The sequence below is a fragment of the Cervus elaphus genome, chromosome 15 (assembly GCF_910594005.1).
Source record: "Cervus elaphus chromosome 15, mCerEla1.1, whole genome shotgun sequence".
In the NCBI taxonomy this organism is placed as follows: domain Eukaryota; kingdom Metazoa; phylum Chordata; class Mammalia; order Artiodactyla; family Cervidae; genus Cervus; species Cervus elaphus.
This window is the reverse complement of record NC_057829.1, coordinates 38,119,922-38,192,010: the sequence shown is the minus strand read 5'-3', so window position 1 is coordinate 38,192,010 and position 72,089 is coordinate 38,119,922.

Below are 72,089 nucleotides of genomic sequence, written 5' to 3'. Positions count from 1 at the left end.
TTGTTATTGGAAAAAACAAAGCAAATGGAAATTGTAAATAGCATAACTGCAACTCTAAAATATCAGATCTTCCTCCTTCCCAGGAATTGTCATTTTGCTGCTTCCTGTCGCTGTTGTTTTTACCTTTAACACCTCGTATGTGGTAATTCAGGGCTTCCCTGGGAGCTCAGCTGTTAAAGAATCCACCAGCAATGCAGGAGACCATGGTTTGATTCCTGGGATGGGAAGTTCCCCTGGAGAAGGGAGAGGCTACCCACTCCGTTATTCTTGGGCTCCCCTGGTGGCCCAGACAGGAAAGAATCCACCTGAAATGCAGGAGGTCTGGGTTCAATCCCTGGGTTGAGAAGATCCCCTGGAAGAGGACATGGCAACGCACTCCAGTATTCTTGCCTGGAGAATCCCCAAGGACAGAGGAGCCTGGTGGGCTACAGTCCATGGGGTTGCAGAGAGTCGGACACGACTGAACGAGTAAGCACAGCACACAGAGTAATTCTGTGAAGTCCCTGTTTTTCAGGTGCGGCCACTGAGGTCTGTGTTTGCTCAGCTTGCATGCGTGCTGAGTTGCTTCAGTCATGTCCGACTCTTTGCGACCCCATGGACTGTAGTCTGCCAGTCTCTTCTGTCCATGGGATTCTCAAGGCAAGAATACTGGAGTGGGTTGCCTTGCTCTCCTCCAGGGGAATCCTCTCAACCCATGTCTCTATGTCTCCTGCACTGGCAGACAGGTTCTTTAGTGCTCAACGAATGATTGGAGAGAGGTTTCCTTAAACATGTAGAACTCGCGTGTCTTCTCTTTGCCAAGAGGCCCTGTATACATGCTGGGGCACAGCTTCAGCATGTGGCAGTGGGAACTCTTCATCAGTGCTTCCTTCCCACTTACACAGAGCCTCACGGTGAACCTGGTTAACCTGAATGAGAGTATAAGGCTTTTGCAGGTTGCTACTGAGCTTGAGAGTGGGGGATGTGACCAGATCATGTTAAAGTGGTGCAGAGACTGCAGTTCTAGATTCAGCTCTTTGTCATGAATAAATATTCCCCCAGTTGCTGCAACCTTTGGTCAATTTCCAGAGTTTTGAAAAATTTGATTCTAGTAATTTGAGGAATACCTTTCTAGAGTTCTAGCTCTGCCATTTTCAGTAATAACACTGTCTTATGTGCTTAGGCTCTCAGGTTCATTTCAGGTTTATTGTTTCTGAATCTACAGGACCATCAGTGTTTTCTTCTGCTGCCCCCCTCTATCTTGTGTCTACCAACACAGATGTGACATTCATTTGATTTCTTTTCCAACACACACATCACTCATACTAGCTATTGTAGATTTGACTTCCCAGGAAGAAAATCCTTTGATAGAGATGAACATATAGGAAATTGATTTAGGAGTGTCCCTGAGTTTAATGGGCTTCCCAAGTGGCGTTCGTGGTAAAGAATCCGCCCCCCCCCCCCCCCCCCCCCCGCCAATTCAGGAGACATAAGAGACACGGGTTTGATCCCTGGGTTGGGAAGATCTCTTGGAGAAGAGGATGGCAACCATTCCAGTATTCTTGCCTGGAGAATCCCATGGACAGAGGAGCCTGGCAGGCTACAGTCGGTAGGCTTGCAAAGAGCTGGACGTGACTGAAGTGACTTAGCACACGTGCATGCACTGAGTTTAATACCTGTGGAGAGGAGGGAAAGGATGCAGGCATAGGCAGAGGTAGAAAAGGAGCTGTGATAAACTTTTTTTTTAATTTTATTTTTATACAGTTTTTTAAAGTCTGTGCTCTTAACAAAGTCCTCAGCACAACCCATAGGGATCTCTATAGCTCTAATGGCCTTTCAGTGTTAATCTGAATTAGGTCAAGTGGGCTAAGACTTTGTACCCTTGCATTGAATAGTCACAGATGCAAACTACGCATGACTTTGGGCAAGACATCTGCAAAGTCCCTCTTGCTATGTGAGGTTAGATATTGTAGTTTCTGAAGATTTGTGCAGGCATTTTAGGGATGCATTGTTTTACCTATAACTCAACCTAACAACATATCTTTTGTGAATTGCTTATTTTTGAGCATGTAAATTCCCATTTTTCTATTCATTTGACAGTTTTTTTCTTACTAATTATAGGAGATGTTTCTTCAGAGGTCTCCATTGTTATACAAACTAAACCCGTTACTGAAATATGATATATGTTAAATTTTTGAAAGTAAACTTTTGATTATTTTCAGTGAAAAAAAGAATAATGAGTTGTAATGCTATTAAATTTTTCCTAGATACTACCAGAACACTTTTACACATTCATTTGACAAGTCATAAAACATATATGCACAATATAAAATATTTAGAAAGTAATTACCTAATTATTTAATAAATAATGACTTCATTAACGTGCAGTTTTGCATATAGTATTACAAATGCACTGAAAATATCAAATATGAATTATATTTTCTCCTATAATGCAATAAACAAATTCTATAAGTTAGCAATGAAATATTATTGTAAAGAGGCCTGAAGAATGCCAATGATACTTTGCAAGAAAAGTCATAAAATGATAACTCACCTATTGAAGAGTTGCCTGAATGGAGTTTGGCAGTTAGTGGAAGGAGACAGACACAATAGATACTTGCTTTTTGGTGCTTGATGAAAGTCTGGAACTATAAACAGGTGAAAATATGAGTAAGACAGAATACAGGTAATCATGTTCCTCCATGTCTATACCTGCAACCAGGGAAGTGGCAGACTTCCTCTTCTTGTCATTCAAGAGTTTGGAAATGGATGGCTATGAGTCACCAAGTGATGCCACCCTCCACCATAATCTCACCGATTCTGGACTTGGATCAACTCTAAATAATGTCTGTCATCATTTAAATCATTTGCAGATGTTGTGGCCTCACTAATTTATCAGTGACCGTATGGATTTTTTAATTTCATTTTTTCCTTTTAGCATTTTTATTTTAGTGCAGCATATACAAATCATAAGTTTACAGCTCAATGAATTGGGAAAAAATGAATGTATGAATTGTTGAGGTATAGAAATAGAATATTACCATAATTTAAAGGCCCCTCTCAGATCCTTCCTAATTACTAGTCCCCACTTCTCCTAAAGTATTCATGCCCTTATCTTCTTCCACATGAATTATTTTTATTCCAGAGTAATTATTTCTGTCACTTCATTTTAGTTACATTAATTATAAGTGTGTATGTATATAATATGAAACATAGTATATGTTATGTCTGTATATATAGAGATAGGATCAAACATTACATATTTTCTTGTATGTATTCCAGTTATGTATTGCTGCTAACGTATCACCTCAAAACTTAATGGATAATTTTATGATTTGTCACGTTTTTTTCTGGACTGGGAATTTGGGAAAGTCTTGGCTGGGTGGTTTGGGTTTGTAGTCTCTCAAGAAACTGTAAGTCCCATGTGAATGGATCTCCAACAGCAGAGTGGGCTGGGGCTGGAGCAGTGGAGAGCTGGCTAAGAGGCAATATTCCTCTCTCTTTTTATAAAGTAAAAGAGCCTCTCTACATGGTCTCTGCACATGGTCTAGTCTGAGTAGTTGGGGATTCTTTTAACAGCATGGTGGCTTCAGATTGCTTACATTGTGTCTCAGAGCTCTAATTGCAAGTGTTCCTGTTTTCATGGCAGGTGTTGGACTGTTTTTGTGATCTAGCCTCAGAAGACATGCAGTGTCATTTCCACCACACTCTGTTAGTTACAAGAAAGTCAAGTCTGCATGTATTCAAGGAGAGGGAAGTTAGACTCCTTCTCTTGATGACAAGGTGGAAGTGGCAAGGCTCTAGAACACTAAATGGGATGGGAGATAATGTGATTAGAATTGGGAAATATGATCTGCTCCAGTCCATTGTCTGGCCACAGATGTATATTTATATATGTGTATTTCTGTTACATGCAAAATATGTTCGCTCCCTTTTGGGCTTCCCTGGTGGCTCAGACTGTAAAGTGTCTGCCTGCAATGTGGGAGACCCAGGTTCGATCCCCAGGTCGGGAAGATCCCTAGAGAAGGAAATGGCAACCCACTCCAGTATCCTTGCCTGGAGAATCCCATGGATGGAGGAGCCTGGTACGCTACAGTCCACAGGGTCCCAAAGAGTCGGACACGACTGAGCGACTTCACTTCCCAAGATGCTTAAAATGTCTCATCTCATTATATCTGACTCATCAGAATTTCACCTTCAAATTAGGTCCAAGTTTGGATGAGGTTCTTTAGATGCAATTCCTCAGGTGTAGCTCCTTGAATTTTTCCAAATCTGAAAACCTGTGAGCATAAGAGAAAAATTATCTTCTTATGTATGCAGCATATAGTGGTATAGTTAGCATAGGATTACTGCTGCAAACTCATCTAAGAAGCCACATAGGAAGCACACAGCAGTTACACTGCACTATAGCTTTGATATCCCACTGGTCAAATATTGCCAGTTTTTTTTCTTCCAGTTTTATTGAGATATAATTGACATACAGCACTCCATAAGTTTAAGGTATAAAGCATGATTTGATTCACATGGTGAAATGATTGCAACAATGTCTGGTGAACATCCATCATCTTGTATCGATGCAAAATAAGAGAAAAATATCTTTTTCCTTGAGATGAGAACTCTTAGAATTTGCCCCCTCCAAAACTTTTATGTATAATATAAAGGAATGTTAATTATATTAATCATATTCTACATTACATCCCTAGTACGTACTTTTAACTGGAAGTTTGTTACTTTGGACCACCTTCATTCAATTCTTTCCTCCCCCACCTGCCCCCAACCTGAACTCTTTTACTGTGACTTTCTTTGTTAGTTCTGGAGAAGGGAACAGCTACCCACTCCAGTATTCTGGCCTGGAGAATTCCATGGACTGTATAGTCCATGGGGTTGCAAAGAGTTGGACACAACTGAGCGACCTTCACTTCACTTTTCTTTGTTAGTTTGTTTTTTGAAGTAAAATAGACCTACAACACTGTTAGCTCCTGGTGCACACCAGAGTAGTTGGATATTTTTATACATTACAGAATGGTCCGACAAAGAATTACCATCTGTTACCATACAAGGGTATTACACCGTTGTTGGCTTTTCATGCTGCATATTCCATCCCTTTGACTCATTTACTTTGTAACTGAAAGTCTGTACCTCTTAGTCTCCCTCATCTGTTTCACTTATCTCTGCCACTTCACTATCCTTTGGCAATCACCTGTTTATTTTCTGTATCTATGACTTCATTTCTCTTTTCTGTTTGTTCACTTGTTCTGTTTTTTCTTAGATTTCGTAACATAGATGCATAACATCTCTTTTTATTCATTAATCTCTCAATAGACACTTAGGTTGTTTTCATATCTTACCTATTGTGAATAATGCCTCAATGAACACAATGGTGCGTATATCTTTTCGAATTAGTGTTTTTTATTTCTTTGGAAAAATACTCAGAAGTAGAATTCCTAGATCATTAAGCACTATTTTTAATTTCTTAAGGAACTTCCATTCTGTTTGCTATCATGGTTGTACCAACTTACATTCCCACGAGCAGTGCATAAGTTTCCCTTTTTCTCCATATTCAGGTTTTTTTTTTTTTTTTAATTAGAACTCATTTCCATTGTTGGGGTATACATTGGGCTATTCTTCCCTAAGTTATCCTTCCCTTTACATAAAAAGTTGCCTGTGATTCAACAGAATATTCTTCTTAGCTTGTGTTCTACCTCTAGTAGTTTGATAATCTAAAGCCCCTACCCTGATAACCCATGCTTTCATTTGGACTATCTTTGTCACTTTAGCCCAAGCTGGTAGTGTTTTCACTGGAATATTTATCTAAAAAATGTGTGGGTATCTCTGAATATTAGTAGGGTGCAATCAATTAGACAAAAGTCACATCCACAGATCTTATAGATAAGAACTTTCCTATCTAGAGCTCTATATGAGACTGATGATAGACCATGTTGTTAAGATGATTAGAAGTTCAGTTGCTCAGTATTTAGTGTCTTGAGGCACTACCTGAAGATTCTCAGAGGGCCTTTAGCCTATGTGAAAAGTTCTATGATACTCTACCTTAGATTTTTCAGAGATATTAACAAAAGATCTCAGTTTCACCCTGGACTTGATCTTGGCTCTGAAGTCATTTCTTAATTTAAGAACCTTTTGCTAGCTGAAAAAAAATTCTAGCACCTTTCTATTTCTTTCTAATTTCACATGGGAACTGAACAATTTATTCTTGAGACCATCTCTCTGTTTTCTCATTGTACTGTAGGCAGCAAAAAGAAGCCAAGAAGGGCCCTCAAAACTGCAGGAAACTTCTTAGGTAGATTATCAATTCATTCGGAAAGTTTTCTGTTTTACATGATAATCATAAGCAATTGTTTTACTAAACTTTACACCACTACATAAAACAGGTCTTCTTTCCCCTAGCTTCCTGGAGTATTTTGCTCAATTTCTTTTTACGAGCTACCTTAGAAATCAGGCATTGTCCCCTCTGCCAACAGAGAAGTCTAAAGTTTGCCAGATTCAAGGCAGGTGAATTTTATTCTACTTCTTGGTGGAAGAAAGGCAAGGATGGCTCCAGAAGAGCTTGTGATACTGCAGATACTGTCACAGTCATCTTTAGAAAATACAACCTTCCACAATGCATTTCTTTCAGTAAATATTCAGTTGACATTAGTGATTCCATTCCAGTTATAAAAGTTACATATAATTTATTTATCTGTCTTTATCATTTATCATATTTCTACTAAGTTAGGAAACTACTTCTTCTCAAGCAAAGATTTTTTTTTAAACTAGTTTTTCAGATTTTTCATTTCAGCATTTTTCTCTTTTCTTATAAATGGAATATGTTCACCCTTAAACATTGGAATGAAGAACTTGGATTTTAATGTCTAACAGATATTTCAAATTTAGGTTTATTAGTGTATAATCACCAAAAGCAAAATTCTTAACTTCCATCCTAGGATTTTTCATTTTTATTTTTTGTTCATTTGATTTCATACCTTTTCTTATTCCATTACTGCTACAAAATTACATTGTATCTGGGCTGCTGAATTTTCTTCAATGACATCATCAGTCTATTTTGATAACCACATATTCCAAAATTGTATTATGATATAGTGCAACCCCAATCAGCATCTTAATTAATTTATTTGGAAACCTAAAAATATTTATAAATTTTGGAGCAAAGAAATAAATCAGAGATATGACTTCTGGTTTACAATAACATCTAGCTGGCTGACCATAAAGGTTCACTTCACTCCAATATTTATAAAGTATTAGAAAAAAATAAAAATGAAAGAGTTCCCAAGAGCAAGACTAAACTGTGTGCCTGAATCTGGGAAGAGTATTGACTTTTCAAACCATGAAACTCAGATGAGGATTGCAATCCGCGTCTCACATGGGCCTCGTAAGGCAAAAATATCTCACATGAGCCCTGTGTGCAATCAGGGTCTCCTATGAGCCTGTGTAGCTTGAAAAATGTAACAAAATGATTTTTCTCCTCCTCTCTGCCTCTACAAGTTGTTTCATCTCTAGAAACTGAGGTCTTATACCAAATAGGAAATGGAACAGCTGTCCCTTTTTGTATGAGTGACTGAGGTTATCAAAACCTCACCAACTTCTCTCACCTTTAACTAACAGTTTTTATATGAAAAACTGAATGCGTGCACGTGAAGCCGCTTCAGTCCTGTCTGACTCTTTGCTACCCCATGGACTGTAGGTTGCCAGGCTCCTCTGTCCATGGGATTTCCCAGGCAAGAATACTGGAGTTGGTTGCCTTGCCCCTCTCCAGGGAATCTTTTCCACCCAGTGATAGAACCTGTGTCTTCTGAGGCTCCTGCATTGCAGGCAAAATCTTTACTGCTGAGCCACTGGGGAAGCCCAGTATATAGAATATTATAGGGCAATTTGATGGGAGAAAGAGGGGAGAAAAGTAGAGACAGTGAGTATGGTTTGGGAATATGTTGATTTTTGAGGTGTTGATGTGAAATCCAAAAACCATATACAGTAATATTTGCATTCTTATTTTTGGATTATAGGAATAGATATAAACTCAACTATTTATGTAACATTATATTTCTACTCATATGAATCCACTACATTCTCAAATCTATTCATCACTCCTAAAATTTATTTTGTTAAGGTTATCAATTAGTCCTTTTTGATTAAACCCAGTGACTGCTTCTCAGTTCTTTTCTTAATTACTCTCTCAGTTGCATTTGAAAATGAAGTCTCCTTCCTTTATGAAACACCTGACATTTTTTGACTTTAATATTAAATTTCTTGTTTTAAATTAAGGTTTACTCTGTATGTCTAGTGAGATTTCCACAATTCAAAATGGTGAAAAGATTTCACTTCTCATGCCAATTTTGATTGGCTATTGGTGGATGAATAGGGTCCAGTCTTGAGGACTCTGAAGACACACCTTTTCCTAGTGAGGAAAAGTGCCGTGGTAGATGCTAGTATATATGAAAAATATTTGAGAATGTCACCTGACCCCTCAAGGAGCAAACCAAGTCTAGCAGACTTCTATCTGAGAACACCATCCTCCTCCAAAGATGGTCCTGATCTTCTTAAGAATTTTTCATACAAGGTATCCAGGGATTGAGGCACTATCTCTTTCAGGTAACATCCATGTTGAAGGGCTGGGGTGACACCAGAGGTTGGTAGGGGGGAATGAAATGAAGTTCATAATACTTCCTTAAAATAGACAAGAGGTTACTGTTTACACCTGACTAGAGTAATTGCTATGTAATGGTCCCATAATGTGTCCTCCAGCAGATTCTACAGAGAAAAGCAGTTAATATAAAACAGCTTCATGGGTCATTTAGATGAAATTCACTTTTATTTTTTTGTGAGTGAGAAGTGCTGAATAGATGCTTTCTGCTGAATTCTTCTAAGAGAGCTCCAGACCTATGGAAAGAGTAGAAAGAAAAGCAACTTTGTAGGATGGCTTCTCCAGGCTTCATTTACCCCACTAAACTGAAGGTATTGTGACACAGTATAGTTATTCCCTTAGAAGAAATGATAATTAGGAATGTAGGCAGATGATTTGATTGCATTATTAAGTCAGAGGTAATTAGAAACATAATCTGATTTCCTGTAATATGGCTATTAACTAAAAAGTCACCAACAAAGCTCAAGAGTCCAGTATGAAAGAATTTGCATCTGCATGCTAAGTCACTTCATAGCTCTTGTGACCGGATGGACTGTAGTCCGTCAGGCTCCTCTGTCCGTAGGATTCTCCAGGCAAGAACACTGGGGTGGGTTGCCATGCCCTTCTTCAGAGAAGCTTCCTGAGCCAGAGATCAAGCCTGGGTCTCTTTTATCTCCTGCATTGACAGGTGGGTTCTTTACCAGTAGCGCCACCACAGAAGTCCATGAGAGGGTTTGAAAGTGAAAGTGATAGTTGCTCAGTTGTGTCTGACTCTTTGTGACCCCATGGACTGTAACCTGCCAGGCTCCTCTGTCCATGGAATTCTCCAGGCAAGAATACTGGAGTAGGTAACCATTCCCTTCTCCGTGAGATCTTCCCAACCCAGGGATAGATCCCAGTCTCCTGCATTTCGGACAGATTCTTCACTGTCTGAGCCACCAGGGTTTATGGAAAGCCAAAAACTTACTCTTCATCCTTTTTCAAACCCTGCTGCTCTCCCTTTTCCCATACGGAGGTATCGTTTTGGCACTGAAACTACCATGAAAGCTGTTATTCAGGTGTCACTCCACAACTTACAAATATGGTATTTCATCAGTTACCTACCCTGAACTCAATAGTCTAACCCAATGAGTGCGGAAGCTCATCTCATGCTGATTCTATATTGGTAGACAACATTTAGTGAGGTTAAATGATTGGGCCATTATTACCTGAATTTGAAGAGACAGAAGAGTCATTAAAACAAGTTTTCCTGCTACCTAATGCTGAATGTCCATGTCAGTGTGAAAAGTAACATAAAGAAATTTTGGGTAAATTCCCATTCCTAGTGGAATATGTTATCATATAGTTCTAGAGACCTTTGCCCCTTTCCATTTATTTTTTCATAAATACACATTCATTCCCCCCAACCACAAACAGGAAACTTTCTCTTTGATTATGGCAGGTCCTAGGGACACAGGAATTGTTCATCTCATTAATGCTCTTATCATCTATTTTACACTTTGATGTATGGACACCTCTCATCACCAAACTGACTTTGAAATTAAATAAATGTACAGTTTAAAAAATTTATTTATTGTTTAATTGAAGGATAATTGCTTTACAGAATTTTGTTGTTTTCTGTCAAACTTCAGTAAGAATCAGTCATAGGTATACTAATATCCCCTCCCTTTGAACCTCCTTCCCTCCTACAGTTTTTAAGTTTTTTTCTACAGCTAATGGAAGCATTTTTAAATCTTATGTAAGAATCATTTGAAGAACTTAAGATAATTAGTTCCTAGGATCTGCTCCCAGAAAATGAAGCTCTGTTGGTCTTCATTTGGGACTCAAAAATATGTATCTTTTATAAGTACTGTGCAGAAGAAAGTGGGCCTTAGGAAGCGTCACTATGAACAAAGCTAGTGGAGGTGATGAAATTCCAGTTGAGCTATTTCAAATCTTAAAAGATGATGCTGTGAAAGTACTGCACTCAATAATGCCAGCAAATTTGGAAAGCTCAGCAGTGGCCACAGGACTGGAAAAGGTCTGTTTTCATTCCAATCCCAAAAAGACGCATTGCCAAAGAATGCACAAACTACCACACAATTGCACTCATCTCACACGCTAGCAAAGAAATGCTCAAAATTCTCCAAGACAGGATTCAATAGTACATGAACTGTGTACTTCCAGATGTTCAAGCTGGATTTAGAAAAAGCAGAGGAACCAGAGATCAAATTGCCAACATCCGTTGGATCATCAAAAAAGCAAGAGAGTTCCAGAAAAACTTCTATTTCTGCTTTATTGACTATGCCAAAGCCTTTGACTGTATGGATCACAACAAAGAGTGGAAAATTCTTCAAGAGATGGGAATACCAGACCACCTGACCTGCCTCCTGAGAAATCTGTATGCAGGTCAGGAAGCAACAGTTAGAAATGGACTTGGAATGACAGACTGGTTTCAAATCAGAAAAGGAGTACGTCAAGGCTGTATATTGCCATCCTGCTTGTTTAACTCATGTGCAGAGTACATCATGAGAAACGCTGGGCTGGATGAAGGGCAAGTTGGAGTCAAGATTGCTGGGAGAGATATCAATAACCTCAGATATGCAGACAACACCACCTTTATGGTAGAAATTGAAGAAGAACTAAAGAGCCTCTTCATGAAAGTGAAAAAGGAGAGTGAAAAAGTTGGCTTAAAGCTCAACATTCAGAAAACTGAGATCATGGCATCTGGTCCCATCACTTCATGGCAAATAGATGGGGATAGTATGGAGACAGGACAGACTGTATTTTTTGGGCTCCAAAATCACTGCAGATGGTGACTGCAGCCGTGAAATTAAAAGACACTTGCTCCTTGGGAGAAAAGTTATGACCAACCTAGACAGCATATTAAAAAGCAGAGACATTACTTTGCCAACAAAGGACCATCTAGTCAAGCTATGGTTTTTCCAGTAGTCATGTATGGATGTGAGAGTTGGATTGTAAAGAAAGCTGAGCACCAAAGGGTTGATGCATTCGGACTGTGGTGTTGGAGAAGACTCTTGAGAGTGTCTTGGACAGCAAAGAGATCCAACCAGTCCATCCTAAAGGAAATAAGTCCTGAATATTCAATGGAAGGACTGATGCTGAAGCTGAAACTCCAAAACTTTGGCCACCTGATGCCAAGAACTGACTCATTGAAAAGATCCTGATGCTGGGAAAGATTGAAGGCAGTAGAAGAAGGGGATGATAGAGGATGAGATGGTTGGATGTCATCACTGACTCTATGGATATGAGTTTGAGTAAACTCTGGGAGTTGGTGATGGACAGGGAGGCCTGGTGTGCTGCAGTCTGTGGGGTCACAAAGAGTTGGACATGACTGAGCAAGTGAACTGAACTGAATGCAGAATATAATTCAAGTTATTTTCAAACCGAGAAAGGCTGCAATGGGAGGGATGATAGAAGCAGCATAATGGGAAAGTCATAAATGCACTTAATCTTTCAAAACTTTGCAGCTGGTGTCTTTCATCTATGTTTTGTATCTCTTGTAAGTTTCTTCCTGTCAGCTATATTCCTAGGAGATCTCTTTAACCCCTCTATTCTAATACCAACATAAGAGAGGCCATAAAGATGTGACTGGTAGTTACCATACTGGACAGAACAGTTCTAGAATCTCAGAACATGCTTGTCCACGTACCATTAGTCTTTCATCCTTTACTAGATGGCCGTCTCTGAGACATTATAGCTCAAATGAGTACTTTAGTACAAGTTGGAAGCCCACTTCCTTCTTCTATATTATATATGTATATTATTCTATATTATATGCTTCTATATTATATATATTCTTCTGTATTATAATATATATTATATATCCTTCTTCTACATATATTCCTTCTGACTCATATTTGAGCTTCAGTATTGCTATCTGTAGTATGATGTTATAAACCTTATTTGCCAGAGATTTTCAGAATATCATTTGAGATAAAACATTTTTTGAATAGACTTCATTTTATAGCAGTATTAGGTTTATAGGAAAATTGAGCAGGCAGTACAGAGTTCCCATATACTCTCTCTCCCAGATACCTGCTCCCCAAGTTTCCCTTATTATTTTCATCTCCATTAGTGGGTTACATTTGTTACAATTATTGAATGAATAATAATAAATTATATTAGCTAAAATCCACACTTTACATTAAAGTTCATTTTTGTGTTATAATTTCTATGGGTTTTGACACATACACAATGTCACATGTTCACTAGTACAGTATAATACAGAGATTTTATGTCCTAAAAGTCTGTTTTCTGCCTATACATCTCTCCTGCTCACCCAAGTCTTCAGTTGAGTTCAGTTCAGTTCAGTCGCTCAGACGTGTCCGACTCTTTGGGACCCCATGGACTGCAGCATGCCAGGCTTCCCTGTCCGTCACCAACTCCTGGAGTTTACTCAAACTCATGTCCACTGAGTTGGTGATGTCACCCAACGATCTCATCCTCTGTCATCCCCTTCTCCTCCTGCCTTCAATCTTTCCCAGCATCTGGGTCTTTTCAAATGAGTCAGTTTTTCACATCAGCCCAAGTCTTGGTGACCACTGATTTTTCATATCTTTATAGTTTGCCTTTTCCAGAATGTCTTATGGTCAGAATTATACAGAATGCAATCATTTGCATTATTTTTAGACTATCTTTCATTTAGAAATATGCATTTAAGATTTCATGGCTTGATAGCTCATTTATTTTTATTGTTAAATAATATCCCATTATAGGCTCTCCCAGTTACTCAGTGGTAGAGAATCCACCTGCCAATGCAGGAGACATGGGTTCAGTTCCTCAGTTGAGACGATCCTCTGGAGAAGGAAATGGCAACCCCCTCCAGCATTCTTGCCTGGAACGTCCTATGGATAGAGGAGCCTGGTGGGCTACAGTCCAGGGGGCTGTAAAAGAGTCTGACATGATATAGCAACTAAACGATAACAACATATATCCCCTTATACAAATACACATTAACTTGCTTATGAATTCAGCTAGGAAGGACGTATTTTTTGCTTCTAGTTATTGGCAATTGTGAATGAAACTGATGTCTATATCAGGAACAATTTTTTTGTGGACAGAAGTTTTCAATTCATATGGGCAGGTACCTAGGAGAATGATTACTAGATCATATAGCAAGCGCATGTGTAACTTTGTAAAAACTGCCCAAATATCTTCCAAGATGGCTCTGCCACTTCACAGGCCATTTCAATTTACTGACAGAGAATTATAGTTCCTGTTGCTTCACATTCTTGACAACATTTGGTGCTGTCAGTGTTTTGAACTTACATGAGTCTAATGTGTATATAGTGGTATCTTGTCTTAATTTGCAATTCTCTAATGACATATTTTGTCAAGGGTCTTCTCATATGCTTATTTTCCATCTGTATATCTTCTTTGGTGAGGTTTCCCGGTTTGTTGTCCATTTTTATTGGGTTATTTGTATTATTATTGAGTTTGGTTAAGTCTTTTATCTGATATATGATTTGTGAATATTTTTTTCCCACTCTATGGTATAACTTTTTTTTCCCTGAGGTGTTTTTTTTTGTAATTTAGAATTTTTAATTTTCACAAAGTGCAATTTATCTATTGTTTCTCTCATAGATTATGGTTTTGGTGTTGTGTTTAAAAGCTCATTGCAAACCCAAGGTCACCCAGATATTCTCCTATGTTATCTTCTAAAAGTCTTATATTTTAGATTTAGGTCTGTGATTAATTTGGAGTTAATTTTTGCAAAATGCATGAGGTTGGTGTCTAGATTAAGTTCTTTTTAATATGTGAATGTCCAGTTGTTCCAGCACTATTTATTGAAAAACTATCCTTTCTCTTTTGAATTTCCTTTGCTTCTTTATCCAAGATCAATTGATTATATTTCTTTTCATCTATCTCTGGGCTCTCTATTCTGTTTCATCAACCTATTTGACTATTCTTTCACTGTTACAACACTGCTTTGATTATTGCACCTTTACAGTAAGTCTTCAAGTTGAATAGCATTAGTCTTCTGACTTTTTTCTTTGGTGTGTTGTTTGCTACTCTTGGTCTCTTGCCTTTGCATATAAACTTTAGAATCCAATTGTCAATATTCACAAAATAATTTGTTGGGGTTTTGATTGAGATTGATTTGTATTTGTAGACCAAGTTTGGAAGAGCTGACATCTTAACAATATTGAGTCTTCTATCCATGAATATGGACTATCTCTCCATTTATTCAGATCTTTGATTTTTAAAATTCAGAGTATTATTGTTTTTCTCATGCAGATCCTGTATATATTTTGTTCAGTGGCTCAGTAGTACAGAATCTTCCTGCAATACAGGAGATGCAGGTTCAATCCCTGGGTTGGGAAGATCCCCTGGAGAAGGAAATGGCAACCCACTCAAGTATTTTTGCTTGGGAAATCTCATGGACAGAGGAGCCTGGCAGGCTATAGTCCATGGGGTCGAAAAAGCGTCAGACATGACTTAGCAATTCAACAACAACAATATGTATTTTGTTAGACTTATCCTTAAGTAGGAGAAGGAAATGGCAACCCACTCCAGTATTCTTGCCTAGAGAATCCTGTGGACGGAGGAGCCTGGTGGGCTGCTGTCCGTAGGGTCTCACAGAGTTGGACATGGCTGAAGCAACTTAGCGTGCATGCATGCATTGGAGAAGGAAATGGCAACCCACTCCATTATTCTTGCCTGGAGAATCCCAGGGACAGTGGAGCCTGGGGGCTGCTGTCTATGGGGTCGCACAGGGTCGGACACAACTGAAGCGACTGCAGCAGCATCCTTAAGTATTTAATTTTTGGTCTTGATATAAATGAGCTTGTGTTTTTACTTTCAAATTCCAGTTATTCATTTCTGGCATCTAGGAAAGCAATTGTTGTTTGTATCCCATAGACAGAGTAGTCTGGCAGGCTGCAGTCCATGCAGCCAAAAAGAATCAAACATGACTGAAGTAAATTAGCATAGCACACATATTAATATGTATCCTGCAAACTTGCTATAATCACTTACTAGTTTCAGGAGCATTTTTCTGTTTCTTTGGGATTTTCTACTTGGGTAATGGTGCCATCTCTGAACAAGGAGAGTTTTATTTCTTTCTTCCTAGTCTTTATGCTTTTCCTTTCCTTTTTTTTTTTCCTACTGTGCTAATTAGGACTTTCAGAATGATATTGAATGGCACTTTGTGCTCCTGATGCTAGGGATATGGTATCTGATTCCTCACCATTAAGTATATTACCTGTAGAGTTCTGTATATTTTGTTCTTGTTTAGTCGCTAAGTCGTGTTCAACTCTTGTGAGCCAGTGGAGTGGACTGTAGGCCACCAGGCCCCTCTGTCCATAGGATTTCCCAGACAAGAACCCTGGCGAAGGATTTCATATATATTCCTTTAAGAAAATTTCCTCTATTCCTATCTTTCTGAAAGTTTTTATCATGAATAAATGTTGGATTTTGTCAAATGCTTTTTCAGTATTTATTGATAAATTATGTTTAGCCTGTTGATATGATGGATTACATGAGATGATTTTCAAGTGCATATCTTAAATGTAGTTTCATACACAATGTAATATTTTAAGACCAGGCTTTTTACATGCATTTGCTTGACCAAAAATTCTATCAGATATAAAGAGTAATAGAAGGGGCACTTGGGAAGGAGAGAAAGCCAGAGGGGAATTGGCTGCGGCTCCTGTTGCTTGCTGTGCTCCAGGAGCGTTCCTTGCTTTATGTTAAAGAAGGAAGAACTTGTTCTAAATGTGTTAGCATTTTGTGGTTATTCAGTCACTCAGCTGTGTCCCACTTTTTGTGACCCCATGGACTGCATTATGCCAGGTTTATCTGTCCTTCACCATCTCCCGGAGTTTGCTCAAACTCATGTCCATTAAGCCAGTGATGTCATCACACCATCTCATCCTCTGTCACCCCCTTATCCTTCTGCCTTCAATCTCTCCCAACATCAGGGTCTTTTCTAATGAACTGGCTCTTCGCATCAGGTGGCCAAAGTATTGGAGCCTAAGCTTCAGCATCAGTCCTTCAATGAATATTCAGGATTGATTTCCCTTAGGATTGACTGGTTTGATCTCCTTGCAGTCCAAGGGACTCTCAAGAGTCTTCTCCAACACTGCAGTTCAAAAGCATCAATTCTTTGGCACTCAGCCTTCTTTATGGTCCAACTCTCACATCCATACATGACTACTGGAAAAAGCATAGCTTTGACTATACAGACCTTTGCTGGCAAAGTAATGTCTCTGCTTTTTAATACTCTGTCTAGATTTGTCATAGATTTTCTTCCAAGTAGCAAGCATCTTTTAATTTTAAGGAATGAGAAAAGTGAAACCAGGATAGAGAAGAGAAAGAAGCCTTTATGAGAAATGTGGATTTGATTTAGCCTTGTGAGAAAAGTGGAATTTTGGGCCAGTGGACAAGGTATTCTAAAAACATTTGAGGAAAAGGCAGTATGGAGTGTTTTTTGAATTTCCTATAATGCTTCTTAAGCTTCTTTCCTCCTCCCTCATAAACAGCTTTTCTTCTCTGTGACTCACACCTCTGACTGTGTTACTCTCTTCATCTATTTGGTTAATTGTCACTTACCCAGATCCTAATTGTGCCTTCTCATTTTCTTTTGGACATTATCACCTAACTCATCAGCTTTCTCTCAGTCCTAACCATTATACCACTCCAGACTGAACTCAACCTACAGTTCCACAGTCACGTTAGTACTTTGTCACAGGACCATCAGAGATATCCTCCTTTTCCAATCAATCTTGCCCACAGAGTCCATGATCACATCCTTCTATGCTACTGCCTATGTCCTAAAATCCCCACCTTCTAACTCCCTTGCTGTACTGCTTCCTATAAATTCCTCTTTAACTTCGTAACTACCACTCCTTTCATTGCTCCAGTTTCCACAGGACTGCGCCTGGGGTTCACGCACATGGCTTGGATTGCGTGGCTCAGCATCATAGCCATATTTTTACTGGCCCTTGGCTAGCAACCATCTTCCATGGGCTTCCATCAGAGCAGCTTAACTTAGCTAAAAAGACACAAAACTGAAGAGATTACCCATCACCAGAAAGGTACAATTGTGTTGCCTATGGTATGCATGAAAAATTTTGAGGTGGGGGGAAGTCAGACCAAACCACTCAGAGTAATAGTGCCAAGTAAGTTTGCTCAAGAAAGAGACTTTAACATTTTGTGATGTCCATTATATGCTTGGCATTTTTGTATGAAATTTAATTCTCAAAAGAATCCAGTGAAGTAGATTATGTTATGCCCATAATACCTCAAGACTCAGGCAGGTCAAGAAATTGCCCAAAGGTACATGGTAAACAGAGACACGGCTCCTGAGAGATGTTAGTCTACTCTGCTCTGCTGCTTTCTGCTTATTTCTATAATTACAGAAATCCCTTCCTTTAGAGTCTTCTGGCATCTTGACAGTGAAGTTTATCTCATAAATAAATTTTTGTATTCAGTGTAAATAACAGCTCTCTTTTGACCTTGGCTGTCTCATCTGTTTCATAGTTCTGGATGTTAAATCACATTTTATTATGTGTGTGTCTGAAATAATATTAGATTTTTGGGGAGCGGATATTAGAAGTTGCCATAAAAGAGACTTATATATTAAAATGTCCATTCTCTAAGAGATTGTCATGTGGGTATTTAGTAAGTAATATTTGAAGGTATAATAGAATCCAAAGTGTACTTTGAATATATGTGTGTGTGTGTGTATACATATCAGAATACCACTTACATTCATTTTAGATATTCTCTACATTTCTTTCTATAGAACAGCTTCAGTGCTGTGCTACCTGGTCTCTGAATCTCATATCCAGGTCCTGTGCTTGCTACTTTTTGAAGCTCTATAGAAGAAATCTCAAAGCCAGCTTTCCTGGCCACTGCTAGTTGACAAAATTCTGGATAGTAGCAGAAAGACAATCATTATTTCTATTGCTTCAAAGAATTCACACACTTTGGTGTCATGTGTATAAAAATCTGTGGCAGCTGATTGGATTGTGGACTTTTGATGCCAGTTTTATGAGGCTAATGCAAACCTGATTCTGGTTTACCATAGTTTCCACTAATAGAGGAACCCCAATATGCTGATGGGTGAAGCAAGACATGGCTATTACACACAGCAACTTGGTCATGAAATTCTTTATTTATGACCGCATTCAGAAAGCCATGAACCTTTCCCACTTACTATCGTATTTTAAAACCCTGCCACACTTGTGAGCACACATATAAATCAGGGTGCATCTTTAAAAGATAAATCTCACTCCAAATCCAGGGCAAACTAGTGCATCCTTTTTTTATGGAATCTATGTGACCTGACTGTAAAGAGAATTTTTGATTACTCAGAACTAAGATTTTAATAAAGAAACAGCAGGTGGGCTAACCACAAAATTAGAACTCCCAACCATCTCAGAGTAATAAAGTCATAAATATAAAAGTGCTCAAAATATCTCATTTGCATCTTTGAATAACGTCCCTGTTTAACTAGGAGAGTGCACTGCCTTGACCAGCAGAGGGCAGTTTCCCACATTCATTGTCTTCCTGGTTCAGTCTTGTCTCAGTATCTTTGTCAATCTTTCACTGTGTAATAGAGCAGGGCTGCATGATAATTAATTGCCATCTGCAGTGTGTTTTTACCAGTAATTTTTACGCCCAATTGCTCAATTGCAATATCGTATCAGCCGCATTTCAACACATGCTGGAAAACAAAAATGTGCCTTTGGCTTCCTAATCAAGTTTGGTCAATTTAAGAATTCTTTTTTGGCAGAAACAATGTCAATTTATTTCTGTGACTGTGGTATAGCTTCCCTATTAGTAGTTAAAATTTTATGGCTCTCTGCATAAGGCAGACCAAGGTTTGGAATTAGACTCTGCTGCCGTTGTGATGTGGCTTTGTGATCTTAAAGACACAAGAGACACAGGTTTGACCCCTGGGTTAGGAAAATCCCCTGGAGGAGGAAATGGCAACCCACTCCAGTATACTTGCCTGAAAATTTCCATGGACAGTGGGGCCTGACAGGCTATAGTCCGTGGGGTCACAAACAGTCAGATACTACTGAGCAACTGAACACACATGCACTGGTTACTTAAACTGGGCTTATTTTCTTATGGTAAAATGTAAATAATGGTACTATAGAGTACAAGGTGGTACTGAGGTTAAACATCCTAACAATCCATGAACTATGTACTTGAAGAATTTTCAGCTCACTTATGTAAGTTACATGTGATCTTAGAACATAGCCTCCCAATAAATTTACCTCAAGAGGTTTTGAACTACAGTAACTACTTCTAGGTAAACTATTGAATCAACATACCCAATCTGTTGGTTTAGTGACTGTGAGCATGGCAAAGGATTGGTGACAAGTGCACTTTTTCATTCATAAAATGCTTTTATGTTTATTATTTTATTCATTCTTCATGGCAAATCCTTAGTGAAGCAGGACAGACAGTAGGATCTTCCTTTGCAACGAGGAAATCAAGCTTCAGAAGGTTAAGCGATTTGTTTCCAACACGGCAATGATAGATTCAGAGTTTGAACTTGGTTCACTCTGATACCCAGTCCACGGTAATCAATCTAGTTCCTCTGAAGAGTCACGGCATTTCCCTCTCTCAGATCCTGCCTCTGCATTTGTAACCAACAGAATTAAGACAAATTACCCCTGAGTTTCTTTCTAGCTTTGACCTCCCAGGAGATTGTAGGAAAATTTCCATGAAAGGGATGGTTCTAATATTAGTAGAGAATTGTTGTGATATTTGTTCTATTCTTAGAAAATAAGGCTTCAAGGCTTAGAAATACTGAAGAAACTTCTTGGAGGGAAGAGAGGTCAATAAAAAAGGATGGTGAGGTTCTATTGTCCCTGGGTTTTAAAAATCTAGTGACTTTTAAAAGCCAACTGTTTTTCCTCTTCAATACCCATGAAACATCACCTATCATCACTTTAAATACCACCCCTTTCTTTCTGTTTCTTTGTCTTTCTGGTTTTTTTTCTTTGTTCCAGGTCTTTGTTGCGGTATGCAGGATCTTTAGTTAGGGCTTGTGAACTCTTAGTTGTGGCACGTGGTTCTAGTTCTCAGACCAGGGATAGAACGTGGGCCTCCTGCATTGGGAGCGCAGTCTTAGCCGCTGGACCACCAGGGAAGTCTTCTCAAGTTTCTTTCTAAACCAGTAAATTATAGTATATCAAGCTAACTTCTCTACCTCACTGCCATCTAGACACTACCCTAAAAGCAAACAAGTAACTCCAAATAGCAGTAGTAGCCATAATAGCTATAGTGACAGTAATAAACATGAGTAGGTTTTCTGTGTGCCAGAATTGTCCTTTGTGCTTTTAAAGGCACTATTTTTTATAATCTTTTTGATCTAATGAGGTGGGTACTTTTATTATCCATTTTATACAGCTGAGTAAGTTGCTTCATTGTCTTTGCTTCAGTGGCATTTCTTGTCTGGGCTACTATCACTGATTTCCTAGTTAATTCCATAGTTTACCAATGTACTATGTACTATGAATTTGTATGTATTTGAATGTACTATGAATTTGACCATTCTAGGTACCTAGTATAAGTGTATTCAAATAGTGTTTGTCTGCACCTACTGTATATTGGAATGCATTTTTAAGGCTAATTTAATATACGTCCTACAAAGAGATTGTACCTTCTTGCTTTTTTTCCCCTGCGCTATACAGTCAGTTCTCATTAGTTATCCATTTGAAAAGCAGAGATAGAGACACAGACGCGGAGAACAAATGTATGGATACCAAGGGGGAAGAGAAGGTGGGATAAATTGGGAGGTTGGGATTCATTTATACACTACTATGTATAAAATATACAAGTAATGACAACCTACCTTTTAAATTTTATCTCATCTCATTTCATTTCATGCCTCTTCCCTCTTCTGTCATAGGGCTTAACCGATATTGAATTCTTCTCAGTAACTTGGCTGGATCAAGAATTTTCCCAGACTATGGTCTCTTTCCATGGGGTTCCCTGACTGGAAAGCCTTTCTTCCTATTTTTCCCTTTGTTATCCCCATGCATATCTCCAAATTAATGTCATTTCTTCAGAGAGGATTTTCTGGATTACTTGATTATTTTTCTCCAAAAATGCAGGCCATTTAAACAACCATTTTATTAGATGAAAACAAAAAATATAGAACACATTAAACCATAATTTAAACAAACAAAAAACAACAAACTGCTCAAGGATAATAAAAGAATAAGCACGAATTAAATGAATGACTCTCATCTTTACTATGTAAGATTTTCACCCTCATTTAAAAAAAAAAAACTATACTAGTCCACCAGAAGGTAGCATTCAAGGTATTCTGGATCTAATAAAGAAATTATAGAAATATTACTAGGGGAGGTGAATGAGCATCCACCCAAGTATTAGGAAGGTACTCAGGGATGAAACTGAGAAACTGCTGGCCCAGCATTTAATTGGTAAGGCCATATGATGAAAGTTATAAAATCATAATTATATGGATGAGATGAATGGTAACTAGTTCACCCATTCCCAGAACAGTAAAACTAGTAGGCACTCTTCCTAACCCATAGCTTTGAAACTTGAACAAAATATACATTACACTTAAGGGAAATAAAGTGAAACATTTTAAAATAGAAATACATTTTGGAAAGCTCGTATTAATCCATGAATGTTACTATGATGGTCTGTTAAGAAGAATAAGGCCAATGGGGAATCCATGATTTAGCTTTTTAACCAGAAGCCCTGGAGCCCAGACATGCTTATCTTCAAACCATTTCCTCAGGTGATAGGTTAACACATTTGATGCAATGTGTCAATTTATTACCTACAAGTACACAGTATTTTAGTCTGCACTTTGGTGTCAAATATCTTTCTTTACTAGAATCATGGTGCCAACTCTCATTTAAGTATGGCAGACCTACCATTTATTAGGTGGGTATAGGACTGAGTGAGCCTCTTGAGGGGACTGCTTCTAAATTAACTGTGCACCTCAGTATGTCTGAGCTGGTCATGCTAAGAAGGTGGTTCCCTACTCTATGCCCCAGTGACTGACCACCCACTAGACCTGTTCTTCCAAGGGCTTTTTTCTTACCTTAAATCATTTGTTCAATCGATTCTCAATAACTATTTATTGTATGCCTACTACAAAAATGCTAGTTGCTGGCCAAATGGAAAAGAAAGGGGCATCATATCATCTCTTGCAGTGGATGCAAGAGAAAGAAAAATTAAGGGATCATCACTGTATAATGTATAAAATGCTACAAGAGAAACAAAGGAAAACTGAAGATGAAAAGTCTCATAGAGAACATAGCATTTGAGTTAAATCTTGACCTAAGTTTATAGGGCAACACTTGCGAGGAGGAAAGAAAATGTTTATGGAAGAGAAGAGAGATGTGCTAGAATATAATATGCTTAAGAAAATGAAGTTCATTCAAAGGCGAAATGTCTAAAGAGGTAGGCTTCAACTTAAGGAGAAGTCAAACTCTGTCCTGAAGGAATAGAGACTGGGGCCACTGAGAGAAAAGGCTTCACTAAATTTTGAGAGGGAGGAGGAGACGAGACAAGCCTGCTGCTTTCCAGCTTGTCTGGCTAGATGAATTATGGTGATGTAAACACTCTGAGATGGAAAACACTGGAGGCAGATTAGTCAAGAGTGTATGTATTGTGTGTATGCACAGTGGAGAGGGAGAAAGTGGTAAGATGGTGGGTTCACCTTTGGACGTGTTAGTTTTGGGTCCCTTAGGTAGAGACGTATAGCAGGAAACTTGATGCACAACCATCAGATGAAGACTGACGTTTTGGTTGAAGATGATGACTGAAAAGTCATACAGATAAGAGTGAAAGCCATGACACTACATGAGAATGCACAGACAGAACATTTAATGGAAAGACAAAATGGTATTATTTAATCAGTGCCTACAGTCAAAGCTATATTTTTCTAGTAGTCATGTAAGGATGTGGGAGTTGGTCCAAAAAGAAGGCCAAGCACTGAAGAATTGATGCTGGAGAAGACTCTTGAGAGTCCTTTGGACAGAAAGGAGATCAAACCAGTCAGTTCTAAAAGAAATCAACCCTGAATATTCATTGGAAGGACTGATACTGAAGCTGAAGTTCCAATACTTTGACCACCTGATGCGAAGAGCTGACTCACTGAAAAAGACCATGATGCTGGGAAAGACTGAAGGCAAAAGGAAAAGGGGCCAGAAAATGATGAGATGGATGGCATCACTGACTCAGTGGACATGAATTTGAGCAAACTCTGGGAGATAAGAGTGGCCACAGGACTGGAAAAGGTCAGTTTTCATTCCAATCCCAAAGAAAGACAATGCCAAAAAATGTTCAAACTTTGCTCAAACTTTGTTCATAATTGCACTTATCTCACATGCTAGCAAAGAAATGCTCAAAATTCTCCAAGACAGGCTTCAACAGTACATGAACTGTGAACTTCCAGATGTTCAAGCTGGATTTAGAAAAGGCAGAGGAACCAGAGATCAAATTGCCAACATATGCTGGATCATCGAAAAATTATGAGAGTTCCAGAAAAACATCTGCTTCTGCTTTATTGACAACACCAAAGCCCCTGACTGTGTGGATCACAATAAACTGTGGAAAATTCTGAAAGATATGGGAATACCAGACCACCTTATCTGCCTCCTGAGCAATCTGTATACATGTCAAGAAGCAACAGTTAAAACTGGACAAGGAACAACAGACTGGTTCCAAATCGGGAAAGGAGCATGTCAAGGTGGTATATTGTCACCGGGCTTATTTAACTTGTATGCAGGGTACATCAAGTGAAATGCCAGGCTGGGCAAAGCACAAGCTGGAATCAAAATTGCCAGGAGAAATATCAGTAATCTTAGATATGTAGATGACCCCACCCTTATGGCGGAAAGTGAAGAAGAACTAAACAGCCTCTGGATGAAAGTGAAAAAGGAGAGTGAAAAAGTTGGCTTAAAACTCAACATTTAGAAATCTAAGATCATGGCATCTGGTCTCATCACTTCATGGCAAATAGATGGGGAAATAATGGAAACAGTGAGCGATTTTATTTTGGGGGGCTCCAAAATCACTGCAGATGTCCCCCTATTCTCAATATTTTATGCATTTCTGAAGCCATCTGGGGATTTTAATATCTTAAGTTCTTCATACCTAAATATATTCAAAACTATTGTATTTTTCTTAGACTACACTAAAATAATCTGAGAAAAAATTAGCTCAGGCAGGTCAGAAGCATTTTGATGAAAGTAAAAGGAAATATTTGAGTTACCTGGCTAAAGAATCACTAAACACAATTTTCATCAAAAGAGACCCATAAAAGATCCTCAATTTTTGAAAGTTTGAATGTAGTGTGAAAGTAGAAGATTAGGGATATAACCAAAGACTTTGAATTCCAATTACTTGAAAAATAATTAAAATGAATTTCTTATACATTTGATTATGCTTGGACTTTAGTCTTTCTAGGCCTCTTAACTATTTTATGAATTAAGGTGTGTCTGTAACAGAGTCTTATGCCTCTTTCCTCAGTGAATATCAAAGCCGTCTCGTGTTCTTTATTTCTTACTAACTCTATTAAATTTAAGCTATAGAGAACATGGTACCAACTGACTACTAAGGGATTGAAATTTTAAAGTACAAGCAACATTTAGAAAATAACAATATAGATTCCACACACAGAGCTTAGCACTTTGGAAAAAATAGGCAAATAGTCCTCTCTGCTTTGAGGGAAGAAAACTAAATTTAGCATTATTGTCTACTGTGTCTTGATAAATGCCATAAAAAGAATAACACTGAGACTCAGGAGCCTCTCCTTTAACATTGGTTCTTATAACTGTTTCTGGGATCTTGATAAGCTACACTCTGTTTGGGTCTCATTTTCCTCATCTCTGAAATAGGATACTTAGAATCACTCATTCCTTCATCTCTAATAGTCTGAGTCTATGAAATAGTTGGATTCAAAGATAACTGAACAAATCTTGGCAAGAGAGATTGGTCTTAGGCCCAGCTGATACAAAGAATGATGAGATATACAGAGTCCAGCAGCTTTTCTATATTTGGATGCTGAGATGGTCTTTGTAGTTTTCATCTCAGAAGTTGAGAGTTGTCAACTTTTCCTGATTCAAGTAAGCAGATGCTTTTCTTCTGGCCACCTTCAGTTATCTGCACCCTGAAACCAGTGGGAGCAAAGATTTTAATCAGATCCACATGAGTACTTGGTGCCACTGGGCATTATATGATTAAGTCTCTAAATAACACTCCAGCCGAATTCAAATCAGAGAGCCTGGATTGCAATTGTCAGTGCATCCACTGGCTATCTATGTGCTGAATAAATATTGCACTGCCTGTGACACAAACTTGCCAAGATACTCCTAATTTTTTTTTTCCCCCCCTAGCAAGAGGGCTCCCAACCAGGAACCATGTCCTGGGAGATTGTGGCAGGCTCTGTTACACACCATTTCACACACCTGTTTTTGTCTCCATAAATTTGCAATTACTTTTCCTCCAGGCTTAGACTGATTAGAGCATTCTTTCTCCTCCAGTTGTTGCAAAGGCAGCACTAATACGAATCAGCTCAAATGCCAGAACAGGTCAAAGCTTTAGCTTTTAGCCTCCTCAGTGAGCCTAGTTTAAGTTTAAAAAGGAGCCTTTAAGCCTTGCTGTATAATGCTGTCTTTTGGCCTCTGAGCAAGAAACCAGGAGAGTTAGTAATGATCACAGCAGAGAATTCATTAAGCTGCCCTAATTGAAGGCTGAAGTGAGGGGGAAGTAAGGATGCAAAACTTGACCTGATTGAGCCTGAAGACTGGAGTAGGAAGACAACTAACACTCCATGAAGCATCTAAGAACTAGAGGCTTAAACATTTTATTTTACCCTCATGACATCTCTTTAAGATAAGAATTGTTATCACCATTTTACAGGTTACTCAGAGAGGTTAAGTAATTTGCCCAGGGTCACATATCTACAAGTAGAAGACCCATGAGTAGAATGCAGATCTGTGTTCAGGCCAGCATTTTTTCGCCCTGTTTCTAGTCTTCTGGGGAGAAAACTGAGCTTAGGGACATATAAGGCAACAAACAGGAAGAATGGTTTTAGAAATCAGTTTCCTTTGGTAGCAAGACAATGACTAAAGCCTGCTATCATGGGGTTGGAGGCAGAATATGGAAAGGGACTGAAGTAAAATCTGGCCTCTGTAACCTGACACCGAATTAAATCTCGGAGACAAAGATTTGAGTGAAGTAGAAAAGAATAGTTTTATTATTTTGACAGGCAAAGAGGGCCCCAGTGGGCTAATGTCCTCAAAACTGAGTCCCACCTTGGAAGGGATAGTGAGGAGTTTCACAGCAATGGTTCAGAGGATGTGATCAGTTCACGGACATTCTTCTTACTGGTTAGTTGTGAGATAAGTGGGAGTCAGCATCATCAGCCTTCTGGCTCCGGTGACCTGGGGTCTCTGAGCTTCTGGGAGGCATACAGTTACCTTATTACATCGGGTGGTGGTTTCACTATCTGCAGAACAGCTCAAAGATAGTGTTATGTAAATCCCTTCAGGGGTGACCAGGACTCTGCCCCAAGGCTACACTTTTGTTTCTTTTCACAGCTCCTGGCCATAGGAAGCATCACTAGGAACAAAGTTAGTGGAGTTGATGGAATTCCAGTTGAGCTACTTCAAATCCTAAAAGAAGATGCTGTGAGGATTCTGTACTCAATGTGCCAACAAATTTGGAAAACCCAGCAGTGGCCACAGGACCAGAAAAGGTCCGTTTTCATTCAATCCCAAAGAAAGGAAACACCAAAGAATGTTCAAACTACTGAACAACTGCACTCATCTCACATGCTAGCAAAGTAATGCTCAAAATTCTCCAAGTCAGGCTTCAACAGTATGTGAACCATGAACTTCCAGATGTTCAAGTTGAATTTGGAAAAGGCAGAGGAATCAGAGATCAAATTGCCAACATCTGCTGGATCATTGGAAAAGCAGGAGAGTTCCAGAAAAGCATCTACTTCTGCTTTATTGACTATGCCAAAGCTTTTGACTGTGTGGATCACAACAAAGAGTGGAAAATTCTTCAAGAGATGGGATTACCAGGCCACTTGGCCTGCCTCTTGAGTAATCTGTATACAGGTCAAGAAGCAACAGAACTGGACATGGAACAACAGACTGGTTCCAAATAGGAAAAGGAGTACGTCAAGGCTGTATATTGCCACCGGGCTTGTTTAACTTATATGCAGAGTACATCATGTGAAATGCCACACTGGATGATGCACAAACTGGAATCAAGATTGCAGGGAGAAATATCAAAAACCTCAGATGTGCAGATGACACCACTCTTATGGCAGAAAGTGAAGAACTAAAGAGCCTCCTGATGAAAGTGAAAGAGGGGAGTGAAAAGTTGGCTTAAAGCTCAACATTCAGAAAACCAAGATCATGGCATCTGGTCCCATCACTTCATAGCAAGTAGATGGGGAAACAGTGGAAACAGTGAGATACTTTATTTTTTTGGGCTCCAAAATCACTGCTGGTGACTGCAGCCATGAAATTAAGAGATGCTTGCTCCTTGGGAAAAAAGCTATGACCAACCTAGACAGCGTATTAAAAAGCAGAGACATTACTTTGCCAACAAATATCCGTCTGGTCAAAGCTATGGTTTTTCCAGTAGCCATGTATGGTTGTGAGAGTTGGACTATAAAGAAAGCTGTGTGCCAAGGAACTGATGTTTTTGAATTGTGGTGTTGGAGAAGACTCTTCAAAGTCCCTTGGACAGCAAGGAGATTCAACTAGTCCATCCTAAAGGAAATCAGTTCTGAATATTCATTGGAAGGACTGATGCTGAAGCTGAAACTCCAATACTTTGGCCACCTGATGTGAAGAACTAACTCATTGGAAAAGACCCTGATGCTGGGAAAGATTGAAGGCAGGAGGAGAAGGGGACAACAGAGGATGAGATGGTTGGATGGCATCACCAGCTCAATGGACATGAATTTGAGTGAGCTCTTGGAGTTGATGATGGACAGGGGAGCCTGATGTGCTGCAGTCCATGGGTCGCAGAGTCGAACACGACTGAGGTACTGAACTGAACTGAATCGAATCCTTGTCTCTCCATCTTCTTTCTTCCATAATTAGCAACTATTTGAACCTGCTCATTGGAACTCAGGGAAGGTCTTGGAGGTTGAATGAAGCCTATATCCTATAATCAGTAAATGGGGGACACAGAAAGGCTTTTGTGCCCAGGAGCCCCACAGAGTCCTGCTGGATTTCAGGGGCAGAGGTTACCTCTAATGAATTATAGGTTGGGAGGGCTGGCTGGGAGAGAAAGCATCCAGGGTTCAGGCTTTGTGGAGAATTAGCTGGGGCTTCAAGGTATTCATGTAGAAAGCCCAACTTTTAATTTTTGTTACTATCAATTAAACCCTCCAAAGCCAGCCATACTGTTCCAACCTACTGCTCATCTGGTTGCTGACTCTCACATGCCCTGCACTTAAGTAATATAACAACATGCTTCTCTTCCATGAACTTCACACACCCAAGGCCCCCCCCGGGTATGGAGACCTGTCTCTTCCCACTTGCACTACTCCTCCATCAAGGCCCGGATCAAATGTCTGTAGCCTTTTCTAAGTCCCCAAGGTGAAAATGGAAATCTTCTACTGAATTGCGTTAGCACATTTATCAAGTTCCAACCACAGGACAGTTTTTGTATGAGCTTTGTACTCCTTGCTAGATTCTCAGATACTTAAAGCTTGAGGCAAGAGATATGGCAGAAGAGGCACATATTTGAGGTTTGATAATCTTCTCCTTTCCCCTTTCAATATCCTTCACAGACATGATGATGCCCAGAAAATATGTATTAAGTAAAGGAATTTATTCCCACCATTATGCTTGCTTTTTCTTTTAATTTCCTTGATAGAAACAGCTGATCATCCACTGACTAAGTTTTTATTTACTAAAAACCAACTATGTGGATAATATGTGAGGGACCACATTATAGAAGGATAAATCCACGAACCTATGGACACCTTATCTTTGACAAAGGAGGCAAGGATATACAATGGAAAAAAGACAACCTCTTTAACAAGTGGTGCTGGGAAAACTGGTCAACCACTTGTAAAAGAATGAAACTAGAACACTTTCTAACACCATACATAAAAATAAACTCAAAATGGATTAAAGATCTAAATGTAAGACCAGAAACTATAAAACTCCTAGAGGAGAACATAGGCAAAACACTCTCCGACATAAATCACAGCAAGATCCTCTATGACCCACCTCCCAGAATATTGGAAATAAAAGCAAAACTAAACAAATGGGACCTAATGAAATTTAAAAGCTCTTGCACTACAAAGGAAACTATAAGTAAGGTGAAAAGACATCCCTCAGATTGGGAGAAAATAATAGCAAATGAAGAAACAGACAAAGGATTAATCTCAAAAATATACAAGCAACTCCTGCAGCTCAATTCCAGAAAAATAAATGACCCAATCAAAAAATGGGCCAAAGAACTAAACAGACATTTCTCCAAAGAAGACATACAGATGGCTAACAAACACATGAAAAGATGCTCAACATCACTCATTATCAGAGAAATGCAAATCAAAACCACAATGAGGTACCATTACACGCCAGTCAGGATGGCTGCTATCCAAAAGTCTACAAGCAATAAATGCTGGAGAGGGTGTGGAGAAAAGGGAACCCTCTTACACTGTTGGTGGGAATGCAAACTAGTACAACCGCTATGGAAAACAGCGTGGAGATTTCTTTAAAAACTGGAAATAGAACTGCCATATGACCCAGCAATCCCACTTCTGGGCATACACACTGAGGAAACCAGATCTGAAAGAGACACGTGCACCCCAGTGTTCATCGCAGCACTGTTTATAATAGCCAGGACATGGAAGCAACCTAGATGCCCATCAGCAGATGAATGGATAAGGAAGCTGTGATACATATACACCATGGAATATTACTCAGCCGTTAAAAAGAATTCATTTGAATTAGTCCTAATGAGATGGATGAAGCTGGAGCCCCTTATACAGAGTGAAGTAAGCCAGAAAGATAAAGAACATTACAGCATACTAACACATATATATGGAATTTAGAAAGATGGTAACGATAACCCTATATGCAAAACAGAAAAAGAGACACAGAAGTACAGAACAGACTTTTGAACTCTGTGGGAGAAGGTGAGGGTGGGATGTCTCAAAAGAACAGCATGTATATTATCTATGGTGAAACAGATCACCAGCCCAGGTGGGATGCATGAGACAAGTGCTCGGGCCTGGTACACTGGGAAGACCCAGAGGAATCGGGTGGAGAGGGAGGTGGGAGGGGGGATCGGGATGGGGAATACGTGTAAATCTATGGCTGATTCATATCAATGTATGACAAAACCCACTGAAATATTGTGAAGTAATTAGCCTTCAACTAATAAAAAAATAAATAAATAAAAAAGAAGGCTTTTTCTCTCATGCTAAGACACTGTTAGTCTTATTTCAGGAGAGATGAATAAGTACGACATAAGGAAGTGACATGATCAGAGTTATTTTCTAGAAAGATCCTTTTTGGTGCAATATTAAAGACAGAATGGAGAGAGGTGAACCAGACAGGAGAGAGAACAGAAGTACGGCAACATTCCAGGCATGAGATGATAACGGCTTAAATCATTCTTTATGATGGAGAGGAAAAGGTCTGATGGAATAATAGACTGAGTGTCTGTTCATAGACCTTAATAGCCCAGATTTCACCACCTGATTGCTTATGGCTTCTTCCCGGTATCTGTAGTCCTTCATTTCCACTCCATGGGATTTGACTTTTTGTCTTTGTAGATTTGTCAGATAGAAAAAATTAAAACCTTATTATTAAAAGAGAATAAACATACATTTATTTTACACTTGCAATGCAAGAGACACGAGTTCAATCTCTAGGTCAAAAAGATGCCCTGAAGAGGGAAATAGCCACCCACTCCAATTTTCTTGCCTGGGAAATCCCATGGATGGAGAAACCTGGTGGTCTATAGTCCGTGGGGGTTGCAAAAGAGTCAGATATAGCTTAGTAATTAAACAACAACAACACAATGTATATCATCAAGAAAAAATGGGTTCCAGAATGTGATGGTCTCACAACACTGTCATAAAATTGCTGTGAACCTTGGGCCATATGATGATTATATATGTAGCTTTCCAAGGAATTGCCAAGTTCTTTTCTACAGCTGACCTAGCATGTTACATTCCCACTGGCAATGTACAAGTATTCCAATTTCTGTACATCCTCACCAACACTTGTTATTTGTTATTTTTTTAATTATAGCTATCTTAGTAGTAATGAAGTGATACTCATTGTGGCTTTGATTTGCATTTTCTTAAAGACAATTGATGTTTAATATCAGTTCTTGTGATTTTTGTGAAATTTTATATTTTCTTTTGATAAAGGCCTATTTATATGTTATATGCCCCTCAAACACAGATTTATAATTATTTTTATGCATTTGAGTGAAAAATAAAAATCAGAAGTTACAAAAAATATAGTGATATTGGTCTTTATATTGCCTGTGTATTTGCTTTTATTGTCAATTTGTATTTCTTCATATGGCTTCAGATTATTGTCTAGTGTTCTGCCTTTAGAATCTGAAGGACTGACTCCCTTTAGGATTCCTTGTAGGGCAAATTTAGTTTTAATAAATACCCTTAGGGTTTGTTTGTTTATTTGCCTGGGGATATTTTAATTTCTCCTTCATTTTTTGAAGGACAAATTTTCTAGATATAGAATTATCTCTTGCCAGTTTTTTTTTCTTAATCTCAACACTTTATGTCATCATACTGCCTTTCTGCTTCCATGGTTTCTGATGAAAATGACTGCTAACATTACTGAGGATCTCTTGTGCTTGGTAAATTTACTTCATTTTTCTCACTGCTTTTAGATTATTTCTTGTCTTTGGCTTTAGCTACTTTGATAATAATATATCTTAATATGAATCTCTTAGTTTATCATATTTAGAATTTATTGAATTTCTTGGATTTGTAGACCTATGTATGTCATCTCCATATCTGTATTAATTTTAGAATTAGCTAACCAAATGCTACAATAAAAGCTTGTAAATGAGGCATGAAATTAAATAAAGGCCTGTAGACTAATTTGGAAAAATCAGTATTTTAACAATATTGACCTCCAAGCAGTATATTTTTTCATTCCTTAGTTCTAATATTTCTCAGTAGTATTTATATCTTTCAGTACACTGAAACTGTTTCTTTACATATCTCATGTTAAATACATCTTTTAGTTTGGATGGTTGGTGGTATAAAGAAAATGAAATTTTTAGTTTGATTTTTCCATTTCTTACTGGTAATATATAAGCACAGAAGTTTAGTTTTGTAAATAAACCTTGTGTCCTCTGATATTGTTAAATGTGCTTATTCAAATAATTATTTTATCAATTTCTTAGATTCCTCTATATAAACAGTCATGTTGCCTGCCCCAGAGAAAAAGTTTGCCTATTTACACTTTCAGCGTTTTGTATCTTTTCTTTTCTTTTTTTTTAAACACTACTTTTGTCATCTATGCCTTTGTTGGTATTTTATCTAGTTGTTCTATCAGTTGAAAGAGGGAACAGTTAAATTTTCAAAAATGATAATAGATTGGTTATTTTAATTACTTTAATTTTCAATTCATTTGATTGATACAAAGGATATAATTTTTTGTCTTTTTCTTGAACTGACCATTTTATTGTGAAATATTCCACATCATCAAAGTCAAATATCTTTGACTTAAAGAATATTTTATTAATATAGCCATTCTTGCTTTCTTATGCTTGCAGTTGCATGAGGTATCACCTTTTCATCATTTACATTTAACTTGTATTTGTTTTTATATTTGAGATGTGTATGCAAGATATAGAAAATTTATGCTGTTTTTTAACCAGTTGGACAATCCCTGCATTTCCTTTTCTGTGTTTATTCCAGTAACATTTAAAATAAATACAAATGAGATTGGATTTAGATGTACCATTTTATTCTTTGATTTCTCTTAGTCTTCATAATTTTTTGTTCTCTGTTTATGATTGCCTATCTTCTTTTGGATTATTTAAACTTTTCTTAAGGTTCCATTTTATGTTATTCATTGGCATTTTAGATATGCCTTGATGCATTATTTTCCTAATGATTGATATTAATGTACATATTATAAACTTTTCAGCTTATTTAGAATTAATATGAAGCCACCTCAAATAAACTGGAGAAACTTGCAACCTTGCATCACAATTTGTCACCCACTAATATTTTGTTCTAGAGTTTTCATGAGTATAAAATTTAAATAAGTAAAAATGAACACATTGCTATGTTATTATTTTACCTTATACTGAGGTATACTTTTATTTTTGTTTCTATTAAGATTTTAACATTGGAGTGACATGAGCAGCATAGCTGAAATATATGTTCATTTTCCCCTTTCAGTAGCAATAGTCTGTTATTCATCCGTGGAAAAAACTGCCTTTGTTTGAGCTGTGGGATCCCACATCATATGCAAAGGGATCCAGGGGGAGTCTTGCCAACCTATGCTTTGTGTAATAGGAATATTTGGTCCTGGTTGTGGAGCCTCAACTGGACCCTGACCCTGCAGTGTCTCATGAACAAACTACAGTCCCTCTTGACTGTGGTCTGGGAGCCCCTGGAAAACACTTACTTAGACAGTCATTTGTGAATAAGAGAGACTTTGTGGATGTCCAGGTTTCCAGAATTGAAGTTTGAACACTCCTCTGGGGCAAAAAATACAAGTTTGTATGTATGGGAGAAGGTAAAAGAAGCAAGACAAATGACTTTACCTGCATTACTACTTCCCCAAGTGGTACAATTTAGTGTCAAGAAAGATCTTCTTAGCCCATGGTTTCTCCCTCAGAGGAAAGAGAATTTGAGTGAGTGCCCAGCTTCCCCAGCTGTGCAGGAAGATGGCGAGGAGGTCCACTCCACTCTGAACACCATCCAGAGTTCAGAGTTGTCATTGTAAAGTACAATAACAGGTAATTTATCATTTTATTCATTTTGAAGTGTATATTCAGGGCATTAACTGTGTTAACAGTGTACAACCTATCTCACTATGGGAAGTTGCTAAATGGGTACAGAGTTTCCATTTAGAATTGAAAAATAGTTGTGAAACTAGGTGACAGTGAATGTGTTTTAAGCAAAAGCTTGACTTGTAAAAGATCAGGGTAAAGTGGGAGTAGAGAGGCTGGGATCTAATACTTAGTAGTCACGAGTCACATGACTAGGGCTGAGAAGAGACTGGGAGAGTATAGGGACTCTAAGAGAGCATTAAAAGGATGTGGTTTCCACTTACTGCATCACAGACTTCATCATGAATCCCGCCACCTGTGGCTGACTTTGGCTTTTGTATCTCACTAATAAATAGAGACAGGCAGGAAGTTGAAGGATTCATCATATATTACTTCCTATTTATTCGTTTCTTCTGACATCCTTTCAGGAATGTGAAAATTTTGGAAGATAATACTGAGTTGCTATTTTTCATTAATCTTGTTTCAGCATGAGCTCCTAGTAGACAATGAAGGAGGGACAGCTATTTTTCATATATCCGACTCTAAATCCAACATTCTCAAAAATAATTTACAAGTCTGGAAACAATTATCCTCTTTTTTTTTTTACAAATATGCCCAGGCCACATGTTTTGCAATGTAGGAGTCAAAATTTTGATACTGTAGTATTCTGGATTTTTGGAGTAGCCTACCTAAGCTAAGAGGCTTTCCAGGCGGTGCTATTAGTAAAGAGTCCACTTGCACATCAGTCAGAATGGCTGCTATCAAAAAGTCTACAAACAATAAATGCTCAAGAGGGTGCAGAGAAAAGGGAACCCTCTTACACTGTTGGTGGGAATGCAAACTAGTACAGCCACTATGGAGAACAGTGTGGAGATTCCTTAAAAAACTGGAAATAAAACTGCCATATGACCCAGCAATCTCACTGCTAGGCATACACACTGAGGAAACCGGAATTGAAAGAGACATGTATACCCCAATATTCATCACAGCATTGTTTTCAATAGCCAGGACATGGTAGCAAACTAGATGTCCATTGGCAGACGAATGGATAAGAAAGCTGTGGTACATATACACAATGGAATATCACTTAGACGTTAAAAAGAATGCATTAGAATCAGTTCTAATGAGGTGGTTGAAACTGGAGCCTATTATACAGAGTGAAGTAAGTCAGAAAGAAAAACACCAATACAGTATATTAATGCATATATATGGAATTTAGAAAGATGGTAACAATGCGAGACAGCAAAAGAGACACAGATGTAAAGAACAGACTTTTGGACTCTGTGGGAGAAGGCGAGGGTGGGATGATTTGAGAGAATAGCATTGAAATATGTATATTACCATATATGAAATAGATCACCAGTACAGGTTTGATACATGAGACAGGGTGCTCAGGGCTGGTGCACTGGGATGACTCTGAGGGATGGGATGGGGAGAGAGGTGGGAGGGGGTTCAGGATGGGAAACACATGTACACCCATGGCTGATTCATGTCAATGTATGGCAAAAATCACTACAATATTGTAAAGTAATTAGCCTCCAATTAAAATAAGTAAATTAAATAAAAAAACAAATTAATAATAACTGACTTCAAAGACAGAATGACTGAGTTTTTTACATATTAATATTTGAAAGAGGCAAAATGCATTGGTGCTGCTTGCTTTTAAAATATAAATCTGACATTGTTAAAATAGTTCAGTAATTATGTTTTGTGCTTAAATTCTTGAAGAGCTATGAAAATGCATTTGGTTCATTATTGATCATTTCCTTACAACTCTGTGCCTATTTACTGATATTTTAGTATCTGTGTATAATAATAATAGAGATGTGCTGAACATTAAAAAAAAAAAGAAAAAAAAAAGAATCCACCTGCAATGCAGGAGACACCAGAGACAGAGGCTCTATCCCTGGGCTGGGAAGATCCCCTGGAGGAGGGAATGGCAACTCACTCCATTATTCTTGCCTGGAGAATGCCATGGACAGAGGAGCCTGGCAGGCTACAGTCCATAGATTTGCACAGAGTTGGACACAACAGAAATGACTTAGCATGCATACATAAAAGCAAGTGTGATGTCAGGTAAACACATTTTTTATACATTAAAATAATTTTTCCATATTGTCTACAATTGCTTCTCCAAGAGGTGATGAACACAATTGTTTGCGTCTCCAAGTGTGTTGAGGGAAAGCTTTTATTTAGACCTGATCTAAGTAAGAAAGAGAATCAACTTGCCTACTGCCATTTAAACACTCACTGACATACCAGAAAAAAAAAAAAGAGAGAGAGAAAATTAAAATTTGCAGTAAAATCTCCAGGTAAATGGTCCATTTTTCTTATCTTCTGTTGGTATATTTTCCCAAGTTTTCTTTTGGTTGAGATTCTGTGACTACAGAGATCAATTTTTCAGAGCAAATGGATAGATGAAGGTGTCATAGTAAGCAATCAAAATGGAAAGTTTTGCGTGTGCATGCATGTGTAGGTGTAAGTAGGCTGATCCTTTGAAATAGACCTTGAGAGATACTGTGATAGACTCTAAAGAACGTGATGTTTGATAAGATGTGGGTGGGAGAGGAAAATTTGAAAATGATGCCTGGACATCTTGTTTGGGCATCTTGGTGGATAGTTATATCTTTCAATGAAATAAAAAATACAGAAGTGGGAGCAGGTCTGAGAATGCAAAATAATGAGTACTGCCTTGGACAAGCTGAGTTGAAAGTGTCTGTGGGCTATCAAGGTGATGTCCAGTAGGCAGTTGGATATATGTTCTAGTGCTCGAGAGAGAGGTGTGGGCTGGAAAAGAGATTTGGAAGTCATCAACAGCACGTCAAGCGCTTGTCAAGTGGAAACTCAAGTGAAAGCCCCAAGATTCATTTTATACTCAACAGACCAAATAAAATACCAGGAAATTCTTTGTGCAAATGGTGCATTTCTCTCTGAGAAATAGCATTCCTATAGCAGAAAACTTTAGTGTTTTAAAACTCCTTGCAGTCCCCTTGTGAAATACAGTTTTTGATAAGTGATCATGCTACCTTTGTCCCTGTGCCATAAAATCGATATTTAACCAGGTAAAGCGAAAATGGAGATAATAAAAAAAATAGTACGCAAGATATTAACTTAATAAAACCAGCTTAGGTATTTTATCCTGGACTCTGTAATTATTGACATATCTTTTAAGGAAAGGGAGTTAAGAAAAACATTGGGAAAAAGAAGATTATAAGTGTGTGTGTGTGTGGTTTTTTATTGTGGTAATGTACAAATAACAGATAATTTACCATTTTTTGAAATGTACATTCAGGGCACTAACCATATTAACAGTGTACAACCAACCCCACAATGGGAAGTAACTGATAAATGGGTACAGAGTTCCCATTTAGCATGAAAAAGAAAGTTCTGGAACTAGGTAACAATGAATGTGTTTTAGGCAAAAGTTTGTCTTGAAAGAGAGCAGGGTAAAGTGGGAGTGAAGAGGCTGAGATCTAATACCACCTTTCCAAGAATGAGATCTGCCCCTGGGTTTAAGATACCTCTCAAGGCTTAATTTCACACTCTATAAAATGAGGTAATAGAGTAAAAACTACAGGCTTGTGATGCTAAAACCGAATTATGTATGTGTAGGTGTATGTGTCACTTATCCCATAATGGGACATTTAATACATATCAGTGCACTAAATGATCAGTGTATTTAATGGGACATTTAATACATAACATACAGAAACCACTGGTTTCTGTACCCGAAGCCCAAAGTACAGTTGGTGTAGGTGGGACATCAACTGCCCAGCAGTTGTCCCCTGGAGAGTGACTCCCCTTGGGAGTTTGTCGTCACACCAGTGAAGTGAAAACAGTGGAATAAAGACAAGCAGTGAAATGAATGGCAAAGCTCTCCTGTGCTTTGATGGCGTAATTGCAAGTTCACTTGCAATACAGTGTATATTCAGAAATAGATTTTGAAATGTGGTGAAGAATTTTAGGAGGATCTAAAAGCCATCCAGAGAATTCAGGAATAAGTTGCTGAGGAGGGGTGAGATTTAATCAGTAAGTGGATAATGAGATTATGGTTAAAAAGTCAGAAGCAGAATGATGCACCATATTGAAGAATTAGGAGAAAGATAAAGGATGGGGGTGTGGAAGATAAAAACAGAGAGAGAGTGGGAGGGAGAAGTATCAATTTAGTCAGATTTAGTCGTTCATCATGTCTTCTTTTTGTAGCGTTAGTCACTCAGTCGTGTCCGACTCTTTGTGACCCCACGGAAAGCTGCAATGTCGTGTTTATCCAAAAGCCAATGAAACAAGGTAGAAGAACCAGGTAATCAGGTGAGTGGCTTGATTCATCAATTTCCTGGAGACAGAACTTTAAAGGAGGGTCCTAGAAGATGAGGGGAGAAAGAATGTCACCTATTGGCCATAACAGTGTCGTTAGAACTCTGCTCATCAATGCTTAGAACTAAGAGTAGATTTTATTTTATTTTTAATTGGGGGATAATTGCTTTACAATGTTATGCTGGTTTCTGCCGTATAACTGCATATATCGGTCATAATTATATATATTGTATGTATATATATCCTCTCCCTATTGAGTGGCCCTCCTATCCCTTCCCCATCTCACCCTTCTAGGTCATCACAGAGAACCAGGCTGGCTCCCTGTGTTACACAGTGGTTCCTCACTAGCTGTGTGTTTTATTCTTGGTGATATACATATGTCAATCTACTCTCAATTCCTCCCACCCTCTCCTTCCCCCACTGTGTCCCCAAGTCCATTCTCTACGATTTTAAATTAAATCAGAAAATCACCTTTTCGACTCATCGTTTATTCACTCATGCATTCACTGCCTGATACATTTATTTGTTTAATCAATAAGTAAAATTTGAAAATCTCCTATACTGCAGTGCATGGGGTCACAAAGAGTCGAACAAGACTTAGTGACTGAACAACAATTATGTGCAAGGTCAGAGATATTGCAAAAGATTTTATGCTAGATATTGGGTGATAGGAAAACTAGGAACAAGGAAAGACAAAATTTCAGTATGAGAGCAAGGGAGTGACCTAAATGTAGGAAATTTAAGAATTTGAATCCATTTTCAGAGGGACCTGAATGTGAAGAGAATAAGCTCACATGAGCTTCTCTGAGTGTACTATTCTCACCCCAGTAGAACTCACTTTTAAAAAAAGCATCAATTATGAAGTCTGGTTATAAATTATTTGAAACTTAAATCATATTTCCTCAAAAACACAATACCATGCATGGCACATAATTCTAATGTTTTTTCCATAAACACCTCATTAATCCCCAATGTGGCAGGGAATAAAACTACCAGCGTATTACAGGTATGCAATGAATCTTCCCATGATATCCTGAGGGCTCTGATTCAGAAATACTGCTTTAATTGGATTATCCTATAGTTGTATTTAATTGTGGAAATTCAACTAAACAACACAGGGGGAAAAGTTAGAGTGGGGCCAAAAAGAAAAAGAAACGTTTTAAATAGTAAATGTTGCCATGTGACATTTTACTCAAAGAGTGCTGTCCAAGAGGGCACATGAGATGCTGACTTAAGGCCGTGGTGCTTTCAGTGAGTCTCATCCCCACGCGCCTCCCTTTCATAATGTGAGTGTCATTCACTTCTGAAAGTGATACCTGAGTTAAAGATACACAGTAGGCTTTTTGAGTTGGGAAAGCTCTGTTTACAGAAGACAGAGATATTGTTGCATCTCCTAGGAACTTCTTGCATCTTTCTTTTTATCGGAATATACTTACTTCACAGCATCGCGTGGTTTCTGCTCTACAGCAAGGTGAATCAGCTCTATGGACACATACATTCTTTCCCTCTTGAGCCTCCCTCCCACGCCCCCATCCTAACCCTTTAGGTTATCACGGAGTACCGAGCTGAGTTCACTGCACTATACAGCAACTTCCCACTACCGACCTCACACAAGGCAGGGTATATATGTTGATGCTACTCCCTCAGTTTGCCCCACCCTCCCCTTCCCCTCTGCACCACCCACCCTGGCCGCATGTCCATAGTTCCATTGTCTATTCTATGTCTCTATTCCTGCCCTGCAAATACGTTCATTAGTACCATTTTTCTAGATTCTATATATGTGCATTAACATACAATCTTTGTTTTTCTCTTTTTAACTTAACCACTCTGTGTGACAGACTCAAGGTTTATCTTGCCTCTTGAAGATTCATCTTTTGTAAGTTATTGGCCTCCTCTCCAATGATAGTGGGTTTTCTAATAAGAAAATCTGTTTCTCCCTGAAAACTCCCACTTCCCTCCTGGATGACACAAATTTCCTGACTCTCTCGTATCTGGATTCTTAGTCCAACCAAAATTCTATGGCAGTTCTCTGAGTGGTCCCGTGTGTTCTCTCCTTTTCACTGACAGAAGCCAGGGGTAGTATTGTTCAGCTTTTTCCTATGTGCTTTCTTTGACCTTATGTGTCCAAGCTGGTATTATCTCAAATGCTAGAGGCTTGACATTAACAGTACATCGTGAGTTTAATCGCTATCTGAGGACTACGTGAAGTTTCTAACTCATAGTTAAGTTGCATCCTTTCTGCAAGTAAATTTATTCTTCCACGAGAGTCAACTGTCTTAGTGGCAGGTTCCACTTGTAAAGGCCTCTGTATCAAAAGCAGACTTCAGCTCAATCACTGAATCTATTTGATTATAATGACAGCAAAAATATACAGATTAGAAATGAAAGTACAGCACTGCAAATGATGGTAGGAGAATGGGCTTTGTTTTGGATAAGATGCTATAGGAAAAGCTTTGACCTCTGGTGGGAGAAAAACAGTGCCCATCAAAATCAATAGGCCTGGCATATAGGCTGTGGTCAGTAGATTCTGTATTGAAGGACCACAGGCCAGCATGAAGTGGGAAATCCCATGGGTAAAAAAGTCCACATGTTTCTTGATGTTGATTACTATGTTTATTTGAATTTAAGTTAACATATATCCTAGTGTTATTATTTTATAAACAGGAAAGGAAGACACAGTGTAGTCAACTTCCAACACACTGTTCTCTGATGTAGAGATTTTATTTTAGATGTATTAATATTCAGATATATAGAGTTTTAATATATATCATGCTGCTCTGTTCAGTAACTCTTCGAATTTACAATATTGTCTGTTTTGCTGCTTGCTCATAGTATATTATTTTTGAGGACATTAAAAAAGGCAGCTAAACTCAATACATCTCATACTAGCGATATAAGTAACAAACAAAGCTATTGTACAATGGATGGTTATGGCCAAGCCTGCCCATTTCAGGCAGTAACAGTCTACCACACAGTTAGCTACTGACCTGCTGCCTGGATGGTGCGTATTCAGACACTATCGACTCTAAGGGATATCAGAATTCAGGAATTTGTAGTATGTGAAAAATAGCATGCATCTTATTATTTTTGAAATGGCATAGATGAAGGAGAACATGCTTTCTGTTTTGATTGTGATGAACTTAATAAATGAAGGGTAGCTCTACTCCAATCAAATGATGTGCAGATATGTGGGACAAGGATTAATTCTGAAGAAATTGATTCTAACATGTTGACATTTGTCACCATGACAGGAAAATCGTTATTCCAAGGGATTTGCTTTCTGTACCTGGTAACAGATACCAAGCTTGCCATTAGAGAAAAAAAACAGAAATGCAGTGAAACCTTGAGCACTTAGAGGACAAACTGCCTTTTGATGGCTGATGTTTGCCTGGATAGAGTGCATTGTAGGAGATGGGTTTTGTCATGCACCGTTTCTTTTACATTTCATAGAAATCAAACGAGTTAAAAATCATTGTTAGCACATTTTATTGATGAGGAACAGAGGTGCAAAAAGGCAAAATAACTCACTCGATATTCCATAGCTTGTAAACAGAAGGGTGTAATTCAAAATGCCAAGCTGAAGCGTTTCTCACGCAGCTATGCTGTCTCCTGGCAAGTGAACTGGGCCAGTAACTTTCTCTTTATGTGCCAGGTGTTCATAAATTAGGCATTTGTGAGCTGGGAAGTCACTCCACAACTCTGGCTTTCTATCAGAATAAATCAGGATTCTCTACTGGCTTCACAGTGGAACCAATGCAGATGCATGTGGTATCAACTTTTGAAAGTGAGTGGTGCGAGGCATTTGATTGTTTTTCTTCATATATTCTTTCTTGAAGGTTTTAGTTGATGGGATTTTAAAATTATTTTTCAACTATTAGACTAATACAGTTAATTGTTAAAATGCTAGTCAATATAAAATATACAATAAAAAAAAAAGAGGTTCTTCCTCTTGTTGCCCGCTACTCCAAGGCTTGATGTTGTTCAGTCCTAAATCGTGTCTGACTCTTTGCAACCCCATGGACTGCAGCATGCCAGGCTTCCCTGTGCTTCAGTATTTCCCACAGTTTGCTCAAACTCATGTCCACTGACTAGTGATGCCATCCAACCATCTCATCCTCTTTTGTTCCCTTCTCCTGCCCTCAGTCTTTCTCAGAATCAGGGTCTTTTCCAATGAGTCAGTTCTTCACATCAGATGACCAAAGTATTGGAGCTTCAGCTTCAGCATCAGTCCTTCCAATGAATATTCAGGACTGATCTCCTTTAGGATGGACTGGTTTGATCTCCTTGCAGCGCAAGGGACTCTCAAGAGTCTTCTCCAACAGCACAGTTTGAAAGCATCAATTCTTTGGCACTCAGCTTTCTTTATGGTCCAGCTCTCGTATCCGTACATGACTACTGGAAAAACCATATCTTTGACTGCTGCTGCTACTGCTGCTAAGTCGCTTCAGTCGTGTCCGACTCTGTGCGATCCCACAGACGGCAGCCCACCAGACTCCGCCGTCCCTGGGATTCTCCAGGCAAGAACACTGGAGTGGGTTGCCATTTCTTTCTCCAATGCATGAAAGTGAAAAGTGAAAGTGAAGTCGTTCAGTCGTGTCTGACTCTTAGCGACCCCATGGACTGCAGCCTACCAGGCTCCTCCATCCATGGGATTTTCCAGGCAAGAGTACTGGAGTGGGGTGCCATTGCCTTCTCCGATACTTTTGACTATATGAACCTAATTCAGCAAAGTGATGTCTCTGCTTTCTAATATGCTAAGTTTGTCATAGCTTTTCTTCCAAGGAGGCAGCATCTTTTACTTTCATGGCGACAGTCACTGTCTGCAGTGATTTTGGAGCTCAAGAAAATAAATTCTGTCACTGCTTCCCCTTTTACCTCATCTATTTGCCATGAAGTGATGGGACTGGATGCCGTGACCTTTATCTTTTGGATGTTGAATTTTAAGCTATCTTTTTACTCTCCTTTTTCACCTTCATCAAAAGACATTTTAGATCCTCTTCACTTTCTGCCATTAGAGTGGTGTCATCTGCATATCTGAAGTTATGGATATTTCTCCCAGCGGTCTTGATTCTAGCTTGTGCTTCATCCAGACCAGCAATCAGTGTCAGTAACTTGGCTGTGTCTCTTCTATGATGATTTTTAGATTCATATACATGAATTCATATTGTTATGAAATATGTCTTTTTACTCACCAATATAATGTCAAAACAGAAATTCAATTTGATGTATTTAAGATTGAGGAGAAACTTAAGGAGATTTAAAGGGGAAATTTATTGGTCATGAATTCCAACAAAGGATTGAATGATTGTACTATAGGATCAGAAGGTTGAGTTGGGCCTCAGTATTTCCTGAAACCAAAATTTTGAACACTCTTCTCTAAACTCAGATTCTTGCATATTGTCAGCTGGATTTGCAAAACAAAACATCTCTACAGGAAGGGAAATGAGGCTACCAACAAGTCCCCACAGCGCTTTTTCTTAGTTGCACTTTAAAAATCTATGACATGACTCTTAATTGATTCAGTTTGGGTTAGGTATCCATCTCTGGATCAATCAGCACATGTATAAGACTGGGGAATTATGACTGTCATATCTTTGTTCAATTACCCAAGTCAGGGACATTCAACATTGGCTTACAGGACAGGGAAATTAAAATATGCCAATTTCCAGCTTAAACTATGTGGTTGGGAGCAGGAACTGGGTTTTAATAATAGTCTCATTACATCTCTAAACAAATATCACAAGGATAAAGGTTATCTGGATGAACAAAAAGATAAGAATCCATTAAGCAAAATATGAATGTATTATAGATCATTTCCTGCCTCTCTGTGGATGGGCATTCATCTTAGCTTATATTTTTCATCATTACAAATATTTTTCATTATTATAAATAATGCTGCTATGATCATCCTTGCACACATATCTTTCTGTCCATATAATCATTTCTGCATAATAGGCTTGTAAAGATGGAGCTGCAAGTTAAAAGCATATGAATGTTTTAAGTTCATAGATACTGTAAAATCCCCACCAAAAAGTATTTACACAGCCACCAACAGTGAATGTTTGTGCACCCCACAAATCCCTTAAAAACTATCAGATACAATGAACTAGAAGGAAACTAAACACTTTTATCAGTGGATTATAAATCTGTTACCTCATGGTAAATGTTGAAATTTCTAGGCTCTATTTTTATAAAATTTCAAGGTATGTATTTTTAAGAGTGAATTGACAGTGAGTATGAAGCTTAGTATTAAACTTCAGAAAATTCAGGGTTTGTTTTCCCCAAGAGAGGAAAAGCAAGTTAATCTCAAGACTGAGAATCTACCTCATCATGGAAAATGCTGGTGGAAGAGATGTGTTAGATTACCTAGAGGCTCATGGCACATGAAAGGAAAACAAGTTTGAAGAAAATTCCACCAGAAAGTATCTGCTGTGTGTGAGTACTGCCAATAGAAGTGGGTTGTTTACTGAGACTGAAAGGCAGAAAACCTACTTTTGGATGTGGACATGAAATCAGGATTGTAGACCTCGGCATAAGCAACAAATTCACCTTTGGCAACTAGTTGTGCAACTTTTGTGGCAGTAATTTTGCTGCCCCAGAACTATTCCAGGGCAAAATTTAAGATAGACCCAAGTGAGGGGGTGTGTGTGAAGGCTGAGAGCTATCCTATATGCAGGAGTCATCTGATCCCTGCCTTTGGATCTCAAGGAGCCATGAGAGAAATTATGGAGTGAAACATACCATAGTCCCTTGTACTTGTCCATGGAGTGTAAAAACCTGTTTAAGAAATTTCTTTCTCAGTCCCACCAGGAGGGTCACTTTTGATCAAATTATGAAATATTCATGGATAAATCTGGATCATAAAGAGAAATTAAAACCTTATGTGGAACTACTCCCTGACTACAAAGACCCCCAGAGGGCTGAGTTGATGGTGTTAATAGATTACACAAGAAGAGCTCAAGGACTCACTGATGGGCCAGAAGTCTAAGGTGATGGCCACCCATCTGCTCCTGGACATACGAGCTCAGAATTGGAGGGCTGTAAAATTACTCTGAGGCCCCAGCCTTCTGCTAATCTGACCAACAACAGCATTCCTTTCCCATTGCACATGAGAATAGTCTCTGCCAACCCCAACCAATGGAGTTTCAGCAATAATGCTGGTCCTGCTGCTCCCATCCACTCCCATCTCTAATTCTCAGAGTAGGAGTGCAGACAATCAGCAGCTTTAGAATGACCAGGAGCCAGAACAAAAACCTGGCAGCACAATCAACTTGCTGGCCACCTCCCTGCTTGTCTTGGAGAAGAAGAAAATAACTCCTATTACCTCCACAGAGAGCAATCTCACCACTAACAGAAATCAAAACAGGAATTCCTCAAATCTAGAGAGGGCCAGCCTCGGCCAGAAAGCAAAGAGCCGAGCCAGGCTAAGTCCTGGGGCCTCTTGTGGCAGCCTTGGTGCAGCCCAGCCAGGCCTCCCCGTGCAAAGAATGGGGAGGTGCCTCTGCCCAGTTGCATCAGCATGTCATATCCCTGTTGTTCAGTTGCTACGTCATGTCTGACTATTTGCATCCCCGTGGACTGCAGCACGCCAGACTTCCCTGTCCTTCACTATCTACCAGAGCTTGCTCAAACTTATGTCCATTGAGTTGGTGATGCCATCCAACCATTTCCTCCTCTGCTGCCCCCTTCTCCTTTTGCCCTCAATGTTTTCCAGCATCAGGGTCTTTTCCAAGGTGACTTCCCACCATGGTGGAGCCCCAGACAGGAAATCCCTTCCATACTGAAGAGCCGTCGCATATATACAACCAGCAGAATGTGCCCTGTGGGAAGAACCCAGCCTCTTCCTCTGGCGGCAGACAGGACCTGCAGACTTAGTGGAGACATTCAGCTCAAACGTCACCTGGTGGGCAATGGAGGCAATTGTAAAAGAATTTCCAGAGGCAAAGTGGTACTCACTCTCCTTTGCTTGGAGTATGAAGATCACAAGCAGGTAGAGTCTACTGGGAGATCTAAGGTTCTGGATGCAAACAGCTGCCAGTATGAACTACAGAAAAAATGCTTCCTATTTTGTGTGCAGAGCTCCTGGGGCCAAAGGGGCCACATGCAGTGAAAGATGGAGGGGTGCAACTGTTTTGAGGTTTCTTAATATGTTTGACCTAGGTGGATAGACCATTTCCGGGGCCTTCAGAAACGTTGCCTCTAAGACCACCATGGAGTTTAAGCTTGTAAAGGCTGCCAGGAGCCACCAGCGAGACAAGAGAAGTAGGCTGGCCCTAGCTGCCAAACCAGCCACTCTGTCCCATGTTTCCCCCTGGGTCACTTCTCCTCTTTTCAAAACTTTCTCTTTTCATATATATATATATATATTTTTTTTTTTTCCCCCCTGCCAGGGGAAAGAGATTGATCTTTTGAAATGACGACGAACTATCCAAATGGAAACACAACACTCATATACCTCTCTCTCTCTCTCTCTGCTATTAACTCATAATGTCTATTAATATGTTTTTGAGCTGAATAGAATGAACTATTCTTTATAGTAATAGACTACATGTTACCTAGTAAATATGTTCACATCATGCCCTCTGGAGCAAAAGGGAAGCATACATATATAAAATCTCTGGGTCAGACGGTCAAAGCTGTAATCACTTAAAATCAAGGATGGCATGAGAAAACAGGAAAGCACTGAGCTACTTCTGCAAAGAAAAATAAATTGCTTTTCTCTGGAATAAATATAAGCCAATAAAGCTCAGCCAAATGACTTCATGAGTATAAATGTTTTCCAGGCAAACTTATAAAGTGCTAAGATGAACACATCTAACCTGTTGCAATAAAGCTGCTCGGTAATAAGAGCCCCTGGATTCCATAGCTCTAGGGAGGATTAAATATTTTATCTTCTAAGGAACAATAATCAGTTTGGGAGAGTGAAGGAACTGGCTTTATTTAATATTTAATTTACTTTCCCTGCCATTTCCATGAGTCACCTTTTGGTGTTGACTTTCAGTTCAGCGGCTGTTGTAGCACCAAAATCCTGAATAATGAAGAGAAAAGAGTGGTTTCGTTTAGAAGAAGTAAATATTCCAGCAGCTGTGAACTCAGGGTTTAAAAATCATTCTAACTTGCTGAAAACAAACAGACCCAGCAGAGAGTCAAGTGAGAAGCAAATGGCAGAAATACTTGTGCGAGTCCATTCACTGGGTGTGGGGTGAGTGGCTCAGCTATGGTTTACCTCTTGTTATTTACTTGTTTCTTCCCGGGCTTTCACACCCCCACCCCCACCCCCACCCAGATGCCCTCAACTGCTGCATCTTAAACTCTGCCTCTGCAGACCAACTGATTCCTTCATTCCCTTTATTTAATAAAACATTGCTCATCTATGAAGATTGTTGTTTTTGTTCCATCACTAAGTTGTGTCCACCTCTTTGCAACCCCATGGACTGCGGCATGCCAGAGTATGCTCAAATTCATGTTCACTGAGGAGGTGATGCTATGCAACCATCTCATCCTCTGTCACCCTCTTCTCCTCCTGCCTCCATTCTTTCCCAGCATCAGGGTCTATTCCAATGAGTCAGCTCTGTGCATCAGGTGGCCAAAGTATTGGAGTTTCAGCTTCAGCGTAAGTCCTTCCTGTGAATATTCAGGACTGGTTTCCTTTAGGATTGACTGGTTTGATCTATAAAAAAAATATTTAAAATAATTTTTATAGTGTTGTTGTTGTTCAGTCACTCAGTCATGTCTGACTACTTGCGACCCCATGGATTGCAGCATACCAGGCCTCACCAACTCCTGAAGTTTGCCCAAGTTCATGTTCATTGCATCAGTGATGCCATCCAGCCATCTCATCCTCTGACACCCTCTTTTCCTTCTGCCCTCAATCTTTCCCAGCATCAGAGACTTTTCCAATAAGTTGGCTGTTCACATACGATGACCAAAATACTGGAGCTTCAGCCTTACCATCAGTCCTTCCAATGAGTATTCAGGGTTGATTTTCCTTAAGATTGACTTGTTTGATCTCCTTGCTGTCCAAGGGTGTTTCAGGAGTCTTCTCCAGCACCACAGTTCGAAGGCATCAATTCTTTGGCACTCTGCCTTCTTTATGGTCTAGCTGTCACAACCGTACATGACTACTGGGAAGACCATAGCCTTAACTATAAGGACATTTGTTGGCAGAGTAATGTCTCTGCTTTTCAACACACTGTCTAGGTTTGTCATAGCTTTCCTGCCAAAAAGCAATCATCTTCTGGTTTCATGGCTGCAGTCACCATCTGCAGTGATTTTAGAGCCCAAGAAGTGGAAATTTCTCGCTACTTCCACCTTTTCCCCTTCTATTTGCCACGAAATAATGGGGCTGGATGCCATGGTCTTAGTTTTTTAATATTTAGTTTTAAGCTGTCTCTTTCATGCTCTTCCTTCACTTTTATCAAGAGGCTCTTTATAGTAGACATGCATAAGCAAATATACTGTACTAAGTGCTATTTTAGGCTGTTGGAACAAAGAATATGATATAACTAATTGTGAGTGGAATCATCAGAGGATGGGCAGAAATAGGAGCTGCAAATATATAAGGAACCAGCTTCTAGGTAAAAAGACCTGGACTAAAAATCACGGAGTCTCAAATGTTCTCTGAGATAAGTAATAGCAAATAAATAGGTATGACATAGCATGACACAGAATATGACTTGCTTCAATTTGATAGGAGATGATACAGAAAGATACCTGAAATCAGATTCTGAAGAGTCCCAAGAGCAGGAGAACCTGGTCTTTATTCTGGAGGTAAATCATCAACAATGGTGATCAGAATCAGGGTGTATTCTAGAATGATCACTCCATTTTCAGGATAGAGAATTTGCATTAAAAATCCCAGTTTCTAAATTTTTCCACAACATGAAGAAAAAATATCTGAGACCACAACTTTGGTTAATACATACCAATTACCAAGATTGTTGCTTTTAAGAGGAACACATTTTTTAGTGAAATTACTAGTGAGTACAATTCTCCCCACTGTAAGTAGGCTATGAGAAAATGAGGTCACTTCTTCATATCTTGAAATTAAAGCAAGAAGTAATATGGTGAGTAGGGAGTCTCTGAGTGTCTGGCTCTCTTTTGATCTTCAGTGATGATACTCACCAGTGGATAAAGTTACTGAACTAAATCCAACACTCAATGGAAAGTAACTGCTTACTGGAGGCATTAAGTGCCACCTTAACCCCAGTCTCTTTCTTGGTAAGCTTCCCCTCTCACAGTCCCTGTGTATTTGATACAGTGAGAAACCTATCCCAAAACTCTGGCCCCAAGTGATTGGACAAATCATAGGCACAAGACCTAAAGGTAGTCAAACCCCTGAACTGGCCTAGTACACCTATTTCTGGACTTGGTAAGATTCTCTACCTTGCACACATACCATGATCTGTAGACAAGCATCTCTGGCATCACCAGACAGTGAGTCAGACATGCAAAATCTCAGGCCCTACCCAAGACCTCCTGAATCAATCTGCATTTTAACAAGATTCCCAGTTGCTCTGTATCCATATTAAATGTTAAGAAACAACTCTAGACTAGCAGATCTGACTGTCTTGAGAATTTAAGTTAGGAAATATTAAAAATATGGAGTGATTAGTAGACTGGAAATAAACAGACATACAAAGCATAACTGTGTTCATGTTCATGGCCAATTACTTCAACAGAAAGCTTGTGACTCCTTTTACCACTGAGGTGCCTGTCACTAACCCATGTCTAGACTCTTCTACAAGTTACAGGTGTTCAAATTCCTCCTGCAATGTTTCTGTTCTTAGATTTCCATGAAAGTCACATCTTTCATGTATTTGTAACTAACTACACTCCTCTTGGAACCAGTTTGAAATTCTGTTTCCTATAACAAAAGTTGCCAAAATAAAATACTTCTTGTAGTAGCAATCACTGAGGAGTTAATGTGAGGAAATCTCCAATTTAATTTAGTAATTCTAGTAAGAGCAACATTTCTCTTGTGCAAAAAATCGGCAGCAATTCATTTCCTCAGCTAGACCTGGCCAGTGAAGGAAAAACAGATCACTCTCGTTTAAGACTTGCATTAATCTCCTCAGGCTAACAGGATGACATTCCTTGTATAGAAAAGTATCACTTACTTGACCTAAAAGAAGGAAAGAAAGCACATCAAGAGAAAATTGTCCTCCCTTTTCACAGGCAAATTGGTAATTTTTGCTGATGCTTCTCTAGGGAGAACAGGGGGTTTGATGTAGACTTTCCAGTCTTAAATTCAGAAGGTTTGAATTTTTTCCAAGATCTTTGCCAAGAGCGACTCTCTCTTTTTTCCCTATGTAATTTTTTTGAAGCATAGTTGATTTACAGAATTCTATTCTCTTCAGGTGTACAACAGTGATTCAGTATTTTTTTTATAGATTATATTCCATTTAAAGTTACTGCAAAATAATAGTTATGCAAGCCAGACAGAGGCAAATACTGTACATTATCACTTATATGTGAACTCTAAAAAATAAAAGTCAAATTTATATAGTGAAACAGAAGCAAACTCACTGATACAGAAAACAAACTAGTGGATTCAGCTGGGAGAGAGATGGAGGAGGGGTAAACTATGAATATGGAATTAAAAGATATAAACTACTATGAATAGACAAAAAGGGTATATTGTACAACACAGGGAATTTCAGCCATTATTAGGAGAGTCTGTTTATTGACATTTCCTCCTTTGTTTTTATAAACTCCTTAAAAGAGAATACTATTCATCATGGACACTCTGTCCTGCCTCATTGCAAGATATTTGATGTTGAGCAAGTTATTTAACTTTCTTGAATCTTCAATTTTTATAAAAGGAGGACATAAAAACCAAGTCATTCCTCCTATATGATGCTATTTTATAATCATATCTAATTATGTATGTATGTATCTATCTATATATCTATATCATCCTTGGATATTTGCCTTCCTTATCTGCAGGTTTCATTATCTACAGATTCAACCACCTGCAGATACATGGGCCAAATGTATATATAATTTTCAATGTCAGTTATGTACATGCAAGATATTCTTAAAATATTCTGTGGTGTCTTAATACTTTTTCAAAATGTTTTAGCAGTGGAATTTTTGCTCAAAGAAAATATTGTATATAAAGTAAATATAATATAAGAGCTGGTGATTTGGTTGAATTAGCTGTGTGGTGATGAAGGTGCCTGGTGATTTGAGGAATTGACTCTTAGAACATAGTGACTGAATGTAGAGTTTCATGAAGAGTGGTGTGAAAATCAGATTTCTATGCAACTTGAGTCATCATGTATTCATCTCAACAACTATTTATAAAGTTCCTGAATTTTATATCAGGAATAGGGCAAAAATACAAAGATCTCAGTTTAGCTGAGAAAGAGGTAAAAGAAAAAAATAATACATTACATGGTATATGTTGATAATTGATTTTGGAATAGGATTATTGAAGCACAAATCTCCCATCAATTACCTTTAAATAAAAGTGGGGTAAAATTTTACTTGTTGGATGGCATCCCTAACTCAATGGACATGAGTTTGAGCAAACTCTGGGAGATGGCGAAAGACAAGGAAGCCTGGCATGTTGTAGTCCATGGGGTTGCAGAGTTCGATATGATGTAATGACTGAACAAGAAATGATGTTTGGAAAGAAAAGAAATGAGGTTATATTTGACCCAGACCTTTAAGGATTTGTAGGAAATTTTGTGTTAATAAGTGAAAAAACAATACTCCAAGCAAGGGGAAACTTAGGTAGAAAAGCCATAATGCTGTAAGTGAGTGGCTTCAAAAACATCACATAGTCTGGTTAGACTGGAGTTTAGTTTATGAGAGAGGCAGTGGTGGAGAAAGGCTTAAAAAGACAGGCTAGGACCAAGTTGTGACGAGTTTGGTTTTCATGAAGTTCTGTCTTTTTGGCAATAATTATTTAATAAATGGGCTTCCTAAGTGGTGCTAATGATAAAGAACCTGTCAGCCAATGCAGGAGACATAAAAGATGTGGGTTCGATCCCTGGGTCGGGAAGATCCCCTGAGGAGGGCATGGCAATCCACCCCAGTATTCTTACTTCAAGAATCTATGAACAGAGGACCCTGGCAGGGTCCTCCTACAGTCCATGGGGTTTGCAGAGTCGGACATGATTAGAGCGAACAAAAATAGCTAAAATGTCAGTTTTGGAAAAGCGTTTGTGGCAACCACATCAAAGAGTTTGCTGGATCACCTCTTTTTGCTCCTAAGGGTCCATAAACCATCTTGTCATTCTGTTTCCTATCTTCCAGGAATCTGACCTGCACAGATTGCACTGATGCGCTGCCATGACCTCTAGCCTGGGAAGGAGCCATCAGTGGGAGGCACCAGCAGGAGACTGGTGGGGCGGAGGGTGGAAGAGAGGTCTGATGGGCAATTCTTTGCTTTCCAGCTTTCTTCCTTCTGGGTCACCACTGGTGAACTGCATCTCTGTAGCAAAGGCCATGGTTCCTGCTGTGTGACTTTCTTCACAGTTTCTTTTATTTCTTTTCTTTCTTTCTCATATATTTATTTATTTATCATTTGTTTACATCAGGCTAGACTCAGGCATTTTAATTTTTAAAAACAGGGTTATAATCTGCTACTATCAAATATATTTTCAAGTCATATTTTCAGGGTCTTGGCTCTTCAAGCTGACTCTAATGTTCTCTTGACATGTTCCACATTCATTTTTTAAAAAAATATTTTAAATTGCAGGGTAATTGCTTTACAATGTTATGTTGGTTCCTGTCATATATCAACATGAATCAGCCATAGATATATGTCTCTTCCCTTGTGAACCTCCCTCCCACCTCCCATCTCATCTCACCCCTCTAGGTTGTCACAGAGTGCCAGGTTGAGCTCTCTGTGTTATATAGCAAGTTCCCTTTAGCTATCTATTTTACATATGGTAATGCATATATTTTCAAAGCTACTCTCAATTCATCCCACCCTCTTCTTCCTCCATGGTGTCCATAAGTCTGTTCTCTATGTCTGAGTCTCTGTTTATACTCTGCAAATAGGTTCAATAGTACCAATTTTCTAGATTATATATATATATATATATATGCATTAATAGATATTTGTTTTTCTCTTTCTGACTTACTTCACTAGATATAACAGGCTCTAGGTTCATCCACCTCACTGACTCAACGTTATTCCTTTTAATGGCTGAGTACTATTCCTTTGCATATATGTACCACTACATTTTATCCATTCATCTGTCAGTGAACATCTAGGTTGCTTCACTGTCCTAGCTCTTGTAAATAGTGCTACAGTGGTGAACCTTTGAGTATATGTGTCTTTTTCAGTTATGGTTTTCTTAGGGTATATGCCCAGTGGTGGAATTGCTGTGTCACACCATTCGTTAAGTATTTTCTTACTTTGAGGCTCAACACAACATTTGAGATGCTGCTTGTAGTTTTAGTGGCTCAGCCCTAGACAATTCACCATTTTTCTGTGGAGGTCTAGTTGCTTCCAATGGTTCAAGTTGTGCTCATTGCCCTTCTGATGCTGCTTCTAGGCCTCTCAGTAGACAGACTTAAAGAAGGTCTATCAGTTTATGTTGGTAACTCTGCATCTAATCTAATACCATGAAGTTATGGGCTTCCTGGGTGGCTCAGTGGTAAAGAATCTGCCTGCCATTGCAGGAGATGCAGAAGGCATGGGTTTGATCCCTGGGCAGGGAAGATCCCCTGGAGGAGGACACAGCAACCCATTCCAGTAGTCTTGCCTGGAAAATGTCAAGGATGGGGGAGCCTGGAGGCCTGCAGTCCACAGGCTGCAGTCCATGAGTCACAAAGAGTTGGACACCACTGAGCGACTGAGCATGCAGACACTCAGAATTCTAATCTTCTCATTTCCATATAATCCCTTCCTCCAACTCTTAGAAACCTGGTTGTCCAATTCTAATATACGTGGAAATTAGTTCCAGAATTATTAGCTCGTATCACTGAGAAGAGGAAACTTCCTCAGGTTTAGGAAATGACAGTAGGTCTCTGCTCTCATGAAACCTGGGCTATTGCACCATTTCTTTTTGTTTTCTCTAAAACTCCACTACACATCTGCTCACAGGCTTTTTATTAGACACTCTTTAAGTATCTAATTTGACTCTGTCATCTGCTTTCTACTGGGATAATTACTGATAAAGTGTGCTAGAGAATGACTACTTACAAGGGGTTTAAAATATGTAGAAGGAGACAATCTATCCTCGCTGTTGTCTGTCTGTAGGCGCCGAGCACTTTGTGTCAGCACCAGTGGATTTATCCAGTGCCTGGTTTAATCATGGACAAAACTGTAGTGAGCCATGCAAGAAGAACCTTATATTGTGAGCTGTGTGCAGATAGAGATCTAGGGAAAGACATATACCCTTTTATACACTGTGGAGAATTAAGTACCTGTTTTAGATGAGCTAGTTATTTCCACACCAATTAATAACATTCTATTTTTGCTTCTTTACCTGTATCTGATCTGGGGATGGTTCCTCTATAGCTACCTTTCCATTGGCAAGACTGATGAAGCAGCATAGGACATTTCTGCAAAAAGCCATGTCATAAAGACAATAATTAGAAACTGGTACTGGGAAACATGGAATACCTGAGCCCTACAGCTAATAATTAAAAGTAGTAAATACTTTCTTAAGGAAAATTTTTTTTTCTGGATTTGTCATAAATTACTTATACTATTTGATTCAGAAACAAACTCTTCTCTAATTTACTCTTTAAAAAAAATCTTGAAAAATGACCAGAGAGAGTTGTGTTAAATCATTTTCATTTCATCATCACTTTTATTAATTAAATCTTGAAAACAATTAGCATTAATATATTTCCTAAATCTACTTTGGTGAAGCTTTTATAATTATACTTTAGTTCAATAAATAATGGCAGACACTTAAATACAACATATTAAAAGAAAAAAACAAGACATGAAATGGGAAATTTAACTATTAACTCATATAAAGAATATTAGGAATTATGCATCCAATACATTAGAGTTTGGAAAAGTAATGTTATCATATGTAAATTAAAGAAAAGAAATTGGTCAGTTTGGGAGGATGCTGGAGAACTAAATTATTATTTTACAAGCAGATAATTAATGGACAAGAATGAAACACTTGTCTATTTTTTTTTGTTAAAAGTATACCAGCAGGGCTTCCAAGGTGGCTCAGTGGTGGAGAATCCATCTGCCAGTGCAGGACACACGGGTTCGATCTCTAATCCAAGAGGATCCCACGTGATGCAGAGCAGCTAAGCCCATGAGCCACAACTGCTGAGCCCACACTCTAGAGCCCTGTAGCCACAGCTCTGAGCCCATGTGCCCTAGGGCCCGTGCCCTGCAGCAAAGGAAGCCATCGCAATGAGAAGCCTGCACGCTGCAACTAGAAAGTAGCCTGTGCAGCAGCGAAGACCGGGCACAGCCAAAAATAAATAAATAAAATTAAAAAATATATGTATATACATATACCAGTAGATTAATAAATAGAAATTGAGAAGAAATTTTTATTTAAAAACATTATGGAGAAAAAATGATTTAACTGGCTTATCACTATTTTGCCACACTTAATAAATTATTCATAGACCTAAGCTTTATTTCTTAATGGTAGCTGTTATCACAAAAAGAGAGATAACTAGACATTATATATGCCTTGATGGAGGAATACAACACTAGCTATAAATATGAAGTATTTTTACCCTCTCACAAATATCAAAACCGAGTCAGGTTAAACCTCTAAGCCCAAGTATTAGAGGAAACAAATACATAGAGGAACATATCAAATAACATCTTATATAAACAGTATACAGTCTCTACAGAATTTTTTAAATTGCTAGAGAATTTTCATTCTGAAGAGATCTGTAAATTAAGAGATTTAAGAACTCGATTAGACAATTCAAAAATGTAGTTTTTGTTATTTAGATTCTGATTCAAATTAAAAGTTGTACCTCAGAGAGGTCTCATAATAGCTATGATATTAAAATTTTAATCAATCAATTTATTGAGTTTTCTTACTGATTTTCTATTGCAAGAGTTTTTCAACTAATTCTCTCGAATTTCTAAAATATCCATTCATAGCATCTTCAGTGATGAAAAATTTCCATGATCTTTTTCAGTATGTATACTTTTCTGTTAATGAAGAGAATAACCATTGTTGTTTGTTCTTCATTACTTGCTTTTGGCTTGAGAGATTATGTTATTTATAATTTTTAAAATTTTTATTTTTTATTGAGGTATATACTTTAAGGTGCACAACACAATGACTCATTATTTCTAAGTATTGCAAAGTGACCACCGTAATAAGTCTAGTTAACATCTAACACCATACATAGTTACCAAAGGAAACATTTTTTCTTGTGATGAGGACTTTTAATATCTACTCTCTTAGCAATTGCAACGTGCAGTACAATACTATTAGCTATAATTCTTAATAACATTTTATCTTAAAGATAATACTCATATTAATTTTAATAGTACCTTTAAAGACATATAGATTATTTTTTAATATTTATTATTTATTTGGCTACACTGGGTCTTAGTTCTGGCATGTGGGATCTTTAGTTGTGGCATGCAAACTCTAGTGTGCTATGTCGGATCTAGCTCCTCGACCAGAGATCGAACCTGGGCCCCTTGCAATGGGAGCATGGAGCCTTAGCCACTGGATCACCAGGGAGTCTGCTTTTTCTATTTTTGCAAGAGGTTTATTCTTAGAATGATGACTTTCATGAAAGGACTTTTCCCCCAGATATTACTAATTGATTCAAGCACTTTGAATAATATATGTAAATCATAAAAGTTATCATCAACATAATAGAAATAAATACTCAAGTATAATTGGTTACCCAATTAAGAAATAGAATATTGTCTTTAAAGCCCACTCAAATGTCTTTTCATCACCTATTAGCTATATTTTTTGTTTTGCATTGTTTTCTGATCACAGATTTTATTTACTTATAGTAATTTAAATAAAATACTATAAAATATAAAGAATAATTTATATGACTATAATTAATATTTGCAATAATATTTATATTTTTGCAAATAACAATTTGCAATTTATAAACTGCAATTTCACCAGCTAGCAATGAGCACCCCTTAATCTTTTGTATATTTCCAATATACTAACTTTTTAATAGTTTGAAATTCATGTATGTAATGATTCCAGAAAAACATCTACTCCTGCTTCATTGACTATGCTAAAGCCTTTGACTGTGTGGATCATGGTAAACTATGGAAAATCCTTCAAAGAGATGGGAACCCTGGGTCACCCTACCTGTCTCCTAAGGAACCAGTACGTGGGTCAAGAAGCAACAGTTAGAACCGGACATGAAACAACAGACTGTTTCAAAATTGGGAAAGGAGTATGACAAGGCTATATATTGTCATCCTGCTTATTTAACTTATATGCAGAGTACATCATGAGAAATGTCAGGCTGGATGAATCACAGGCTGGAATCAAGATTGCTGGGAGAAATACCAATGACCTCAGATATACAGATGATACTACTCTAATGGCAGAAAGCAAAGAGGAACTAGAGAGCCCTTTGATGAGAGTGATAGAAGAGAGCAAAAAGGCTGGCTTAAAACTCAGCATTCAAAAAATTAAGATCATGGTTTCCAGTCCCATCACTTTGTGGCAGATAAAAGGGGGAAAAGTGGGAATAGTGACAGATTTTATTTCCTTGGGCTCCAGTATCACTGCAGACAGTGATTGAAGTCATGAAATGAAAAGATGCTTGCTCCTTGGAAAGAAAGCGATGACAAACCTAGGCAGCATATTAAAGAGCAAGGCATCACTTTGCTGACAAAGGCCCATATAGCAAATGAATTTTCCAGTTGTCATGTATAGATGTGAGAGTTGGACCATAAAGAAGGCTGAATCCTGAAGAATTGATGCTTTTGACCTGTAGTGTTGGAGAAGACCCTTGAGAGTCCCTTGAACTGCAAGATTGAACCAGTCAATCCTAAAGGAAATCAACCCTGAATACTTATTGGAAGGACTGATCCTGAAGCTGAAGCTCCAATACTTTGGGGTACCTGATGTGAAGAGCCAGCTTACTGGAGAAGACCCTGATACTGGGAAAGACTGAGGGCAGGAGGAAAGGGAAAAGACAGAGGATGAGATGATAGGATGGCATCACTGACTCAATGGACATGAGTTTGAACAAACTATGGGAGACAGTGAAGGACAGGGAAACTTGGTGTACTACAGTCCATGAGGTGGGAAGGAGTCAAAGACGACTTAGCAACTAAACAACAACAGTGATTTTTAAAATAATTTTGAAATATTCACACTGCTTCCAAAGGCAATAGGTAAGTGGTATTTATTTTTCTTTCTTTTCATTTAAGTTTGTTGTTCTTCATTTTTATTTAAACTTTCAAAAATTAGTAATTATTAAATGTTGTCATTTTCTTACTTACAATAAAGAGGTAGAAACCAAAGTGAAAAATCAGTTGAGGTCTTTATGTTTTCAAATTCTATATGAAATGGTGCACTCTTGATGTTATGCTGATGGTCATGTTTGACTGAGGTATATTTTAGGTCAGACTTTACAAAGCTAACTGGAATTTTACATGCAACATCAAACCAAAAATAGTGTACTCCCATAATATCTGTAGTATACATCATACTTGTCTAGGATAAAAATTCCATTCCACCATTTTTTCCATAAGCCTGACATGTTGAGAACCACAGAACAAAGTTAAAACGACAGATATTTATTAAACGTCTGGCTGCTCCAGCATTAATAGGGCTTAGAATCTTGCATTTCTAGTTTTCAGCTGCCAGTTCCCAAGCAAGTGATTTTACTGATAAAGGGTAGCTTTGACAGGGAAGAAGAGACAAGGGCAATATGATTTAGGAAATTGAACAGGTTTAATAGAGAGTATTTTTAGAGCTGAAAAGAGAAATGCCTCAGAGCTTCTTTAAGCTTCTCTTAAGTTGATTCCAGGATGCCAACACAGCTTTCCTTATCAAATGTAGCCAGAGGAGGTCAAGAAAAACCAGCCCACCCAATGAGACAGACAGGCTTTCAAAGAATTGAAAATATAAGATGGTTTTGGCAAAGCGGTTTGGACAGGATACAGGTAAAATGATTCTTTGAGGGGTTCTTTTGCCCTCATAGTTTTAATATTTTGTTGTACTGATTTTCTTTATTTCTACCTACCTACCTACCTCCTAGTCACTCTATAGTTCAAAAATTCAAAGTATATTATATGTTCCATGTGAAAAAAGAGGTTGGAATAATGTAATTTAACCTTTTTAGTAGAGCCTGTATCTGGAGATTCTCCATGCACACAGGGATTGGGAGTCTTACTTTGCCATGCCAAGCTACTCCATGATTGCTCCACCACGGCCCATTAGACCTCAACAAAATACACCCACCTGGCTCAGTCAGTCCTCATGACATACACCTGAGCTCAAGTGTCTGTTTGGCTGGGCTTTCCCTCAATTTTCTGTCTCTTTTCTATGACTGGATTGCACAATCTCTATCCCTTTTCTACTAATCATTTCTCTTTCCCATACATAACCCAACCATAAATTCACTTTTAAAATAATTATTTGCAAGAGTTGTTAGCTTTGGCTTAACATGAATGATTGATTTTTTTTAACTCTCTTGGACATGCATAGGGTATTCTATGCTTACATAATTAATAAGAATTATGAGGACAGCACTCTGCGGCTCCTAGGTTGCTCTGAGGCTGTTATCTCCCTGGATACCCACGCAGCTGTACCTTCCTCTGGCCCATGCAGGAGTGTGTGCACCAACCTCCCATTTGTGGACCTCTGGATCTCCTGTGCAAGGACCACAGGACTTCTCTTTTCCCATCTGGGTTAGCCTGACTTCACCTCAAGGGTTCTATCTCTCAACACCTCCCTGGCCTTATGTAATTTCGTGCAGGAACTCAGGTTTAATAGAACAAAAGGCAGAGAAAGGCGTTTACCTTCAATAAACTTTTGTTTTGTACTTCATCATAAATCTAAATTTATATATATATATATATATTTATATGTATACACATATATATTTATATATCTTGGGTTCAGAGATAAAAGGGAAGATGAAAAGGAATCTAAGAAGTACTAGGTAGGCATTTGGGTAGGTGAGTCATAAAAATGAGTAATCAAATCTCTTCTGTTTCTTGGCATATAATTTAATTCCATTTGCTTCAGATATTTAGATAATTTTATGTAATGACTTTTAATGGACTTTGACAACAAGACTCAGCAGTAACTGGAAATTTTCTTAGATGATTTGACTTTAGATGCCAATATACCTAACCATATGCAGAATATCTTTGTGTCTGAAGATATGTTAATAACAGACTGAAATTTTATTTTCAACACATAGCAGTTGGGCAGCAATAGAATTGGATGTGATTGTGCATAGCTGAGTGTATTTTATAGAATCTCTTCCCTAGGAACTTCTAGCAGAGTTGTTGATGTTTCAGTGATGTTTTTCAACTCACAGAACAGAGTTGCATTTTAAAAGGATACAAATGCTAAACATAACTAAAAATCTTTGAAAAATTTTATTTTGCCATTAATTTACCTAATGCTGTGCGCATGCCAAGTCGCTTCGGTCCTGTCCAACTCTTTGTGACCCTATGGACTGTAGCCTGGCAAGGTCCTCTGTTCTTGGGATTCTCCAGACAGGAATACTGGAGTGAGTTGCTATGCCCCGCTCCAGGGGATCTTCCGGACCAGAGATTGAATCCATGTCTCCTGTATTTTTTGCATTAGCAGGCATATTCTTTACCACTAGCACCGCCTAAGAAGATCCTCATTTACTTAATAAGTATCCACAATACACTACTTTAATGGGTAAATGCAAAACAGTAGGAACACTATAGCCTGAATCTTTGTAGAATTTAGAAAATCATTTTAGTTTCTTCTGATAATGAAAGAAGGAAATAGATTTGGAGCCAATGAGATGTAATGGAAAGTGCCAGGAGATTGAGGTTTATGTCCTCCTCTGTATTTTATCTATTCAATCAGAGGTTAAATACATGCTGGCATTCTTTAACACTAAATTTCTGTCCAAGTATGAATTACTTACATTATTCCTAAATCCAAATATATTTAGGAACCAGTTACTTTTTCACTTTTCCATCCTCCATAAAGTAAAGGCAGAGTATAAGGTTTTCTTCCCATTATGATGGAAAGTTCACAGTGGTGTATCTACATTTATTTAATCAAGAATTCTCCAGACAAGAATATGAAATAAGGATTCCATTATCTGCATTTTAAAATGAATTAACTTGTAGGGATTTTAGACTTAAGACACACGAGCAATATAATGAAATGTTACTTTAAACAATATTATGTATGAGATGCTACTTTAAAATAACCTATTCAGTTCTCTATTAGAAGAAACTTGAACTACATGGAATATCTTTCCCCTCCCTCCCTGATCTTCACTCAAGCAATTCGTAAAGTAATAGTAACAAGCTTTTATTGGTTGCTTATTATAAGCTAAGTACTATTAAAGTGATTTCTTGCATTATATCATTTTTTTTAAAAGAGTCTACATATGCCACAAGCATCAAAATGTTTTTGCCTCAAGTAGTGTTGTTGGGAAAATGTGATATGATGGGATAGACTCAGGGCTCAGATATTTTTTCCTCCAAACAAAACAGTAGAGATTGGGGAAATAAATGGAGAATATCCTAAAAAAACAATATTAGTATGCAAGGGTAAGGAGCAAAGACAAACATGATTTGAATGAATAGACAAGGAGAACGCCACATTGAACCACTTAATTTCACTGCCTGCTCAGTTGCGGAAGTCCTTTTCGACTCTTTGAGACCCCATGGACTGTAACCTACCAGGCTCCTCTGTCCATGGAATTCTCTGGGTAAGAAGAGTGGAATGGATAGCCATTCCCTTCTCTGGGGCTTTTCCCAACCGATGGATAGTACCCGGGTCTCCTGCATTGGAGGCATATTCTTTACCATCTGAGCCATCAGGGAAGCCCCCTTTAACCACAATAAACTACAGATAATAACATATACCCATGTACTCACTGAAGAAATTGATTAATGCTGACTTTTTTATTTGTGTAGCTTAAATTTTTAAATTAAATAGAACATGCAAATAAATCTAAAGTTTCTCAGTTATTCTTTTCAGTTTTTATTTTCCTTAAAAGCAAACACTGTTGTATACTTGTCTTGCATAATTTTGGTCCAAGTTCTAAACTATTGCTATATATTTTTTATCCTTAAAGAACATGCCTGTGTCTGTGTATTGATTTATAAAATTTGCATAACTTCCCTTTTACATTTAATCTTATTTTTCTACATGAATTCAAGTTAATACAATAGTTTTATTTTAAATATTTAATTGTTAGGTTTATTCCTTCTCTGAAAGTAAAAGAAAGTCAAAGTGAAAGTCACTCATTTGTGTCCAAATCTCTGCGACCCCATGGACTATACAGTCCATAGAATTCTCCAGGCCAGAATACTAGAGTGGGTAGCCTTTCCCTTCCCCAGGGGATCTTCCCAGCCCAGGAATCGAACTGGGGTCTCCTGCACTACAGGCAGATTCTTTACCAACTGAACTATCAGGGAAACCCTGATATGTTCACTCTCTGAACATAACACATTTATCTATCCCTCCATTGATGTTCTTTTTGACAGCAACAAGGAGGTTTGCAAAGTTTTGCAAGATATAGTTTATCAGAATGAGGAATTGCTCTTCTTTCCTATTCATCTGAGAATATTTTTCAATTGTAAGTGGTTCATAAATATTATTTTATATATATATATATATATATATATATATATATATCTCCAATCTTGGCCTTCTTTAATTATGTAATTTATTATTGTAGCAAAGATAACTAGCAGTTTGGTCAAGTATAAATACCACTGATGGTCATTTTCAGTATCTTATAGCAAGAATTCTTAATAAGTACTATCTGTGAAACAAATGTCTCAAAATAGATCTTAATTAAAAAATAAACAGTTTTACTGATATATAATTTAATGCCATAAAATTCATTCATTTAGAGTGATTTTTAATGCTTTTTAATATATTCACAGAGTAGTGTAATCATTGCCACAGTCATTTTTGATCATTTTTATCTTGTACCCATTAACGAGCACCTTAATTTGTGTAAATTAAACAAGCTCTTGCTCTTCCCCCCATAAATTCCCACTGGGTTCTAAGCAGCCACTAATATATTTTCTGTTTCTACAAATTTGTCTATTCTGGATATTTCATATAAACAGTACCACATAATGTGCAGTATTTTTGTGACAGGCTTCTTTGTCCTAGCATAAACAGTTTATGTTTTTGCTATCCATCCATGTCTTAGTGATATTGACTTCATTCTCTGTTATTATGGAATAAATTTCATTATATGGACATGCCACATGTTGTGTATTCATTAATTCATCTAGGATGGAATTTTGAGTATGAGTTTTTATGTGGAGCTATACCTTCATTTCTCTTTTTTAATTAATTTATTTTCATGGCTGTGCTGGGTCTTCGTTGCTGTGTGTGGGTTTTCTCTAGTTGCACAAGCAGTGACTTCTCTCTATTTGCAGTGCACAGACTTCTGTTGCCATGGCTCTTGTTGCAGAGCTCAGGCTCTAGGCTGCCAGGCTTCAGTGGCCTGGCATGGAATGTTCCTGGACCACAGATCAAATCTGTGCCCCTGGTATTGGCAGGCTGATTCTTAACCACTGGACCACCAGGGATGTCCCTCTTTATTTCTCTTGAGTAGAGACTTATGGGTGGAATTGGTAGGTCATATAGTGAAGAATCTGTCTGCCAAGCAGGAGATGTGGGTTCGGTCTCTGGGTCAGGAGGATCTCCTGGAGAAGGAAAGGGCAACCCACTCCAGTATTCTTGCCTGGGAAAGCCTATGGACAAAGGAGCCTGGCGGGCTGCAGTCCATGGGGTTGCACAAGAGACAGATACAACTTAGCAACTCAGTGACAACAGCGTGGTAACTCAAGGTTAAACAATTTGAGGAATGGCTAAACTGTTTTCCAAAGGGCTGCACCATTTTACATTCCCACCAACAGTGTATAAGGGTTATAATTGCTCCCAATCCTTGTCTAAATTTATTATCATCTGTCTTTTTGATTATAGCCATCCTACTGTTTGTGATGCAGTATCTCGCTTTATTTTTTTCTCCAGTGGTGCCTCTGTCATTGGAGATGAATGACAAATGGATGTCTTTGTCATTTTAAAATCTTCTTTGGAGAAGTGTCTACTCAAATATTTTGCCCATTTTTAAATTGATTGCTGTTTTTTAAATTATTGAGTTATAATATTTTTTTGAATAAATATTGATATAATTATCTCATTACATACATGATTTGCAAATAATTTCCCTATTCTGTGAGTTGTCTTTTCACCTTCTTGATGGTATTCTTTGAAGGACAAATGTTTTTAGTTTTGATTAACCATGATTTTCAATCTTATACCTTTTGCTTTTGCTGTTAATGAAAGATTGTGATTTACTCTTATATTTTCTTCTAAGAGTTTTGTAGCTTTACTCTTCCACTTAGGTTCATGACTCACTTTGAATCAGTTTTTGTGTATGGTGTGAGAGAGGGGACCAGGTTAGTTATTTTGTGTGTGAACATGTATTTGCCCCATATAATAATTTTTTTCTGTATCTTAACCTCATGTTCTTCTGTGGTTATCATACTTATTTCTCCTAAATCTTAATGAGGTGAATGACGTCAATATTTTCTGATACTGTGACATTCTTCTGCTTCTGTTATGAATTGAAGTTGATCACAATACTTTATTTTAATTCACTGTCAAATTTCATTTTTAATATTTTATCTAGAATTTTTCATCTATTCTATAATTGATCTCTTATAATGAAAATATACATTTAATTAGCAGTCTTTAAACTTTTCTGATATTGGTTTTACCAGCTTATGAAGTGAAGTGGACAGTTTCATAAATTTTCTCCTCTTGAAGCAATTTTATTTAAAGAAATTCAGTGAAGTATTATCTTAATGCAATGGCCTCCCTCCGTGTTTTGCATGTGTCTGTGTGCACACGAATGCATGTGCACATGGCTCATAGGAGAAAAAGAAATAATTTTTAAAACACAAGTAGTAAAATTTTTTTCCCATTTTTATTATTTTAATTCATGTTATGTTCTCCTAAAAATTAATGTATTCAGTCTATTTTAAAATACTGGGTTACCAAAAAGTTCGTTCATGTTTTTTCAAAAGATGTTACACCGAATGAACCTTTTGTCAATCCATTATATTTGCATTTCTAATTTTAAATAATGTTCACTGTATGTGGTTTTGGATCTTGTTTTTATTTACAGTGTTTTCTTTATTTCTATTCTGTTTCTTCAGTCTTGCTATGTTTATTTTCAGTCTTTTCCAAGAACCAGTTTTTAGTTTTGTGTATCCCTTTTACCTTTTAAAGAAGTTTATGACTTTTACATTTTTATGATTTTTAAAAATTTTGTAATACAAGTCCATTCTTTTCTATATTTCTTTCATACAGTTTCTTATATTTTCTTTCTTCTTTTTGGAGTTGGAAAAGGTGGGTAATGAATGTAACTCTTTTTGATTTACTTAGTTGATTGTTTCAGATATACTATTTTTTTCTTAGTATTATCTGAATTTAAGGCTGAAGTGTTTATGTATTAGTTTAGCTACAAGTTATATGGTTTTAGCATATACTACTTATGTTATTGTTTAGAATGGAAACTTTTATAGCATCTGTTATACTTTATTCTTAAACCATAGAATAATTAAAGTATCCTTTATTTTATATTTTTTTCTCTTAAAAAATATACTTATTTGGCTGTGGTGGATCTTAGTTGTGGCATGTGGGATCTAGTTCCCTGACCAGGGATAGAACCCTTGCCCCCTGCATTGGGAATGCATAGTCTTACCCACTGCACCACCAGGGAAGGCCCTCCTTTATTTTAGGTTCTCATTATATAGAGGTTAGATTGTCATTTAATCTAATTGTCATCTAACCTTAATTGAAGATTTCTAACATTTTCTTGTAATAAAAAAAGCTGAGATAGTGTTGATTCTTTGAAATTGGTTGAGATTTCACTGATAGCCTGATATTTAGTCATTTCCTCTGTGAAATGTTACATTTGTCTTTGAAAAATGAATTTATTCTTTAATATTTTTGTCTAAATTTATTTAATTTATGTTGCAAATCTCTGCCCATAGTTTCTAAAGCTTCAAAACATATAAACCTATGAGCCATTATGTCTTCAGCTTCCAATGTTTGCCCTGATTTTGAGATTCCTCTTCATTTATAACGCTTGGGCAGTTCCACCATTCAATTCTTAATGCTACTCTGTATACCAAGACACTTTATTATATTTATCCAGAAGTATCACATATTTAGAAAAAGGAATCTTAATTAACAGCTCTTTTTTTTTCCCCTCAAGTTTACCAGAAACTCATAAGAGTAATTTTCAAAATATTCAATATAGGACCATTTTTTACTATCCAGTCAAAATAGTAAATTCAGACAAAAATTGCTTATAACTTTAAAGAACAAAGATTTCAGTACTTTAAAAGACATTACAAATTACATAAAAAACAATACTTCTCAATTTAATTTAAAGAACTAAAATACCACTTTAAAAAGTCACAGGTAACACAAAATAGATAACTGTAATACATTTCTCATTATTTTAGCAGTCAAATGTTTATATAAAAGTGAGCCAAAGACTTTAATAATAAATTAAAATAGCAAAACATTATAAAGTAGTGTCTATCTAATAAATAGGAAATATATGGATGGTTGCAATTAGATATCTGGTAATATTTGAAGATATTTTAATGGACTAAAACATGTTTATCCAGTTTTACAATGAGGAAACATTTAATTAAACACAAAGTGAAGTATCTATTTTTGCTGGTAATACTAAGACTAGAATGATACTACTTTAAGATGATAAATATCACTCTTAAACCATAATAAAAAAAATCATCATTTTAATACTTGCAACATTCCCATTAAATCAGACCTATAATAATGTCATATGTAAACCACTCTTCTAAAAAATCTCCGTAAGAATTTTCTGCAAATTGCAATCAATCCAATTTGCAAAGAGAAAATGGAGGCATATAATTGGAAAGTCTGGGAAATTCATCATTATTTGCAGATCATATGACTTTACCATGGAAACCTAAGAGCTTAAACTGACAAAAATTATTAATTACAATAAGAAATTTCAGTAAGGTGTCAGCTTATGAATAAAGAGCACAGAACAGCTATCTTTCTATGTGTAGCAGTAATCAGTGATAGCATTTAAGTAAATATGTAAGAATAAATTCTAAAAGAAAATTATAGCAACTATGTGAAAAAAATGACTGGCTCACATATAATACAAAGATGTAAATTTAGAAAACATGATTTAAGATACATATTCTCATAAAACTTACCTGTGAAAGCTATCAGGGTTCTTCTAAAGAAATAAGCAGTTTTAAAATTCATTTTGAAAGATAAATGCTGTAGAATTCTCATATTTTGAAGTAATAATATAATAGAAAGTATGAGCTGTTTTCACAGATACCAAGCCCTATTAGAATTTTCTGGTCTTGTATACTTTCAGCACATTGTCCCCCTTAAACTGTACTTCTAAAGGCTAAATTCACACTTTCCTATAAAAGTGGTCTAACACCATGATCCATTATGAAGATTTTATCATAAATCTCCTTTATCGACTCTGGCAGTACCAACATCTTTATATAGTTGTGTTGCTGCATTTATTAGGTTAATTTATTTGCTGTCTTGCACTATTTTTTAAAATTAGTGAAGAGCAACAATTTATATCTCACAAACTCAACCTTGTTTAGGTAAGGATGACTATCACTGGATTTTGAAAAATATGATCTTTGATCTTGATCTTATACCCATTGGATTTAGCTTGATGTACCATTTTTAATAAAGATTAAAATTCAAGAGTAGACTTCTGGAATGGAACTTCAAATACACTCTGAGACCTTGAAGTTAGAGTAAAGATGAATCTGGAACCTCTCTCACTTCTTACGTCTTTTTCACTTGATTATCTTCTGCTTTACAGTGCAAGCTCCTTGAGGATAGGGACTTTCTTTATCTATTTCAAGCTCCTAGAGCAGTGCTGGACACATGATATGTCCCTACTCAATACAAGAAGGGAAAAGGAGAAGAGCTTACTTGTATATCTCACATGGCACTGTGGAAGGCTAGAAAACGTGATGGTGTGAGGGTGCAGTAGGAAGGGAGTGGCTGACATGTGGGTAAGAAGGTGTATTGAAGTCCTGGGCTGTGCAAGGGGTCATTTCAGCTCTTTCTTTCTTTCTTTTTCTTCTCTTTTATTTATTTACAACTGGAGGATGTGAAAAACATGCTCACCAGCCCAAAACTAAAGGATGGACTCAAAGACACGAAGTACTGAGACAAGGAGACTTTTAATGATGATTTTGTAAGATCAGGTGTCTGGTGGGCAGGCACACCCAGGGTGGTCACAACAAGCAATTTATTCCCTAACACACAGGTGCCCCACACCCAGTTCCTCATTGGCTGAGTACAGTGGGGGTGTCGCTCAGTCATGTCTGACTCTTTGCAACCTCATGCACTATACAGTCCATGGAATTCTCCAGACCAGAATACTGGAGTGGGTAGCCTTTCCCTTCTCCAGGGAATCTTCCCAACCCAGGGATCGAACCCAAGTTTCCTGCATTGCAGGTGGATTCTTTACCAACTGAGTCACAAGGGAAGCCCAAGAATACTGGAGTGGGTAGCCTATCCTTTATCCAGGGGATCTTCCCAACCCGGGAATTGAATCGGGGGTCTCCTGCATTGCAGGCAGATTCTTTACCAACTGAGCTATCAGGGAAGCCCCACAATCTTCCCATTCATGGCCTAAGTTTCATTATTTCCTTATAGGGTGTCCTTTTTTCTCCTGTTCCAACTTACATCTGCATTTTTCAACAGACTTTCTTGCTGGTTTATCCCTTCCCCCAACATCCTGTTTGCTTAGGGACCCTCCGGGTACATGAACTGTGTCATGTCTGCAAGTCCTTAGGCAAGTTTAGAGCCGGGCACAGGCAATGGGCAGAGTCTTATCTCTTTAGGATCCAGTCTGATCTCCATCCCCCAACCCTGAGTGCTGAGTCACTTCAGTCTTGTCTGATTCTGTGCAAACCCATGGGCTATAGCCTGCCAGTTTCCTCCATCCATGGGATTCTCCAGACAAGTATAGTGGAGTGGGCTGCCATGCCCCTCTCCAGGGGATCTTCCAGACCCAAGGATCGAACCCGCGTCTCTTAGAGCTGCTGCATTGGTAGGCGGGTTCTTTACCACTAGCGCCACCTGGGAAGCCCTCCTCCCCTCATAGCCCTTGTCATTTGTTACCCAACCCTAACTTCATCTAAAGAGTCCAGGCCTCAACTTTGTCGTGTTTGCAAGTATATCTGCTAGTAATTTTTCCACTCAGAGCTAGTTCCTTTGTTTTGAAAATGGACTGCTTCAAGTTTCTATTGCTTACAGAGGATGATTGCTTTACAATGTTGTGTTAGTTTCTGCTCTACAACAGCGAATCAGCTATAAATATACAGACATCCCTCCCTCTGGAGACTCCCTCCCACTCCCACACCCCACCCCTCCAGGTCATCACAGAGCATGGAGCCATGCGCTACAGCAGCTTTCCATGAGCTGTCTGTTTGACACATGGCAAATGCTATACATGGCAATGCTATGTATTGCTATATATGGCAATGCTATTCTCTCAGTTCTTTCCATTCTCTCCTTCCCCTGCTGTGTCCACAAGGCCATTCTCTATGTCTATTTCTCCATTCCTGCCCTGCAAATAGATTCATTAGTGCCATTTTTTCTAGATTACGTGCATGTGTATCTGCTCAGGCACTTCAGTCGTGTCTGACTCTTTGCGACCCTTTGGACCATAGCCTGCCAGGGTCTTCAATCAGTCCATGGGATTCTCCAGGCAAGAAGACTTGAGTGGTGTGAAATGAAAATATATCCTGCCATATCAATTAATAAAAAATGTCACAGCCATCAGTGATTTCTGTCCTCCAAATGTGAACGAGGGCTCCCCAAACTGCAATCTAGCACATGCCCCCCTGCCCCATGATGATTGCTGAAGAGCTGAGGGAATGCAAGAAGCAAGATGAACAAGGATTGACCCCCAGATAGCTGAGGTGCATACGAAAGGAATGAATTCAGTGAGTCCAGAGGCTTGCATCCTCCCATATTTAGAATGCTAAATTCCTTAACTTGATAGCTGATCTTTGATGTTCAGACTGCCTGCTCCCTGTGTTGCAATCTTGTATATAGCCTGACTTTCTCTTCTGCCTCCTTGGAGCAGTTTTCTCAGAGCTATTGAGATGCTGTCTCCAGAGCTCAGAGTCCTAGACATTCCCACCAAATAAAGTTACTCTCTACTTTCAGGTTGTGAGTGTATTTTTCAGTCGACAATGGGTTGCCATGCTCTTCTCCATGGGATCTTCCTGGCCCAGGGATTGAACTCACATCTCTTGCATTGCAGGCAGATTCTTTACCAACAGAGCCACCAGGGGTGCCCCATGCATTAATATACAATATTATTTTTTCTTTCAGACTTACTTCACTCTGCACGACAGATTCTAAGTTCATCCATTCTCTACAGATGACTCAATTTTGTTCCTTTATATGACTAATATTCCATAGTATATATGCACCACAGCTCTTTCTGTCTCATTTCCTTTCCCAAGATCTAGGTCAGAAAATCAGCGCCTGCAGGAAAACCCACAAGTTGGTCAAGAGGTTGCTCACTAGCACAGAGCATCACAATTTGAAGGTAGTGACTAGAACCAGTCCTGGAGCTGTTGTAAAAATGTACAGATCCAGTGTCTATTCCTGTGAACCCTGGTGGTGGCCGCACAAAGGCACCAGAAGTCCACCCCCTGCCCATGGAGCATGCCTCAGGGCCCAGCAGCTATGGTCTTGTGATTCTTGCTGTCAGTGTGTGAACTTTTGTGTGTTCACCCTCGGGTTCTGCTGTAACTGGGAAGGGGCAGGAAGAGAAAGCCAACACTTTACCTGCCTGAGAGGTGGCATGTAGATAGTGTTACTTTTTTCTGCTTTTATGAACTCCTTGTACCTCCTAGCTCCTCTAGGCTGGGAAAACACCTGTTAGACTTCCTGAGAGCTGGCCAATTTTTTCTGCTTTACAAGTGGAAATA